A 72,089-nucleotide genomic window follows, 5' to 3' on the forward strand; every position below is an offset into this window, starting at 1 on the left:
TGTATTGACTGAGTTGCATTAACACTTGCAGGTTCTGACGGATCAATTTGACTTGCAACTGTTCTAATTAAAGACGAAGTTGTCAAGAGTCCCACCCTAAAACTCGCTCCAGTACTACAAATACACAAAGATCTTTCACAAAAAAAACACGGAGCCTGTGACGTTAGAGTTCAGCACAGGAAGCATGCGTAGGAGAAGAAACAGACGCACAAAAAATTTTTGTTTCATTTGGTAATTTTTGTCAACTTTCTAATGCAATACTAACTCTTTTGTTATAGAAAAAAGCATAGTATTATTAACGGTTAGAGGTACAGTTATAATCATGTGAAGAGAAGAAAAAAGGGGAAAATATCAAGACGTCAGAGAGTTCATATGCAACAGTCCCTTTAAGTGGCTTTCTTCCAATATTTCTACTAAAAAAATGCAAGAAATGTTTCTTGAGCAGTAAAGTAAATGTTTCTCTGTCTTGTACTTTTAACGTTTTTTCTGGAGTAAATTGTTACTGTGTCTGACTGTGGAACTTATTCCAGAGCAGTAAATCTTTGTTCACTGCGTCTTGTAACTACAAATTACTCGAGATTTAGTTCAGCTGATGAAAACCCGAGCTTCTTGCTTAAAGACCGCAAGGAAACCAAAGATGAAGTGACTGAACACGTCGGTTGAGGTGAGTGGACTGAAAAGTCGTTAAACACATCTGCTGGAATTTTTAGATAAGAAATGCCTTGCTTTTGATAAACATCGGAAAAATATGCCGTGCCAAAGACAAAGAGCACGAACAAGGGCTCAAGTAATAGAAAGAACTGTTGCTTCAAAAGCTTTATTAATATTTGGAGTACATTAATTTGGTCGTTTCGCAATAAAAATTGGGCACCAAAAACGGAAGGAATTGGTGTTGTTTGTTTGCATTTCTAAAATTTCTGTGCATTAGGAAATAATTCCAACAATATACTGGCACTTATCTGAACGCATTTATGCACAGCTCGAAGAGGCAAAACAATGAGAACAATCACTAACAATGGGACAAACTTCATTGATTCAGAAAGAGAGTTCAAAAATTATATCGCAACATGGAACAAGGAAATGATCGAAGAACACTCAGTTCAACAAGGCATCAAATGGAAGTGTAATCCACCTGCAATACATCACTTTGAAGGAAAGTGGAAGAAACAGGGAGGACGTTGCAAGAAAGCAATGCATGCAGTCTTGGGGAACCCCTTTATTACGGACCATGTTGTGTTGACCGCAATGTGTCTTGTTGAGCAAATATTGAAATCAAGACCATTGATACCAGTCATTTTTGACGTAAACGATTTGCAAGCTATCACCCCAAAACATAGTTTGCTTGGTAACAGAATTATACCTCTCTCTCTCTCTAATGTGTATATCATGCGGAGAGTAGTTTGTTGGTCATTGGATGCTCTTCCGATGATCACAAGCTTACTCGAATCTCATCTAGGAGATAATCAGAGAAGAAAATCTGTCAACTTTGAACAATTGACAAATAAGATTTTTTTTTGATTCAGACAAAAATCTTCACCAAGTTTAGTGGAAGGCAGTTTGGTGGAAAAAAACCAGCAAACAGGGATATAGATATATTGACCAAATGAAAAACCATCGCAGGTTCTGACAGATCAGTTCGACCAGAAACTGTCCTCGAGAAAGACGAAGTCTTCAGTAGGTCCATCGTAAAAATCGCTCCAGTAGTACAAATACACAAACATCTTTTGCAAAGGAAAACGGAGATGGTGGTGTTGGTGCTCAGCATGGGAAGAGTTGGGAGGAGGTGAAACAGGAGCAAAAAACATTGTTTCAGTTGTAATTTTTGTCAATTTTCTAATTCAACATCAACTCCTTTGTTATAGTAAAAGGCATAGTGTTATTAGCGGGTAAAGGTACAATTATAATCACGTGACGAGAAGAAAAAGGGGGAAAACATCAAGTGGTCTGAGAACTCATATGCAACAGTTCCTTTTAACGGCTTTCTTCCAACAACTCAGCTAAAAAATGCAAGAAAAGTTTCTTGGGCATTAAATTACTTTTTCCTGTGTCTTGTACTTTTAAATTTTTCGGGTGTAAATTGTTACTGTGTCTTGCTTTGAATTTTGTTCTTGAGCAGTAGTTTTGTATTCACCGTGTCTTGTATCTACGAATTAGTCGAGCTTTAATTCATCTGATTTAAAGCCTAGCTTCTGGTATTTCAACTCGTGGGTACAAATAGCTGAACGCAACTTGGTTTTCGGTCTAAAAATTTTTTGCAAAAACAGATCTCCTGCATATGTCTTTGTCTCCATTTTGTTTTTTCTATGGGATTGATATGGTATGCTTAGAAAAACCCGTTTTGTTTTTTGTGTCATTTGTACGAAACACAGTCCTGTCTGTTTTTAGTCTGTCGAATTATAATGCAACAGTAATAATATAGCGTATGTACAGTTTCAAATGCAAACAGTTTATAGAAAGAAATAATCTGGAGAGAGTTTAATCAGCCGAAACTGACGTGGCTGTAAAGCTTTCCTTGTTATAACACATTGGTAGAGCATTAGCTACACAACCACTGTGTTGAAAAACTCATTTTTCACTTCTTCTGCTTATCCCACACAACACTTCGCAATAACGTAGTGAACAACAAAAAACGTAACGAATGGAAGCAATCGGAAAAAATTAGAGTTTTGTATTAATTTTTTCTGAGGACAGTACCCTGTATAGTTTTCAATAAGAACATTTAGCGTCAATACTTAAAAACTGCTAACAAAGCGTACAACATGGAAATATGGGGAAATTGGATGGGAATTGAATAGAAAAATCTATTATTAGCATCAGTTGGAGAAAAAGACTCCAAACTCACTATTATTGTTTAGAAAAGTGACTTAAAAGACTTCAACTGAAACAATTGTCGCTTAAACTAAAAATGCTCTAAAAATGCCCCTCCTGATCATTGTATTTCTGGAGACTTCCTTTTCTCATACCTAATTTTCTTGCTTTCTCAAAGAATGCGAAATGACACAGAATGTCTTGTTCTCTGTTTCTCTCTCTCTCTCTCTCTCTCTCTCTCTCTCACACACACACACACTTTCTCTCGCTCTCTCTCTCTCTCTCTCTCTCTCTCTCTCTCTCTCTCTCTCTCTCTCTCTCTCTCTCTCTCTCTCTCTCTCTCTTCTCTGTGTTGACCTTAAGTTTTTGCTTCCTATTTTGAATTCACTCCAATAAAATTGCCAAGAAAATAAGATGTTCCACCAATACACCTCTTAGAGTTTCGAATTGTGAAAACATGCATCCGTATCCGTGCGTGAAAGTTATGCCCGTTTGCAGGATTACAATTTGCAAAAAACGTTGGCCTTTGGTTCATTTTGTTTGTTCAAACTTTTTTTTTGTTTGTTCAACTTCAAAAACACTTAGCATAGTATAGCAAGGGTAGTTATTGGAGTCACTGATAAAAACAGCATGATTGAGTAGAAGTGACGGCTAAAGGCAACAGGGTGGATTTGCGTTTCGATTTTACGACCCGAGCGTTTCAGATTTAGCGTTTCACAAAATTTGCAAGGAAAAGCGAGACAGTGGTTCTTCTTCTTAAGTAGAGCAAAAGAAATGATGTGAAAATTTCCACCAGATTTTAATATTGTTTTATTTCGCCTTTCCAAAACTGTTCATTTATTTTCACAAAAAATACTTTACATTTTTTACTCAATTTTCTGACTTTTTCGTTTTATTTTTTCGTCCTACGGGAGTTTACTCCATTACTCAGGGAGCTTCTACGATGCAACTAATTTTTTTTGATAAAACGTTTAGTTATTCAAAAACAATTTGTTTTGAAATTTATAAGAAAGTTAAATGAAGCAAAATTTATTTTTTTTGCCTATTCTCTTGTTTTAATGGATATCTGGCATATTTTTCGTGGTGTTCTACCTCAAATGAACTTGTAAAGAAACGTTATTTAAGTTTTTTGAATATGAGGAAACATGATATCTATACATTATTTTACGCAGAAGTGGACTAAGATACCGCTAAGTTGGCTGCACTTCCGCAGGCTGCACTTCCGCTAAGTTTCTCCCGTTTGTTATGCTCTTCTCACTGCAAACAAGTGTCATTATAGATGCTGTGATGTGTTGTGATTTCGCTCTGACAGCCACTGAGCACCGAATTTCTGAGTAATACTCGGAAAAACGTAATTCAAGGAGCATACAACTCATACACTTAAATGAAGAAATCTTTGGTGTGTTTTTCGGAGTTACTTCCGAAAAGTTATAGAGAGTTGCTCTAATCTCAGTAAACCGAAACTTCTAGCCAGCAGACGCATTTCGACCGCATTTAGCAGGTTGGCTCAAACTGTGTCCACATGGGTAAATGAGACAATGATAATAGGAAGAGATGCGTTGGTTTGATTGGCCAAAATTCAGTGTTTGTCACTTACTCATTCTTGTTCTTGCCTGTTGGAAAGGGAGAACAGAAAAACGATCACGAACAGAAATTGGGGGAATTTTTCAAAATATAGTACCAAATGAGCGAGGACAGTCAATCAAAAGCAATAGAATTTTTGGGGAGAGCGGGGAGAGCTCAAGAATTATGTCCGGTTCTGGGGATCCTTGATGTAAGTCACCAATAGGGATAAGTTGGGAGCGGTAACATGGGAAATGACTCATTACGACAAAGGCAGAACGAGAGAATGATTCAGTTGTGGGCTGCAATCCAAATTTATAACCATAACAATTGTCGGTTGAGAACCAAGATTTAATTTATTGCAATCGAATTTAAACATCATTGAAATATTTTTTTTTATTTGCAATAGTCCATTTGATTAGTTCATCCATATGTGTAAAATCTTTGTTCACAGCTGATCATTGTTGTTATTATCAGTTCAGTTTGAATAAGGAAATGTATCACCCTCGCAACTACCCATTTGATAAAACATAAGATTCTGCGCTCCCCTCTCATTGGGTGACACTTCAAAAACGGTACTGATTGTTCCCGCTCATTGGGTGATACTATTTTTACAGAAGACTCCACTTGTAACGTGAGAGATAAAAACACAAAGTTTTGCTCGCGTTTCATTTTTGCCTATTATCTAGAGTCTTCTGCAATCAGCATGATTGCGGACCTGTGACTAGTTATAACGGAGACTAATTGAGATAACCTGCTGAAATCTAAAGACAGCCTAACAGGCTACAAGCTTCTGTTTCCAGCAAGAAATGCAATTCGTTTAAGGGTCTTAAGAACTGTCACTGAAAATGCCCCAAACGAATCGTAGCTCAAAGGATTAAATTGAATTCCGACTTTGCTATTTTTCTGGGTGTGCTGTTCATACATTCTGTCTTCATGTCCTCAGGAGCTGAAAGAGCGAAAACACTCTTCTCAGCCGCATTTCTGATAAAGCTTGATTGCAATGATGAAGTGACGGTAACATCCAAAGCTGCTGGCTGACTCAAATTCCATAGAAGTAAAAATGTTGCGCGGTCTGGGGTTTACATATGCGCGGTCTGCGGTTTATTATAGATTGGGACAACGGGGCTCTAGAGCAAGCTGATTTGATTCTGTCTTGTATATGTTTGTGACGAGCAATCGAACTGACCTGACCATGGCATGACACAGCATGTACGCTCATTACATCTAGAGTCCAAGATGTATGTCAATGTATGCCCTATAGAAGTAATGTATGCGGTCTGAACTTGGTCAGCTAACCGTCTGATTCCAACACTAATTTTGTTAATTGGAAAGCATGCTTGGTCTCAAGAAGTATCTTGCAATAACACTCCAAAAATCTCAACAAAATTTGCGCACTGAGCTAATTCGAACGTTAGCAAGATCTTTTTTGATCCGTCAGAAGGAAAATTTTTTTGCAAATATTAGACCATTTCGGGGGAACCAAGGCAATAACGCTGGACACCAAAGGCGCGCTGCGAATCGTCCACATATGCTAAATTGTTTAGAAGTTTCGCTAAATTGCTAACTTGTTTCATTGAAAGATTAGTTTAAAAAATCTACATTAGATAATATCGATGAACAGATGCTTGGTATCATTTTTGTCTTTTCTTTACGTAGGACAATGAACAACCAAAACATGAAATGATGTGCATTTGTTGATAATGTTTATGTTATCAGGGAAAAATTCTGAAAATTTTTCGCAACGCTTAGTTTGATGACAGCCTTTTTCATATTAGTTTATTGAGTGGTGCAGTATATATAACAGAGTTCAACAACTTTTCTAAACATCTGAATTATACTTTCCAGGTGCGTTTGAAGCCAAATACGGTCTTAAAAACTAATTTTTACAAAATCAAATTAAATTACAGCTTGTATAAAATAAACAAGCAAACGTTTAATGAGTTTCTTTTGATCAAAAAAACTACACGTACAAACTATAATATTATTCAGCGGCTACTTGAAGACAACACTTTGCAAAGAGAATTAAATACCAAAGTTGATTTACTTTCTTAAATCGACAAAAAATAAGAGCACTTTAAAATTGCATGAATCAATTATTAGTTTCAGCCTTATTTTGGTATGTATACAATATTCACGCTCTTTCGCATGTGCGTAATGTATTTTATCAATAGCTTTCTCCCATTTTAAACCTTCACATAATATATTATGTATACGGTAAAAATGCATACAAAATGCAAAAAGCGAGCTTAGCAGTGCTCGAAGTCCGTGTATTTTTGTTTGTTTCATCTCATAGACAGTAAAAATTAAAATTCATGCCACTTTACGCGCGTTTGTGTTGTTTTTATTTTGGAACATACAAATTAAATTTCTGAAGAGGCGCGCTCCTATTGTGTGTGACTAAATAAATCAACGTCAAAGTCTATTTTACAAACACTGTGTTCCAGATTTCCTTCATAATGGATTGAACAATACATTGACACATCTTTGCAATGTTATCGCATAATTATTACTTATAACTTAACGCATTTGTAAAATAATTGTTGATTCTATATACGATTATCAATTTCTTTTTATCAATCAGAAAAAGCAGTTTAGAGTCAAAATGAGTGCTTTATCTTGCCATGTTTTATGTTATTGGTCTATCCTGTCAATTTGTGCCATCAAACTAATCTCAGGGTAAGCAAATTGCTAAACACTGAGCATTTTTTTATAATGATATGAAAATTATAGTAAAATTTTGAGAGAATTTTTTTTCTAATTCTCCATTGAATTTTCTGAAGGATAAGAATGTGATGGCAAACACTTTTGCTCTCAATTTTGGTCCATCGATAACCTTTGCAGGGAGAAAGAGAGAGAGAAAGAGAGAGAGAGAGAGAGAGAGAGAGAGAGAGAGACAGAGAGAGGGAGAGAGAGAGAGCGAGAGAGAGAGAGAAGAGAGAGAGAGAGAGAGAGAGAGAGAGAGAGAGAGAGAGATCTAGAGTTGATAAAATTGAAAAATGAGCGTTTTTGCAAGCTTAGGTCGCATTGTAATAAGTCGCATCTGAACTGAACAACCAACTCCCGACCAATTTTTACGGCAAATAACAGAATGTTATATTGAATTAGCCAATGAGAGTTGAGCTTGAAAGCAATGAACTTGCAAGAAACTTACAAGTTAGCCGTTTGACTTGCAAGTACTCAGAAGTTCTCCATCTTTTTGCAGGAAACTTGCAATTTTTTACAGGTTAACCAAATTTTGCAAGAAAGTTTTTGCATGTCAACCATTCGGTCTTGACCTGGAATGACTCTGACGCGCAGGAAAAAAAATATAAACTAATTGTTGTTTTTAGGAAATTTTGAATTCCATTTCCTCAAGCAATAATCGCCTGTTAACAAAGTTTGCGCCAACTTTTGCTTCAAGCTTTGACTAAAAAATATAATATGAAATACTGGAAAAAATTACTAAATTAAATCAAAGGTTCGGGAGTTCATCTCACCTAAGAGGCTCAAAGACCAATGAAAAAACACATGTTTAATGAAAGTTTCATATTTGTAAGAGATCTTTAAAACAATATGCAGTTATCATCTACTGCTCACCATTTTTTTCTGTTCGTTTAGTTTCTGGAATAATTTTCCAAAAGTCCTTTCACTAAGCTGTGCTAATGAATCCTATGAAATCTTATATTTGCATCTGCTGCACATAGTGACAACTTTGGCAACTATGTTTTGAAAATATGGAAGTTCATTTAATTTTTCTTGTAAATTTTCAAACAGAGATATATCTGTTCAGTTGTGATAATTTATTGCGTATTTTTTTATTATAAGGAGCGTGAACTTCTCTATCTGTACTTAGCTAGTGAAAGCAACTTTGAAGAGAAAAATAAACACAACATCGCTTGCTGATGGTTAATTTTTAAATTTTGGATTAATATTAAAAACATTATCAACTGCATCTTGCAAGAAGACTTCTGTCTGCAAGTTTTTCCAGACGACTGATTTGCATGATGCTGCAAAAAATCACTATATTGCAAATGTCCTACAAGTTTACTCATTTTGATTTCTGCTCGCACAGTTTCATATCATTGCTCATTTGCTAAAAATATACTTGTGAGTTTTAATTTTACCTTTTTGAGTTGAATTGTAGAAAAATTCATGGATATTTATCCAATTTTACTCTAAATTAACATATGCTCTACTAGTTAAACATATATTACATACTAACGCTTCAAGTTGACAATTAGGGGTGGACCATTAGGTACATTTCAGCTAACTTTTTTCTGAAAATTCATCCTAAACTTGTAAAATTGGCCTAATAAATGAAATATAGTCAAGAAAGAGTTTTTTGGAAAATGCTCCAATGTTTTGTCATCAAAGTCTAGAAAACTACCATTTGGCCAGTTCGCTGAAATTGACGGCAGCTTTTGTACTCAACCGCCATAATATAAAACTACGATAGTCCAGAGTTTGCGTTACTCAATTTTCACAAGCTAAGTCTCTTAGAATCCACAAATGAGCAATTCCTTTGCATTCGTTTAAGTAGCTACTAATTTGACTTCAAAATCACCTAAAAGACAAATAGTAAACCAACAGTGCAAGATTTTTCAAACTTTATAGTGCATTGGTATGCAAAGTGCTTTATGAAAGCAATCTTTTTGCATTACACATTTGATTATAACAAATATTTTTTGTTTTTGAAACCAACCTCAGCAAACAATTTGAACAGAAAATTTTTAAATTATAAGTTTTATTTTTGATTTTCAAAAAGAATTGCAAAAAGTTCATTTGTGTTGTTTAGCTAAAATTGCTATGACAAATTGAGTTTGTTTGTAGTTAGTTATTTGATAGTAATTTGTTATTAATATTATATTTCCACAATCTAGCTAATGAAACCATATAAGATCAATTGATGATTAGCAAGCAGGCATTAAACCTACACCGTACTTTCTACAGAACTTACGTTCTATCGAAATTCCGGTTTTCAAATTTGATATTCGTTCCGATCCACTTTAGTGGGGAAGGAACTCTTTACCCAAATTGGTTTCGTTGTTGAGTCAATTTTGGCCGATCGGCATTTTCATTGGAACAGGTTGCGAGTGATCTCATTAGTAATTTCGTCCAGTGCAGAATATGTGGATAAAAACTTTTTTTGCGTTTCGTTGGTGAATTTACGGGAGTAAAATATTTTGTGAACGTTTTAATTATTTCCGTTATATTTGTACCCATTTTCCGTTTTTAGGCAAATTTGTGTCAATGTTATTTTTAAAAAATGCTAAGGATCTTAACAATGGTTTTGTTGGTTTTACCGCAGAAGATAGAATTTTGTTGCTGAATTGTTTGATCCAAATTTTTGACTGAAAAGTTCTGGTAAATTTATCAAAATTCAGCCTTTTTCTCCATCAAAAAAGCATGAAACAAATGTATTTAGTCTACTCTGTTCGAATCTGTTGGATTAACCCACCTAGAACTGTTGACACAATTGCCATTATCTTTAAAGATGGCAAAATTTAATTGCGCTTTCTTTCAGAGTGCTCCTGAATTAAACTTGGGCCAGGTTTCTGCCAATTTGAATTGATACTTATCCAAATGCAGCGTTTTTTTCTGATATAATTACTTTTTGCTAAATTATTCATATTCAATGGTTTTCGAAATAATTAATTGTTCCTAATGGATGAAAAAGAAAAGCAAGGCTAGTTTCGGTCTGATCGTTGTTTCTTACAGTCCATAACATTTAGTTTTGTAATCAGTCGCTGCCTAATTTAAAAAGCTTTTCCAATGATTGAACAAAGGAACCTATTTGCTGATTTTATTCATTGTTAAAATTCTTCATGACAAAAGTTAAACGTTGTAAGAAAGATCATAGACGTACTCTTCTTTAATTTTGAATTTCGTTGTTCTTTTTTGTCAATTTACTGCTTAGTCTCGTTCATTGCAGGTTGCATGTCACATTTTTGGTGTCAACAAAAGACACAATTGAGCACATCTAATGTTTTTAACGTATTGTCTATTGTTTCCACTCCTTCGAACAAATTTTTTTGACAAAAATTACATTAATTTTGATATCTGTCGGTATTTGTTTTTCTTTTTTAGACGTTTCACATTTTCTGATTGAAGAAGAATCCCAATGTCTTTTTGTTGGAGAAATAAGTGAATGATTGAATGATCACAGTTAATAGCTAACCTTTTCATGACTTGGAAATTAATTGTTTTCGTGAAGTACAAATGTAACTAACTCTGCATTCTTGCTTTCTTTTTACTAATCGTGACCTAGTCTCAATATTCTAGGTCACATATCTCTTTATTGATGTTCGAAGAAGGCGAAATTGTTTTTATCTTATTTTACGCAGTTGATTACCATTTTAGCGACTTCCATACAGATTTCAGGGAAATTTTAATTGAGTCATTGTATTTCGTCTCTTGTTTGTTTTTGTAGACTTACCACATATTCTGGACGATGACAGGTCTCAATGTTTTTATATGGAGGTTCAAATGAAAATAACTTAAATAACTTTTTAAGGCATTCAATTGATTTGTAATGGTTTTTTTATTTGAACTTTTTATTTGTTTTTTTTTTAAATTTATAAACGTATTCTGTAACTGTGCTATTTTGCTTTATTTCGCATTTTGTTCCTAGTCTCATTAAAGACTCGTCCTTTTTTCTGATGAAGTACAATTTCATTGGATTAGCTTAGGTTTTAATTGCCATTCGTGGTTTTGTCTCGTGGTCTCGTGGTCTTAATCATGACAGGCCTTATTGGCCTTTTAAACTGGTGTTATTTACTTTTAAAGTGGTGTTATTTTTTATCGAAATTTGAATAATTGTAAGTGTTCAATGTCTTCTTCATTTGTTAGGCTACTAAACCCAAAAATGTGGATGAGAGGGCTCTGATCATTATGTGCAAACTCACATTGTCGAGTCTCCTTGTCTGATTACACATAAAAAGTTTGATTTTCTAATTATCAAATTTAATTTCCTGATCAGAATTAATTTTTTTGAATTTATTTTGATTATTTTAACGTACAGCCACCCCCCCCCCCATGAACATATCCCCTCCCATAAACTTACCATAATTGGTTAAGTGGGGTGATAAAACGGGAAGACCCGATTTTTCGGATTAAAATACTGAATTTGAATTCGTTGTTTTAGTGTGACCGTGTACAGCGAAAGGAAAATAGTGGCAACAGAGTTTGAGAAGTTTGACTGGGCAGTGACAGCAGTAACAGTGATGGAAAGAGTCACCTCAATCGCCCTGTTTAAAAAAGATCCAAGCCAACCAGGGGGGCAGATGAAGATAATGAGCTATTCTTTAGAACAACAAACTGAGCGGGAGTACTATAACGGATATTCTGCACGAAATGTTGTCATTCAAGTTAGTTTTCAAACAGGACAAATTGAAAGACAAGTGGAACTCTTCTTTTGTGATGTCTAACCCGCATATGGTTTGCATGTTTTGGGCTATGCAAACCATTGCTAGTTCAAAAATATTCAGAAATTTCAATCTTTTCAATTCCTCAGTCAGACGACTCTTCAAATAGTATCGGAAAGTTCTCATCAGATCAAATCATGAAGAAATCATATCGGTACTTTCTGCACATTTTGAACTCCAAAAACGCAAAATATCAATCAGTGCAACAACACGCACTGAATGAGAAAAATACGCACTCCTTGTCGTAGAAGAAATTTGAGACTAATTAATTATTTCCGTAACACTCAAATAAAATGTTCTCTGGAAAGAAAAATCAAAAGTTTTGGCTGATTTTCTTTGCGTCAAATGATGATGAGGTTGATTGTGCTCGTTGATTTGGTCTGGAACCCGAATTAACCTCAGCCAGACAATACCAGCTAGAGAAGATAGCATAAAATTTTCAGTGGGAATCTTGACGTTAAGGCAATTAAGGGTACTTCAGCGCCCATGTATTAATATATAACGCTGATTGAACTAAAATTGAACAAATTTGCTCCATGTGGACAAACTTTTAGGGTATGTTCTCGCTGGTACTGGAGAACGAAATGAAGACAAGTTCGAAAAATTCTCCTTGAAATAACTAGATTTCATAAGAGAAAAACAAATGGAAAATAAGAGGAGCACGGCCATTGTATGCTATCATGATATAATACGCTTCGCTGTGCGTACTACAGCTACAATGCCACAAATGATTCTCATAGTGATTACGCAACTTAATCACTAATCAATCCTAAGATAGAATGTGCAAACCAGGCTCAGCTCCTTCTAACTTGCTTATGATAGAGCCAGTCAATAATCAATTATGATGAAGAAAGGGTCATTGGATTGGAGTAGGGTCATCGGCCATGAAATACGATTGTATTTTACTAGAAAGTTTGACTTGATCTTCTCTTTTCTTAAATATTATAGAAATGTTACAATATTTTCATGATGATGTTCAAACAAATTGATTCAATAAAAAAGTAGTGTAAAAAACTTTCAGCGAAGCATCGTACTCATCAATGAGAAAAATACAGAAAAAGGTAACATTTTGAAAATTTGGGCCCAAAATCTGGTTGGTTTTGCTTCCTAAATGTGCACAAAACCAAATATGAAACTTTGAAACTTCAATGTTTGTAATGCGTCTATCCAAACGCCAAGATAACAAAGATTTTAGTTGAACTAGTGTCTAGCTGAAAAAATGGCCGGTGATTGGTTTGTTGCTGAAATTCTTAGATCACCTACTTGCTCGCTATGTGTATTCCATGTCAACACCACTTTAGTGAGAATATAATTTGGGATCTTTGCGGGTTACGGCCAAACCATCTCTTAATTGAGTGCAATATGCTCTCCACTGAGCCAACTGGTCCACACTGCGGCAGTGGTACTAAATTCTCTTCTATTGAGCTATCATTTCAAGCTCCATCTGTTGATCACAGCTTACTTACTAGAGTGTATACTCTAACAAAAAAATCTTTTTAAAAACACACTCTCTTTGAGCAAAAACTTTTTGAGTCGACCGCATGGGTGTATGATATTCAAAACTGAAACAAGATCTTACTGAAACAATTTATTTCAAACAAACTGGTGGTATTGATAATCAACCAAGCTTTCGCGCTTTTTTGTTTTTCCCCAGCCTATTATTTACTAGCAAGTTTTTTAAAAGATCTGAACAAACATCAGCAACAATGGGTCTTTTAAAATTATATTTCAATTTGCCAGACATATCATGAGCAAAAAAGTGATTAAAAAATTTGTCATGGGCGATAACTGGAAATTATATCTTTACAAAATTTGATAAAAAAAATATTTTCCTCTGGGATTTTTGCCGTTTTTTTTTGAAAAAAAAGTTATCACTACTTGTGACAAGATACAATCCTCTTTTGGCATAGTGATATTTTTTATCAAAAAATTCAATCGAAAGAGCCAACACCAGAGGTCCAAAAATTCTTATAAAATTATTTCCCAGTGATATAAACCTTGAATGAAAAATGGGATCACGTTTTGATGTAAACTATATACAAAACTAAAACTGGTTCGACGTTGCAATTTTATTTTAAAACATTTCGATTATTTTCTTGACTCTATTTGATACTTGCTGTAGTTAGTCTACAGAAATATAAATAAACTTGTAGTACTGAAAGTTCTCCAATTTTTCCGCTTTTTCCCATGTTGCGTCAAATCGTTCTCAAATAAATTTTCATTTTTAGATATAAAAAAGGTGAAATTATAGCCTGCCAAAGCAATTTTATCACAAAACACTTTTCAGCGATTTTTTCTGCTTTTCCCATTTTTTATATAATGTGTGTTTATTCGGTTGGACTGCAACTATTTTTGCAAATAACTAAAAGAGTGGTCATTATTTTTGTTTGCATATCTATTGAATCTACTCTGAGAACTATTGAAAACTATCATCAACTCTTATGTTGTAAACATGGAGAAAAATAAACCTTTGAAACGTTCGCAAACGATTTTCAAATTTTTGGCTTGTGTTTTCTCAAAGTGAACGATCATTTATTTGTAATTGGATCTCATCGTGGATAACTCTGAAACTGACCGCGCCCACAAGTTTAGAATAATTCAAGGTTTAAGCACACACCTTGTTCTGGATCATTCCTGCTGTTTTTATTGGCTTCAGTTTTAGTCAATTATTATACATTTCTTATTATAATAGGTCAATGATAAACAACTGGAAAAATACAGTGACCCTAACTTGGCGAGGAACGCAATCACAGTCTCCGTCATTTTCCACTTCGTCAATCCGAAATTGTCTGACTCAGGTATTTATTCATGCAAAGTGACGGTGAACAGAATTGACTCCTTACTCGAGACATCAAACCACGCGGATGTCAATGTCACCATAAAACGTTAGTACAACTATTTTGCATAAAGATTGACTTAAAGATAGTTGTGAAATTTTACAACTGTTCCCAGCCTCCCGTGACTTTTTTGATTTTGGATGAGCTGGTGTGAAGAAATGTATACACTTTTATATATTAATAGCGGTCTATATGTAGCGGTGAAGAGGTGGGAGTCGCCATTACCAGGTAGATATAACATTATGAAGTTTTAAAAATTATCACACATAAATGGCCATATTATACTCAGGGGGAAAGCAAACAGTTCGATTTTTTTCAAAATTGTATCCAAACTAAAACAATGTTTTTTTTTCATCATCCTCTAAAATTTGCCCATATTATTGATACTTAGATACTTATATAATGATATATATAAATTGTTACTATGATCATTCCACCTCTTACGCTGTAAAAACCATTTGTACTTCAACAAAACTGGCTATTTTGTCCACAATCACTAATGAAATAGAAAAAGAATTTCCGTGCAAGGGGTAGAAAGGCAGTTCTAGAATATGATTTTTTTTTACCAAAAGAATTCTATTCCTGCAAAATAGAGATTTGTTTCTTTGCTTTCATGGATCGCGTAGATGATAGTTTCATCTTCGATTACTATGAGCAGCTTTTTTGAACAGGTCACCTGGCAGGTAGAGGATATAATGGAAAAAATTCCGCCCTATGATTCACCTTGAATACGTTCAATGAAGAAACGGAATTGTGAATTGATAATCTCGTCTCATGTCTAATAGCGTCTCATCTCCAGTTATATATCTATGTTGAGGCAATATTTGATTGAGGCTCGGCCATTTTTTCATGAGGCAATCGATATATTCAAAACGGCGATACCGAATCTTTCTTATGTTAAATACCGAACAAAAACGATGATGCCGAATAAAGAATCGTAGGAACTTTTATCGGTTTTGCGTCGAAAAAAAAACGATACCAACGATTTCCTATGTTTAAGAACCAATTTTTTTCTTGACTATGGTAGAAATTCAGAAAGTTTGACAGAACGCAAGTTTCACAAGGTCTAGGAGTACGGATGCGGTGCAGTCAAATAAAACAAAAAAGGACAAATTAAAATTCAGACCTGCCTCAAGAGCTGATTTGTTTTGAACAGAGCCACAGAGTTCCAACATGGTGAAGTTAGCATTGCCTGGGCGCATTGGCTTCCCATTGGAGTTACCATGCAGCCTCATGGCGGAACAGGAGAGACAAGACTCGTTCACAGCTGTCTTCTGGAGGAAGGGACCATTCCTATCATCCTCAAAACTCATCACAAGGTATCTTAATCACAGTTCACTTCGAGTCCATAAAGGAAATTGCGAATATTGAATCCAAGTTACATAGCTGTAGAACATGTAAACTTAATTTAGAACCCTTGAGTTTAATTTTACCATATATATTTAACCAGATATTATTTACAGATAATATTTGTTCTGATCCCACTTTAGTGGGAGGGAGGAACTATATACTCAAATGAGTTTTTTGTGCAGTCAATTAAAAAGCCTATCCAGTGTAAAATATATAGTTAAAAAAGTTTTTTAATTTCGTTTTTTTTTTTAGGATTTATCGAGGTTTAAAGTTAAGTGGATAGTAGACCAATTTTCGTTGTTTTTCTTCATATTTTTTGTAATTTTAGCCCAAACCCTCGTTAGTTTTGCTTAAAAAAAATGACAATAACGGTGTTAAAAGTTTTATCGTTACAGATAAATGAGAGGAGAAGTTGCTGCATAATTTAAACAATTTTTTTTTGGAAATTTTAAAAATTTTTTTGAATTTCTGAGTTTCTCATCAAACGTGGTGCCCGAAATGCTTCTTTTAGCCTACTTTGTTTAAATTTGCGATAAGTTGAGACCTGAGAACTGCTAGCATATTTTTTTAAATTTTTGAAAGAAGACTTATTTTGTTTTCGCTCAATATAAGGGTCTTCTTGAATTAAAAAATGCCCCTTTTTGGCTAAATTAAATCGATATTTATTCTGAGTGCATCAATTTGTTTCGACAAATTGAATTAATTCATTTGCCTATTTTCTATTTCGCAAATATGTGGAAGAATTAGGTGATTTACATTTACGTGCAGCTACGTCAGGGCTGGTTTTGTTCTCTTCGAAGACTCTTAAAATAAGAAGTCGTTCGCATTGTATTAGGATGCGCTCTTTTTCTCAAAATTTTTCTGCAATTTTTAAATTTCAATGTTAGTTACTGACGGAATTAACTTCAAATCCTGGTTAATTTAACGCAAATCCCATTTAAATGAAATGATCTCCAATGAACGTAACATAATTTTTTTTGAGTACGTGCCCATGGTTTTTAAGGCTTTTAAGAAGTGTTTTAAAAACTGAAATCTTAAGCCTTACCTGCTTATTAATCCCTTTTGCATTCTCTTTCTCTTGACTTAGTCAAAAAAATCTGAAAATGGTTACGTTGTTGTTTATTCGTAAATGACCTTTTCCGACGATCATTGTTTTGATTGACAAATTAGCACATTAATCACAGCTCCAATTGACGACCAGAACATACGAAATCGAACATATTTAATGTTCTTTGTGAATGTTTTATAGTTTTGGTGGCTGCGACAGAGTTCGTTTGCAATTTTCATTGGAATTTTTTTTACCAGATTCTAAAAGACCTCAGTTGCTTTTAAGATGTATAAACGATGCATCTCATATTTTGCTTATTATATTATTATATTTTATGTTTTTAATGACTTTCATATGAAATACGTTTCAAAGAATAAAATTAGTTTTGAATCTGTCCCTCTTTTTGTTGATGATTTTAAAATCATTTTTTCAGTCATATTATTGATAGATGACATCAAATTTTATTCATCAACCGAACATTAATTATTCTGTTTTTTATATATATTGACTGATCTCTATAGGGCTTTGAATTTTAAAAAGAATTTTTGTGAGTAATTTTTACTTATCAATATCTTACGTCGTTTTGTCTTTTTCAAATTGAACCTTTCCAGAGAAGAGTCACTGATAATCAATTGAGAGTTATAAAAAAAACGTAAAGTACCTTCAACTTACAATGATTTTTGAAACCTCGTACATTAGTGGTTTTAATAGTGTGATAAAAATAACTGCCAAATTGTGAATGCTGTCAGTGCTTATTGTTTTTTGGAACCTTTTGACCTAACATCACTAATAACAAGCTTAATTGGATTCATAGAGAGTTGCAACTTAATTTGTTTTTGTTTTCACCAGAAAAAAATTTTTCCATGACATTTTTGATTGTTGTCCCCTTGCATCCGTTTTTTCTCAATGGGTTGCTCAATATCTGTAAATACAGGTTTTATCTTCATTCTAGCATGCCAAAATACAGTCTTTCTACCTGTTTAGCTTTCAACAAAGGTTTTTTTGCTTTGATACTTCCCATTTTCTTTTTTAAAAATTGCAATTTTGGATATCCATGAGTATTTGAATTTGTTCTCCGTCTTCCTTGCTACAACTTTACACTAACGGGGTAGGTGACGCCAGCGCTAAAGGATTGCGTAATTGTATCAAATCGAGTTTCTCATTGAGTAGAATATTGTTTAAAAGGCTAAGACAGACAATTGTTTTCACGCTCAATTATTTGATTTACTTTTAAAATTTTTACAGTCCTTGTCTTTCTTTTTGTAATAGAATGACGTAATCTGGAAAATAATGGGCTTGAAGTGCTTCTTAAGGGGTAAAAAAAACAACAGGTGTCAATTGCTGCAACAAGAATGCGTCAAGAGATTTAAATGAATCTTTATAATGATTTTAGTTGATACCTAAGTGTTTTAATAACTTAGAAGCTAAATATTTTCAAAAAAGGAGATTTTTTTTTGAACCTTGACCCTTCTATTATCATTTTCTAAATTGTTATGGAGTCTAATTAAGGAAAGATGTTTCGTATCTGTTTTATATAATGTGCTGTTTATTTTGTTTAAGTGTAGGTCTTATTTTATTTCATTTGATTTTGTTTTTGTGTTTTCTTTTAAATAAAGAAATGTAGTTATTGTTTGTTTTATTTCTAATTTTTGTTATTTTTTTCTTGTATTCTCATTAAGGGCAGCTTTCCTTAGGGGTTCTCCACTGCGGCCTTATTTTTGTGGTTTGCTGAAGAATTTGTGAGTTTTGGGTTATTTTCTACCTCTTTCTCATTTGGATGACCTTCAAGTCAAAATGCGGATAAGCGAAGTCTGAACATTATTTGCAAACATAAAATACCAAACTTTCTTGTTAAAATTCAAAATTATAGACTCAGTAATTTCTCAAGTGTAAAAAAACATTTAAATCTCCCAATATCTCTTCTAAGTGGTTTTAATTTAAATTGTTGTAATAGATGCTCTTTCAACGTTTAAATCCGGTTTGAACGTTAACAAAGTGATTTTGTTTTAATAGCAAGGTTTTTTCATTTTTTGTATTTTCTCATTGATGAATTTTTTCTTCCCAGTACAATTAATAATTTGGTTCAACAGTTATTTTGAGATATCAAAAAAAAATCTGTTCACGACAACTTTATCCTCACATGATGTCACCTGAAAAAAACTTGTTTCTAAGCTGTAAGCACTTAGAGGCTTGGCAAGTGGTGTATCTGTTTTTATTGGAACATGTCATTACTTGCCATTTTGTTCGCTTTATTCCTCAGTTCATTTATCACTTGAACCGTAAAATTGCACTCTAACTAAGACTCTGGGAAAAAATGCTCTGAAAGTTACATGAGGTAAACATAGCCACCTAAAAAGCATCAAAATTGCTTTCAAGTGTACCTGATGTTGTAGTAGATAAATTTTTCTCGTTGCTACATCCATTTTAGCAAGAACTTTACTCAGCTGAGCATTGAATTTCAAAATGGAATCAAAGATTATTCCTCAGTATCTGCAAAAGTATTCTTTGTATTTAGTTCCCCGCCGTTGCGTTCATTTGCCAACATCAGTTCCCGATCCTTTTACAAGAAAAGTAGATATTTTTCTACCTTCTTTGTCAATCTTTTGTTGTTTTAAATAAATCACCGTTGTGTATAAGACTCTCATTACTGTTCTTTTTTCAGCTTTAATATGTTTCCATTGGTACAACGAAGACTTGTATCATTTGCAAGCTAAGCCAGAGTTAGATTAACATTGGCTTGTACATTTCCTTTAAAGTTATTACAAGAGTGAAAAATAATTTATTATTGTTCATAATCTTACGGGAGGGAAAGGAGGAGGGGTAGAATTTTCGGTCTGATCGATAGTAAGAAGTTTGCCCGATCGGACGTCAGCTTCTAATTGCTCAAATTAGAATAGAGGCATCTATGTACCAGAAAATTCATTTGAGAACTGCTGATAAGAGCTGGAAAACAAGCATTTCATTAATGGGTTTTTTTATATTCAACTAATCAAGTTTTACTTACCTGTGCGTTTTTTCATTAACAACTGACCGATATTAAATTTTCTGCAGGGGCAAATTTCGTTTGAACCAAGTCTTAATTAAATTTTTTTTGGAAACATTGCATTAAATGGCTGATAAGATGCGTTGATAACAAGTGCATAAGTTGCGCAAGGGCGCTTTTCTGATATTTCTTTTTTTTATAGCAGCAGTTGCAAAACGAATTTCACGAAAAAAAAGTGCTGTAATCCCAAAATAGAGTTTCGCCACTGTTGTAGATTTTTGGTTAATGCTAATTCGGTGCTTATGCTCACAAATTGTTCCATCGTTTAGTAACGCAACTGTAATCCGAACGAGAGTTGATTTAACTCGGTTTCGGATAGGAGTTGGATAGCTTCTCGATGGCGCAAAAACTCTGGAAATATTCATTGTTTACGATATTCTGCAGTGTTATCACTCAAATCTTACGAAATGCCTAGAATTGTAGCAGCAAAAATAATAATTTCAGCTATTAAATTATCAACATCGACCATACTTGTTACAGGTGGGTGAAATACAGAGTATCGGCTGACTTCGGCGAATCCCACAAAGACGAGTCCAGTTTCTTTAGCAGACTCAGTTTCCGATCTGGATCCTCCCAGGCCATCTTCGAGACCACCTACGATGCCACTCTGGCGCTCTCTGCAGTTGTGAAGGAAGACTTTGACAACTGGTGGTGTGAGGTGGAGTTCAATCAAGACGATGCTGTTGTTGTTTACAAAATATCTGTGGTTCCCGACACTGCGCCAACGAAGAACAGTAAATAATAAACTTGCTCTCTGAACCATAAATCTTATCGTTAAAATTTTTAAGCTAGGGAAACAGTCGGGAAACAGCTTTTTTATCATCCTTAACCCAAAAAAATGAGCCCTTTGAACAAATAATCCTAAAATGTTTTTAATCGGGAGACTACCCAGGTTGAGGTGCCATCCTGAAGTGATCTCTGATCAGACAAAGTCCAACGCACACGGTGTGTTCCCAGACCAAAATTACAGGGTCTGGAATTTGGTTCCAGCGCACAATAGTATGATCAGAGGTCACTTCGGTCTGGGGATGGTGTGATCAGAGGTCACTTCGGTCTGGGGATGGTATGATCAGAGGTCACTTTGGTCTGGGGATGGTATGATCAGAAGTCACTTCAGGATGGGAATAATCTGATCAGTGGCGGATTCAAGCGCACATTAGTCTGATCAGAGACCATTTCGAGCGGAATTTTTTTTTGATTTTTTGTTTTTTTTACAGAGAGATGTCGGCTCTGTCAAGAGGCAACAAAAGGCAGCATTCTGCTCACAGACAGATCTAGAGTCTGATGTCTTTGATCAGAACCAAAGGGGTCCAACTGATTGAACATGTCAGTCCCCTGACAAGGAAATTTTGTTTAACTGTAGAATACGATGTTTTTTATGGAAAGCTGTCTAAATTTATCCATTGAGTTGGAAATATGCACTAATATATACTAAATAGTTTTTTACTCAGCAGTTGGGTTATCTTTTGTTGAGCAATAATACTTTTAGAATAGTCTTTTCTTTAGATGAATATAATAATGCATACATAATTTTGATTGAAATGAATATATTATAACAAAATTCGTGCGGTGAGGTGATTTCGAGCGCACAATAGTCTGATCAGGAGTATTTTTGAGCGCACAATAGTCTGATCAGAAGTGATTTTGAGCGCACAATCGTCTGGACAAGGGTCTGGGTTTGGACTGGGACATGGTCGCACAATCGTCTGGACAATGGTCTGCTTATGGTCTGATCAGAGGTCTTTTCCGTCTGGGAAGGTCTGATCAGAGACAGTTTTGAGCGCACGTAGAGTGCACACGGTGTTTCGAGCGCACTTTAGTCTGATCAGAGGATACTTTGGTATGGGAGGGCTTGATCAGAGGTAACTTTCGGCTGGCACGGTCTGATCAGGGGTCACTTCCGGATGGCACCTCAACTGGGGTAAGACAATGGTACGAGTGAAATCTGGAATTTTTCTTTTTCTTCGCCCAAGACACACCAGAACTCACTTCACTAAAACTTTAATGCGGGGCAGATCAAAACAAACGTAAATCAGAGCTTACAGTTATCTAGGAACAAAATAAATGCAGAAAAATAAGAATTTCTTTAGAAACATTAACTTGCCTCCTTTTCAATTCCGTAATTCTAAATTTTCTCGGAATCCGGCCAGATTTTCAGCAAGCCAAACTAGTAAATCACTTCCTTATAAAACAAAACATAAATTTCACAATTTATTAATTGATTTCCAACGTTTTGTCGTCTTCAGTTTTATTTAAAATGAGAGCATCAAAGAGGTTTCAATCAAATCGAAGGTTAAGTTTTTTCAGTTAATTACCAATTTTTCGTTTCGAACTTGTAGATTATGAGTTTAAATTCATAACTCACCAGGAACATTGACAGGAATATTACCTTAACTTGAATTGGGCAAACTCAGCTTAATATAATTTTTTTCTTAACCTCCTGTATCTAGGGTAAAAATTGACTGTATTTCTGTTGAGGTGCAACCATTTGATGTTTGTGCAACGGTTTTATGTCAAATGTCTGGCTCGTTTTTTTTCGTACTACTTTTTGCATACTGAGCTCAGATTACTCAAAACCTACCAAATATGAAAAAAAATGTCTCGAGTCAGTTGATATTTTGACTGGTGAAAAATTTTTGGACAGCTGATCATTCGCTTATCTGCATTTTGTTTTATGGCGAGAACCCATTACGTCGCCAAACGTACATTTTTAGAAAATTTCATCCTAAGCGGACATGTGTGACATTCTTTTGGCACAATTATCTACATTTTGTCTAAAACTTGAATTGTGGATAATTGTGACGGCAAGACGCGGACTTGAGTTACAAAATTCTGAAGTAGTTATCGTAGATAATGTTCATGAACAGTTACCGAGGGACTTCTATCCAAAAAATTATTATTATTATTATCATTATTATTATTATTATTATTATTATTATTATTATTATTATTATTATTATTATTATTATTATCATTATTATTATTTTATCAATTTGTCCCCTACGTGTTCATCAGTAACCTGTAGTACACAAAACAACTAATTAAGCGAATTAAGATAAACAATTTGCAAACGCAGAATTAGGTTCCGTTCGAAAAAACTAACGTATGAATAAAGGTGACAGCAATACGTGTCTTATAGCAACACAAATCCGTCACAATTATCCACGATTGCCAAAATTTAAGCATTGTAGATAATTGTGACGGATATATACACTTTTGAGCGACTTTGATCTAGTTTCTCATACTGTCAGTGTTTTCCACAGACTCTTATAAGTCTATTCTTAAAACATGGGCGCGGATAATGCTTACAAATTTGCATATATTTACTCGACCAAATTGTACGTTTGACGACGTAATGCTCCTAGGAAAGCATTACGTTTTGTTTTGCATCTTGTCAGAGCTCTCCAGCAAATTTACTGTTTTCATTATTTTCAGTGTTCCAATGAGCAATTTCTACATTATCTTGAACGAGTATTGCAATGATATTAATCTGTTTTCCCAACATGACCTGTTGAAATTAAGCCAAAATTGTCTAAACTAGGTGCACGGCTCAACTTCAAATTTTGACGCGTTTTAAGATAACTCATTTCCTGAGCGTTCAGTTAAAGAGTTGTGGATACTGTAACCTGTGGACTATTTTGGAGCCTTGATTTGCAATTTCTATCCCCTTTCAATCGGGTCATATTACTCTAGTGCTTCCCCATCTTATAAATCACTTTATACGTACTTTATAAATCTGTACCCTTTATTCATATGTTGTTTCTAAACCCGATTTTAGATTCCTCGTTCAGTGGAAATAACAATAAAGCCAGTCTTTTCGATGATCTGGGAGTGATTTTTGACCCACCATACCTCTACTACACACTTGGCACTCTAGGTGCTCTAGTATTGGTCATTATCATCACTTGCGCCTTCATCTACTGTGTGTTGGTACCTGTTCATAACAGAAAGCGGAAGGTTAGTCCACCCAATTAGGTTCACCCCCGATTATTTAAAACCGTTTAATTGGCCCTATTGTAATTCATCGTATAATGAGAACAAAATGACAATGAAAATTAGGGATCAATAGAGTTTGGGGCAAAGATTTAGCATGAAAAGTCTGCCTAGTATAACATAGGGTGAGCCACGTATACTGCTTCTGATCATCATCGAATTCTTGATAGATCGGAACGTGCGGCAGATTGAAACCATTGATATCTAGTGTCAATAAGCTGTGGTCCAATCAAAATTAAGAGTACTTGACTTAAGAGAATCATCCACCAATTAGAAATGAAGAGACCCCATCGGTTGATTTTCGGTATTTGGTGTCGGAAGAACAACTATACTTTAGATAGAGCCATCGTCTAAATAACTATCCTTTTGAATTTTTCAAAATATTCTCTTCAAATCTGTAGGCAATTTTGATTGATCTTCCGGATATTTTTATGGCTGCTAACGATCTGTTCGAGGCCAGACAAATTTACAGTTATTGTCAACAACCTCAATTATAATTCTTCAGTGTAATTGCTTTGAATTTGTTTCATCCGTCAAAGAGATCGGGTGCGACCACAAATTAGACAAGGGTCCTATATAAAAACTAGCTGATCAGCCCGTGGAGCTCATCCCGTGGGCTTATGTATTTTTCATAAAATTGGGGCTTCGACCAGCGGTACGCTCTCAATTTTTCTCTAAAATCTCATTTGATCCGAGTCTGACAAACCTTAAAAATTACATGATTCAGTGTGTTATTCAGCTAATTGGGAAAGACTGTATTTCTACTTTTCCAGTACTGATTTATACGTGGAGTTCTGAACTGGTTTGTTCGATGTTGTCGTTTCAGAGGCGGAGGAGAGGATCATCCAAAAGAGACACTCAAATGTATCCTGTAGCTCACAGAATGTCACACATATCAATTGTGGTAAGGGAGTAAACCTTATTCAAGGAGATCAGGGGAAAATGAATAATGAGCTTGTTTCTGGCAGATTAGAGGAGCGGGTGTTAGAATGGCTGCAGCTGCAGCTCAAATTATAGTTATTTGATTTTGTCAATAATGGTGCCGAAGTTTTCATGATATCAATTACTGTCTGAAGTCGACATTTTATGCAAGATTATGCATTCCCGTACCGTCTATTGCTAGATAACACTCTCTTGAGATCAATTATTTTTTAAGAAAACATTTCTTTGAATTTTTTTAATAAAATTTATCAGAACAAGCTTCTGTTTTTATCCAAAATCAGATATTATCGTACAATTTTTTTTCTCATTGCTTCGCACGCGAAGTTATTTTGCAAACAATTTGTGTTATCTAATAGTTTTCTGCGCTTCAAATTGATACCAGATGTCAGTTAGTAACATTGGAGCAAACCAGGGTTTGAAAAATATTACCTTTCAGGATCATTCAACAATCTTGCGAAGCGATGTTATTTCTTACAAAACTTTTGCAAGAAAGTGGTTGCGTTTTTGTTCGAAGGAGTTCATCAAATACTGTTTCCAAATTCTTTAAGAGATGAATGATTGATCAATTCTGACGGCTTTACGTCTGAGAAAAAGTCATCTTGAATTTTTTTTTCATTCCCATTAAAAATTTGGTGTGACTCGAATAGCAGCGAATATTTGAGCATATTGATTTTAAAAAGTACACCAATACAACTCCAATTAATTCAAATTTAGTATTTTGCGCTCTAAAATAACAAGCATGTTTGTTTTCGGTGCTTGGCTTTCAACCCCTTTGTTAACTTCGTCAGACACTATTTTGTTTTCTTGCGACAACTCTTATCTCTAAACCAGACTTTGCTTCCTCTTCCCATTCCATTTTTTCTGTTTCCACATGCCTATAGAGAAACGTCTACAAGAGTCACTGAAAAAAAACTCGAGGACAAATTTTAAAAATATAGATCATGGTTTGAAAAACATACGCTGATATTTGCAGCTCTAAGTAACTCAAGGACGTTTAAATTTTTATGAAGGAATTGCATATAGCGAGAATTTTAATTGTAAGAAATCATTTATTTACCTGATTGGCAAAAAAAGAAGGCACTAAATTTGCTTATTCCAATGGCATTCCTCAATATGGTTGCCAAAAGATAATTTTTGAAACTGTGACACACGCTGGCTATCCTAGAAATAAGTACAGTTTTTACACCTTTTAGGAAGCTTGTCATCCAAGAAGTTGCATTTTTTCCTGCTTTCTCGATTTATATACTGTTTTCATTGAAGTCAGAAAAATTAGCGGTGACAAAAACGCAAATGTGCAGTTGCTAGCTTCAACTATATAATATTAACCCAACTCCATACCGAAAAAAAAAATAAAATTCTGGCCAATTCGTCTGCTTCTGGTACACTGGTCTCGTGCAGTGTTTAATTGCTCTCAAACGAGGTTTGTAGCAAATAAATTACTCCTGCTCGTCTTTTCTATGCCGTCTGTCAAACTACCAAATTTTCGTTTGATCGTTTTCTCATCTGACCATTTCATTTTTGTCTTCAAAAACTGGCTAAACAGGTAGCATCCGGTGATAATTATACTTTCACCCGTAACCCATTACGCCAGGCCCAACACGCGCTCATCATCCGCTCCCTATTTCCCGCATGTTCACCTCAAACCTCACGCAATTAAGCATAAGCTAAATTCCGTCAGCCGCACGTAGATACTGACGAAGCGAACCAATCGCCAGCAGTCTGAGATGATCTCGCAAGGCGTTAGGCGGTTATGAATTGTGTTGTTCTAAAGTTTGAACTCTGACGAAAACACATGTTTGCATAGTTTTAAAAATATGTTTATATTCTCTTTTGCTTGGTAGTTTCTTTTTTAAACCTTTCCCTTTAGTGCAATTTCAAAAAAATGAAATAACTTGATGTTTTCGAATGCAAAAATTGAAATTTTTGATATTTTTCTCCGTTTTCAACGAGTTCAATTCTGCCCTCTTTGATTAAGTTGACGCTATCCAGATAGTTAACATGGATTGATATTATGCTAACTTCCGAAGTGTTTAGTTTGGGGTTTTAGAATCTGGCAATCTATTCTTTTTGTTCGAAAGGAAATTTTATTTGTCGATGTTGGGAACAAAACTTTTGGTGGTCTAAAAGTTGTTGGAAATTTGAACCTCATTTTTCGATTAAAAAACAATAATCCCCGGTCGAGAAATTTTCCGAAACTTATGTAAGAAATGCGCTGAAATGTGCTTATTTTTCAAAATTTTCAGTGCAAAAATTTTACATAATAATGGGCTGAAATGAGCTAAAATGCGCTGAAATTTTGTCAGAATTGCGATGAAAATTCAACGCAATTCTTACAAAGTTTCAGCGCAATTCAGCTCATTTCAACGCATTATTAAGTAAAGTTTTTGCGCTGATTTTTTTGAAAAACAAGCGCATTTCAGCGCATTTCTTACAAAGCTCCAGCGCATTTCAGCAAATTTCAGCGCATTACTGTGTAAGATTTTTGCGCTGAAATATCAGCGCATTTTTTAAGAATTTCAAGCACAATTCACCAAATTTTAGCGAATTAATCTGCAAGTCATTTGCATAATAATCGCTCAAATTTTTGAAACTCAGCGCATTTCTTACAAAGTTCCAGCGCATTTCAGCATATTTCAGCACAGACTTATTCAAGGTTTTTGCACTGATGTTTTTGAAAATTTTGCAAGCTTTTCGATTGAAATGCTGGGGAAAGGGGGCCAACGCTACCAACGGAGAAAGGGTGCAGATTTTTGAAGCAGTAAACTTGTCTTAGCTTTTGCCTGAGTCTTCTTAGCTTCTTTGCAGACTAGAGCCGGTGCATTACTGTGCTCCATAAAGAGCGCACGTGACCTAGCCACCCACGAAAACAGCAAAGACTCTAAATAGCTAAGACTAATACGCGAAGGGGTCATGAACAAGAGCGGGGGTTATCGCTCTGCGCAAAGGGGTCACAAACAAGGGCGGGGGGTTATCGCGCTGAAGAAAGAAACAGACAAATATATAAAAGAATGTCTAAATGCACAAGAAAACGGGGAGAGAGAGGAGTTGGGGTTAGAGCACTGAAGACAGAATTAAAGCTTTTGCATGAGCCTTTTTGACCTCTTTAACGACTACAGACGATGTATTACTGTGCTCCAGAAGAGGAGCACCCTGACATAGCCGCCTAAGAAGACAAGGACCCTAGGATTATAGCGCGAAGGGGTCACAAACAATGGCGGGGGGTTATCGCGCTGTAGAAAGAAACAGACAAACATATACATAAACATCTAATGCACAAAAAGGGGGCATTGAGAGGGGTGGGTGTTCAAGCGAAACAAAGCGAGCGAGCGCAAAGCGACCAAAACAGAAAGGACCGACCGTGAAAGCGATCGATCGAAAAACGAACGAGCGCAAAGCGAGCGAAACAGAAAGGAACGAGCGTGAAAGCGAGCTATCGAAAAACCAAGGAGCTCAAAACGACCCAGCCAAAAACGAGTAACCGCGAAAGCGACCGAACAAAAAACGAACAAACGCAAAGCGAGCGAAAGAAAGGAACGAGCGTGAAAGCGAGCGAAGGCAAAACAAGCGAGCGAAACAGAAACGAACGAGGGTGAAAGCGCGCGAGCGAAAGACGACTTTGCCCAGAGGGCAATCCTAGAAAGAAAATGCCTTGCCATAAAGCAAGAGAAAAAATAAAGGAGCAAATGCCCAGAACGCTACAAAAGAAAAAGAACGGGACAAAAAATCAACCCAACAATTGAGTGGAAGCCAGGCAAAGCAAACAAAAAAAAGCAGACGAAGCAAACGAAAAAAATACGTTTGTACAACCTAGAGGCAAACCTAGAGATCGAGCGACTTTGAGGCAACCCTGGAAACCAAATCAAAATTTTCAAAAAAAGAAAGAAAAACTTCGAGAGCAGAAAGAGAAGAACGAAATTTAGAAAACCATTTTTTGTTCAAGCGCTATGTAGAGAATTTTCGCGCTCTAAATTTGACAACGTATTAAGTACTTTTTCGTACACCAGCTAGGTCAGAAATTCTTTCCCGTTCAAACTCTAATTGGACGGTGACACTTCTCCCTTGGGCCTCATTTTATTTGAATAAGTCCCTGACTAGGTTGAAAAGCTATTTATGTTGAAACAGTATGTAGAGACTTTTCGAGCTCGAAATTTGACAACGTATTAAATTCTTTTTTCGCAAAACAGCTAGTTCAACAATTCTTTCCCCTTTAGACTGTATTCGGCTGGTAATCACTCCGTAGTTGTTGAACATCCAAAACTTCTATTGCGAAGGGTTTAAAAATCCCACTTCGCCCTAAAGGCCAGGGTGTTTTGTGTGTTTCGATAAAAAAAGAACTCAAACAACAATTTCATGATTTCGCAAAAAAAATTGTTGAATTCTCAAAAACAAAGTATTACATCAGCTTCATGGACCCAAAAAAAGCCTAAATAACACAATTTGCAAGTAATAATACCCCAAATTAGAAGAATAACAACACCAAAACTATAAAACATTTTGAAAATTTTAAATTTTTTTGATTTTTCTTAAACTTACCGACCGAAAGCCTTCTGAGAAAGCCGACTTCAGTAAATAATTCAACACAGGAAACAAAAAAACTCTTATTCAATAAAATGCAACTATGCTCGTCTAAATTGGCGCAGTAGTTTGGGAGAAATCATTATAAACGTGAGGTGTGCCTCGCCTTTTCTGCTAATAAGATATAAGTTTCAAACAAACTTCAACTATGCGACACAAACCTTCCCCTTGGACATGCTTTAAGACGTTTAATGAGTGCATTTGTTATTTTTTCGACGCTAAAGACCTCTTCCACGAAGTAGAAACAATTTCCCACTTTGCCGCACAGGACAGGTTGTTTTGTGTTTTTTGACCAAAAAAGAACTCAAACAAAAATTTCATGATTTCACAAAAATAGAAAAAACTATGAATTGGAAAAATTAGGGATTCCAAAAAGCTCATGGACACATACAAATCCCAGGTAACACAATTTGCAAGTGAAAATACCACAAAAAACTGCATCAATACTAATAAAACATTTTGAAACATTTTTAAAATTTTGTTTTTAACTTTAAGCCTAATAACCTTCTGAGAAACTTGATATCAGTAACAAAGTAAAAACTGTAGACAATAAAAACTCCTGTTCAACAAAAGTTGACTCTGTACGTCTGAATTGAAACACTGGGTCAGGAGAAATCATTATAAACCTGAGATGTGCCCCGATTCTTCTGCTAATAAGATATTATTTTCACACAAATTTCAACAATGCGACATAAACCTGCCCCTCGGACACAATTCAGGACGCAAAATCAGCGAATTTTTCACTTTTTGGACGCTGAAGACCTCTTCTGCGTAGTAGGAATAATTTCCCTATTCGCTGCAAAGGCGAGATTGTTTTGTTTGTTTTGACAAAAAAAAGAAACTCAAAAAAGAATTTCAAGATTTCACAAAAAATGAAAAAACAATGGATTCAAAAAATTAAGGATTCCAAACTTTTCACGCACCCAAACTAAGCCCAAAAAACCCAACTTAATAGCAACTATATCACAAATTAAAGGAAACCTGCATCAATACTAAAAAAACATATTTTGAAAGATTTTCCTAAAAATTATTTTAAACTCACCGCTTAATAGCACTGCGAGTAGTGGTGTTTCTATCCTCAAAAAGCGAAATGGGACAAATTTATTGGCCAATTTCTCCAAAGCGATTGAACCAAATTTAACTCCCTAACAAAATTTTGTAGCACTTCTTGAGATACGCATCATGTTGAAAAAAGAGCCCAATCGGTGCATTCTATAAGGAGTTATAGCAAAAAAAGATACCGTATCAAATGACCATAGAGGAGAGATAACGGTCATGTTCAGCTCAAATTCAGCATCTGAACTTTATATAGCTGCCTATAAATATATGGGGAGACTCTCCACAACGCAACGAATCTAACGAACCTATATATGTACAGTTGATCTGGTTTTTTGGGGTATCGAATTTTGGGTGACCCCAAAATTTAGTACCCTAAAATTTGATCCCTAAAACATTAAATTGTTACAATTTTGACAAAGAATAAAATTTTTACCATCCCGGTTAAATAGGCCAACTACTAGAAACACCAAAAACAGTTCAGTGGAAACAAAATGCGACTAATCCCGTGCAAATTGGTCCAGTTCTGACCAATACCCACAATTTGATCTGATCAATTGCCAGGCCAATGATCTGGCCGTGGCTCTGATTCGTTGGGTCAATTGTCTGACCAATTGCCTGGCAAATGGTTTGGCTTAGAGTCTGCTCAGTCTGGCCAATGGTCTTGACAGCTGTCTGGTCTAGAGTCTGCTTGATTTTGCCTACGTTCTGAACAAAGTCTGATCAGTCTCACCAATAGTCTATACAACGGTCTACCTGATGGTACGGCCGGCGGCTTGGCTTAGTGTCTGTTTCGTATGGCCAACGTTCTAGACAAATTATGTTTACTATGACCAATGGTGGCAAATGTCTCCTTGGTCTGGCCAAGGGCAGCCAAACTCTGTTCGGTCTGGCCAATAACTAACTGTGGGTATAGTGGAGCCGCCTGTTCCAAACCCAACTCTTTCAAGACAATACTCGCTATGGTTTGCTGATTCCATTCTTTAAACAAATCCTAGAACTTGGTGTAAAATATCAATATCATAGATTTAGTACCAGTTTTTTTTCGATAAAAGCACATTTTTTTAGACTTTTGGCAACAACTGTAGCATAATTGACGGATTTAAAAACTCTCTAACTAATTCTAGGATATGCAACTAATAGAATATTTCAGAACCCAGAAAACACAAGTAATACACAAAAAACACAATACTAAGAAAACACAATAAGTTTTACTGTTAGAGAGTTTTCTCAGGAATTGAACGAGATAACAGCAAGCACGTTTGAAAAACGAGCTGGAGTCTGATCATGGCTGAGTTTTGTCTGACTGGGTCTGATCATGGCTGATTATAGTCAGGATGGGTCTGATCACTAACGCGCTACTCAATCTGAAAACAATGTCTCAAAAGTTCTAAATTTTTATACGGATGCACCGAATTAGCGCCAAAACTTGGTAAAAAATTCGTTAAAATTTTGTTGTTCGTACGTTTTCTCAAAAGTGCTGAACTTTTTCTACGGAGTTGTTGAAATTGCGATGAACATTTTTGAGAAATGCGCTGAAACTTTATTGTTTTTACGTTTTCTCAAAAGTGGTGAACTTTTTCCACGGATGTGCTGAATTTGAGCTGAAACATTGTATGAAATACGCTGAAATTTCATTGTTTTTACGTTTTATCAAAAGTGCTCAAATTTTTCTACGGATGTGCTGAGTTTGTACTGAAAGTTTGTAAGAAATGCGTTGTAAATTTATTGTTTTTACGTTTTCTCAAAAGCGTTGAATTTTTTCTACGGATGTGCTGAATTTGCGCTGAAACTTTGTAAGAAATGCGCTGCAAAAGAGCGCTGAAATTTTTGCTAGAGTGATACTCAAAATGCGCTGAGTTTATGTAAGAAGTGCGCTTAATATGCGCTTCAATTTGGAATTTTCAGCGCCTTTTCAAAGTTTCAGGGCTTTTCAGCGCATTCAGCGCTTTTCTTACATAATTTCAGCGCATACAGCTCTCTTCTTACAGAAAAATGCTCTGAAACAGCGCTGGCACCTCAATTCGGGTTATAAATTTACATGAATAACCGATTAATACAAAAAAGTATGATGCCTTTCCCATGTCGATGTGGCCAGACCGAAATGAGCTCTGATCAGACCATCTTCGAGCGCACACATGTTCTCGGTGCGCTCGAGTTACATGGTCTGGAGAAGGCTTCGAGAGCACTTTTCTCTGGGAGGGGTCTGGAACTTGCCTGATCAGAGGTCACTTTGGTCTGGGGTGGTCTGATCAGAGGTCACTTTTGTCTGGGACGGTCTGATCAGAGGCAGTTTCAAGCGCACACTAGTCTGATCAGAGGCCGATTCGAGCGCACACTAGTCTGACCAGAGGCCAAGTCCAGCAAATCTTTTTCACGTTTTTTTTTTGTTTTTTTACTGACACTTGTTGTCTCTTGTAAGAGTCAACAATATAGCAGCATTCTGAGCAAAACTCCATCTGAAAATCTGTTGGGTTTGATCAGAACCAAGGAGTCCAGCTGATAGCAACTGCCGGTCCCCTCAAAAAAGGTATGGTGGAATCAAATTAGATCAAGACGCTTTTATGCAAAGCTATCTAAGTTCATTTATTCAGTTAAAAAGATAAATTAATGGCACACTCAAAATTTTTTTGGGCACATTTTCTGGTTTTATTTTCATTAGCAATACTTTTAGAATTGGCATTTTATTAGTTGAATATAAGATTGATAACATTGTTTTTTATGAAATGAATATATTATAGTGATGTTGAGAGATTTGTTCATGTCTGAAATCATTCTCTGATCAGACAATTTTGAACGCACTTTAGTCTAAACAGAGGCAACTTCGAGCGCATTTTCGTCTGATCAGAGGTGATTTCGAGCGCGCTTTAGTCTGATCATAGGCAATTTCGAGCGCACATCAGTCTGATCAGAAGCTATTTCGAGCGCACTTCAGTCTGATCAGAGGCGGATTCGAGCGCACACTAGTCTGATCAGGGTACGACTTTCGAACGCACAATAGTCTGATCAGAGGACGTTTTCGAGCGCACTTTGGGCGCACACGGAGCTTCGAGCGCACGATAGTCTAATCAGAGGACACTTCAGTCTGGGTCGGTCTGATCAGAGGTCGCTTTTGGCTGGGACGGTCTGATCAGAAGCCATTTTGGTCTGGACCTCAACCTGGGTTGTGCTGGATCAATAAATTCGGGACGCGTCATAGCCCTCCTTACACGGCTGTTCAAATGAATATCTATAAGTGCGGATAACTGCCAATAACTGTGAATATAGTGAGGATAGTAAAAATAAGGAATCCACTTTTTTCAGCCGTGTGAAATTTGCCAAGAGAACGCTATCGACTGTTTCGCTATGCCTTGTGGCCATACATACTGTGACGAGTGCCTGGACAGACTAATCGGCAGTACGACCATCTGCTTCTTCTGCAAGAGACCAATACACAAGAAACAGAAGCTCTACAATAAGATACAAGAGAATGAATATCTTTGAGTGCACACGGAAGAATGTCTTGCTTGGCCGAAAAATAATCATACTCTGTGATGGAACAATTATCTCGTTATATAATCAAAGTTACAAGATTACCAGATCTTTTAAAAACAACCCCCCAAACGGCCCCAACAACCCCCCCCCCTCCCTTAAACTCATGATGCACTATAATGCTTTGCTCTGGTGCTGATTTTAAAACGAAAAATTAAAATTGGCCATTGTCAACAAAGTTGTTTTAAACAGGGCCGTTGACTGACGGGGCCGTTGTTTAAGTGAATGGAGGGAGGGGATGTAATTTGAAAAGGTCGACCTTATGATCTTGTTCACTTATTCAGTCCAATCTACTGAATAAAATCTGTGCGCTTATCGTAACCTCAAAAGCCAGTCTATTTTAATTAATTTTAAATCTACTATTCTAATAAATTCACTCTGTTTATCTATGTTGACACTATGTTAATTATCGCCCATATTCGTCGTAAATTCTTTTGTAAATACAGTAGTTACTGCATTATCTTTTCAGCAATTTAAAACTTTTTTTGGTTCACTATTTCAAAAAATGCGAGTTTAGTTTTCTGACGGTGAAAAGTTGCGTTTCTGTTTATGGAAGGTTACAAGAAAAAACTGTTTAGCAGCATCATTGCAGCATAATCTATCTACATCAAAACGCAGCAATGATGTTCTTGAGTTTTTGGTTTTTCACCGTCGAAGTTCGGGGTACCGTTCGTATTATTGGCCAGGGTTCGGCTTTTTTGCTGATCCAGAATTTTTCTGCCCATTTCTGAGAATCCATCGCTGACATTGTCCCCCATTTTGGCAGATGTCTCGAGGTACTCGAATCCATTGTGTTCGGCTAATTGCTGTGCCTCGGCTGAGGTCACCTCTCTCATTGACTCCAGGTCGGATTTGTTGCCAATGAGCAGAACTGGGATGTCTCTTCTGGCCATTCCCTTGACGTCATTTATCCAATAGGGAACGTTCGAAAAACTCTTTCTGCACCTGCAATGAGCAATTTCAGTGAATTCAAAATTGGTACGCTATACCAATTGGGTCAAAATATTTCCATTGTTAACAGTGGTATGTATATACACGGTATGTAAAAGTTCCATTTGTACGTGGATTTCATTGCGTAGGAAAATTGCAGGGTCCATAAATGGCATGTCCAAAGCAATTCTGATTGGATGATTTTGATGAAGTCCCGTTGCGATAACAACTGTTGGATAACTTTTCAGTGAAACATGTTGCTAACGCCTATTGAATACCAGGAAAATCTCAAGCAATGGTCTTTAATTTTTCTGCGATTTGACTGCTAGTTAACTATTCAGGCTGATTTGATCTTATTTCAAATGGCAGCGCATTGAAAACGTTACATGGGATTTTTGGCAACTTCTCGTTTGCTAAAGACAACTGTCAGCTGTGATTTTTATTAGCGATAACCGCTGTCTGGAGATTACATTGAGTTTTAGAAACCATTCTGAGAACAATCATCGTTATTTCAAACTCATTCGTTTGATTACTTTTTAAATTCTTTCATATCGAGTTGACATATGCAGCTCAGGCAACTTGAGAGAGTATGTTAGTGTTAATTCAGGTGGTTTAGGGAAAAAAACACTGATTCCCAGGAAACAAATATCGACTGCAGATTTTGAAAGCACAGCCTGAGCAAAAAAACGCGTATAAGATGATAGAAATTAAACATCGGCCCACGCAATTTTCGTTTTTAAGGAGTTCACAAATATTTTCATGAGAAATTACAGTTGATTCTTTTTAATCTGGGCTAATCAAACATAAGAAACAATTTTGTCATTTATCCTAAATTCAGTTTGAAACTTAGGGTTTGAAACAAATTTCAGACATATATCTTTACCTTCGATTTGTTTCTGTGTCATATTGGACTGGCATAATTGAAGATATCTCTGTTTGTGTGATCTGTAGCTATTTGCGTCTAACTTTAATATCTACATTTAAATATTTAAAAAAGTTATGTTTGTTTTCGGCTCTCGAAATTGCTTATAAAGTTCTCGCATAGCTCGAGATTAACGCTTTACGCTGATGAATTATTCGAATTTCAAAAATCTACAAAAAGTGGAACATATTCCGATTGAAAAAAAACTGGTAAATCAGATAAAGCTGATTAATATTTCAGCTTTGAATTACAATTTAGAAAAAAAGACACCAACACACTGACGGAAAGAAGGTAACTGTCAGTATTGTCACGTGTATTTTCTTACTCCTGTAAAAGCTGATCAGTGTTGATTATAGGAAGTTTTTGGCTGTAATTGAAAAGAAGTGATTTGGTTGTTCAAGATGGCTTGCCAGTCAACTTCAAATGGCTATTGCTAGATTTTGCTAGATTGTGCTGTATTGCTAAATTTTGCATTGAAAGAAAGTCATTTTTTTATAAATAGGACAAGATCATGCATTAAAGTCACTCAATTTTCAGATTTCTGCTTTCCACCATGTAAACATATACTTTGTCTAGTCGAAATTTACAAAAATCGGCATTTTTCAATAATGCTACTCTCTTCAAGAAGTGCAAAAACATTAATTCTTTTCCGGAGTGCAATAACATTTTTATGAGGCATTTGATATGAGACATATGAGTTGACTCGTTCTATTCTTGGCAACTCAAAATTTAGAAAAAAATTTATCAGGAAGGTGAAAATCAATTTCAGCCGTGTATGAGTCCAAAGATTTACTGATGTTTTTTTCAAAAAATTACGATAGAATAGATTTGATTGCTGCCATTCACTAACGCCACAGACAACAGCTTCTCTATTTTTCCTCGTTGAAACATAATTACTGAGCCACCAAACATATATCTAACGAAAACTGAAGCAGAATGACTCAAATGTCATTAAAAAATTATTGTATGTGTCTTCGGAAAAACTAGGACTGCAGAGCTCATCACAATGCAAAGGGTATTTAGTAAAAGGTTCGTCTTCAATAATCTTTTTTTTACGAATTTTTCATCCGAAAAGCACCTCCCCTCCGCAATTTACGTCTTATACCCACATTATGAGGCGAATGCAAAGTAAGCCGATAGGCAAGCAAGCCGACAGAAAATCAAGCCGAAAGTTATGTAATAGTTATGTAATCTATCAGAAATAATACATTGTCAGCCGTTACAATCGATACTGCGCGTAGTATTATAGTGCATAATGTATTCCAATGCACCAAAGAAACAAAAATGCGTCAATTTTTAGACATCTAGTGGTTACGGGCCTCAGCAGACTGCTGTCCATGGCCATACCTCTCATCCGCTGTGTGATGTAATCCGGAAATAGCGGGCCGGTTATCGCGGCGAAGCCGTGACGCATGCGAAGCGCGCCCACCGACCCGCCAGGGGCAACTTAAAATACGGGTATCCGAAAATTTTTCGGCTTACTTGACCTCATTTTCAAAATTCGGCTTGCTTGCCTATCGGCTTGCTTGACCACCACCAAATTAAGAATTAGTTTTTAAAATAAATTTAAGGCATATGTCTTTTTCTTCGATGTATTTCCTTATCATATTGGACTGGCATACTTAAAGTGATCTCTCTGTGTGTGTGATCTGTAGCAAACCCCGTCTAATTTAACGAATAAATTTGGATAGAAATTTGTTACCTCAGTTTTGTCCCACAAAGTTGCTTGTAAATTTCTTGCATAGAACTCGATTAACATTTTAAGACGAGGAAGTTATTCCAATATCAGAAATCCACAAAAAAGGATCTGTTCAGATTGAACAAAAGTTTATAATTGAGATAAGGCTGTTTAACAATTCAATTTTGGAGTACGCTTTTTTTAAAAAAAAAATGGACGCAAACACATTGACGGCAAGAAGAGAGCTATTAGTATTTTTCCGTGTAATTAGTTTGTTCCTCCTGTAAGAGTTGATCAGTGTTGATTTTGGGAAATTAAAAGCTATAATTTTATATAGTCTATGTTGTTGTTTGTATTGGCTCTCCAGTCAACTTCAAATGGCTATCTTGCTTGATTTGTCATTTAAAAGCCATCAGATTTTTTCTAAATATATATATATATATATATATATATATATATATATATATATATACAATTTTACATGTTATATGTGTTTTATATATTATATATAGCTATTGAAAAGTGACACTAACGTGAGGTCGAACACGACAGCCACCCCGTGAGCCCCCCTGTAGTAACTGCTGGTGATGCTTCTGAACCTAGATTGACCTGCAGTGTCCCAAATCTGCATCACAACCTGAAGTGTATCCTAGCCCGATGAATACTGAGAAAAACTGAAACTGAGAACATTTTGAAAGGAGACCACTTTTATTCTGGCGCGCTTTTCTCGACAGTTTTGTTTTCTGAATTGTGACCAGAAAGAGCAGCTGAAGAAGAAGTCTAACAGATATACTGTGGCGTATGTTATGAATTCGAGGATAAATTAAAATAGCGCTCTCGAAGTTACACAAAAACTCGGCTTCGCCAAAAAATTTTCCCGAATTGATAAGAATCTTTCAAATTTCTCTGGGTAATTGCTGCTCTTAATGAAAATGGACAACTCATTGTTTCTAGATGAAGTTTCATGTATCGTTATTATTATCAAAGAAGTACCGAATTTTTTCTCTGTACGGAGTTGTTTTTGCCGCGACTGCTCTTCAGCGTTTTTGTAAATTACAACATTTTACTTAACATTTTCAACAAATTACAGTCTAATAGCAGAATTGAGTTTAGAGTTTTCAGCAGGAGGGAAACTAATTTTATTTTTTCCATAAATGGACACAAAATCAAACACATAATTAAACCTGGGCCTGTAGACTTGTTTTGTGGTCAGACTACTGCTGAAAGAATGCAATGGCTATTTAGATAGTGCGGTGGATCGGTCTATATCATAATTATTAGCATATGCAGCCGCTAATCAATTTTTACATCAGAACAAAATTAATCTAAGTTTTATTCAAAACACAATCGATTGAATTTTTTTCGATTTTTTGGAGTATTTACATAATGTCAGTCACAATTGAAGCTGATATAAAAAGCAAAGACCCACATTGAAGCACCGCCCAGGATGAAGTCCGCGACCCAAGACAAGTATTGGCCAGACCGACTTGGGTCGCGGACATGGGGGTCCGGTGCGACCGTCCACAATGGTCTGGTCGCGCCTTCCGTCTGGCCAATGGCAATTTTAGTCTGTTCGGTCTGGCGAATACCCATATTTCGGTCTGTTCGGTCTGGCCAATACCCATATTTCGGTCTGGCCAATGCCCAAATTTCGGCCTGTTCGGTCTGGCCAATACCCAAATTTCGGTCTGTTCGGTCTGGCCAATACCCATATTTCTGTCTGTTCGGTCTGGCCAATACCCATATTTCGGTCTGTTCGGTGTGGCCAAGACCAATAACTTGGTCTGTTCGGTCTGGCCAATACCCATATATCGGTATGTTCGGTTTGGCCAATACCCATATTTCGGTCTGGCCAATGCCCAAATTTCGGCCTGTTCGGTCTGGCCAATACCCAAATTTCGGTCTGTTCGGTCTGGCCAATACCCATATTTCGGTCTGTTCGGTCTGGACAATACCCATATTTCTGTCTGTTCGGTCTGGCCAATAACCATTTTTCGGTCTGTTCGGTCTGGCCAAGACCAATATCTCGGTCTGTTCGGTCTGGCCAATACCTATATATCGGTATGTTCGGTCTGGCCAAAACACATATTTCGGTCTGTTCGGTCTGGCCAATACTCATATTTCTGTCTGTTCGGTCTGGCCAATACCCATATTTCGGTCTGTTCGGTCAGGCCAATACCATTTTTCTGTCTGTTTGGTCAGGCCAGTACCCATATTTTGGTCTGCCCAAGTCCAAAATCGAACATTTAACTAAACAAAAAGTATGTCATATAATTACAAGAATGACAAGCCTGAATGTTAACTAGTAGACAGACAAATTCATATTTTAAACAAGAAATTGGCTCATCTGACAGAATTCTGTTCGATGCATTAGAACGGTTCTTCGTAAATTTTTCCAATCCTTAGCGTTTTAATTTTTCTTCATGACCAATAGGTAATGTTTGTTTCAGTTGAAATAGATCCAGCAAATCCTTAGCGTTTTAATTTTTCTTCATGACCACTAGGTAATGTTTGTTTCAGTTGAACTGGATCCAACAAAACAGCATAAAAACGTTTCTACTGCTTTTATTTTAGGCATTTAATAGATTTTAATTACTTGGTGGTTATCTTGGGAACTACTATCACGTTAATGTTTTATCAAAAACGAAATTTTGATCAAACTTCTGTCTTTATCTCTAAGAGTTATTTTTTGAGAGAAAATAGTTTTCATTTCCTTATTGTTCCGGCCCATATTATTGGGGGAGGAAGTATATACTCAAAAGGGTTATTTTGTGTCAGTCAAATTTGACCCATCGATATATTCACATTAGAGGGCTGTAGGTGGTATGATTAGAACTGCTCTCATGCGATGAATATAAAAAATGAAAACTTTGCACAATTGATTGATATGTTTTCGATTTTTGAAGCCACAATAGAAGATGATATAAAAAACAAAGACCCACATTGAAGGATCAACGGTCTAAAAACGGACTCAATCAGAAGTTGAAGAGTAAGAGGGGTTCTCTGCTCAATCAGTATAATAACCTAGTTTCTTTCAATAAAAAAACCAAGCCCAAGTCCAAAATCAAACATTTAACTAAAGAAAAAGTATGTCATATAATTACACGAATGGCAAGCCCGAATTTTAATTAGTAGAACGACAAATTCATATATGAAATAAGAAATTGGCTCATCTGACAGAATCTTGTTCGAAGCATTAGAACGGTTCTTCGTAAATTTTTCCAATCCTTAGCGTTTAAATTTTTCTTCATGAACAATAGGTAATGTTTGTTTCAGTTGAAATAGATCCAGCAAATCCTTAGCGTTTTAATTTTTCTTCATGACCACTAGGTAATGTTTGTTTCAGTTGAAATGGATCCAACAAAACAGCATAAAAACGTTTCTACTGCTTTTATTTTAGGCATTTAATAGATTTTAATTACTTGGTGGTTATCTTGGAAACCACTATCACGTTAATGTTTCATCAAAAACAAAATTTTGATCAAATTTCTGTCTCTATCTCTAAAAGTTGTTTATTGAGAGAAAATAGTTTTCATTTCCCTATTGTTCCGGCCGGCCCACATTATTGGGGGAGGAAATATATACTCAAAAGGGTTATTTTGTGTCAGTCATTTTTGATTCCTCGATATATTCAACGTAGAGGTTTGTAGGTGGTATGATTAGAACTGCTCTCCAGCGAAGAATGTTTAAAAAACTTTTTTGACACTCGTTTTTTTCCACTGAATAATCGAGCTCTACAGCTTTGTGAATATTGGACTGATTTTCGTTGTTTTCGATTACGTTCTGCGTCTTTTTACGCAATTTTTTACCAATTTAGATTTAAAGCAAGCTAAAATTTGTTAACGATAGTGTTGTTGGTTTACCTCTAAAGATAGAATACTGTTGTTTATCTGTCTGATCCAGTTATTTGGTTAAAATTTTTGCTAATTTTCAATAATCATGAATTTTTCATTAAAAATTGCAAAAGACCAGCAACTTCAGTTCACCTTAAACAATTTTGCCGGATTAACACACCTAATTACTGCTGACACGTTTCTCAATTAACACAACCGCTTCATTTGAGAGTGTTCATGCATTAAAGTTTTGCCAGTTTTTTGCTAATTTAAATCAATAATTACCCACAATCCATCGTTTATTTTTGATTTAATTACAATTTTTGTCATACGATCCATTTTCTTTGCATTCAGAACAATTACATTTTTCCAGTAGACGAACAGAAATAGCAAGGCAGGTTTTGGTCTAACCGCTGTTTTTACAGTGCAAAACTAGTTCGGATTGTGATAAGTTGCTATCATGTTTGCGTTTTTAAATGTTATTAACAAAACACGAATATTCAAACCAACGTCTGCTAATATCAAGTTTAAAGCGATTCGTAAAAAGTTCCAAGGAAACGGGATCTAATTTCATTAGTCAAAATTTTGGGGTCGTTTTGACATATATAAAACTTTGTTTTCGCTTTTTCCTCTTCTTTTTAGTCTAATAGTAGCTGTCTTACCAATGTATTAAAATTAAATTCTATTGTGGTTTTACGTTTTAAGAAATAGCTTTTTGGCTAGATAATACGAATTTTCGATTTTTGAACATTTAACCATTTTCTGGGTTCTTTCATTTATTTTGTCACATTATTGAGAAATCAGATGTCCCATTTTTGGCGTTCAAAAAGGGAAAACTTGAAACATATTAAGTTTTTAGTGAAAAGATTATGGTTTTAACAGCTTTAACAATATCTTCTAGCAGTTTGAAGGGATATTATTTCTATTCAATTGTCGTTTTTTGTAGTTATATAAAAATTTTTGATAATTGAAAGTCGTAACGGTTTCTTTTGGATGAACAAAGGGACCTAATTACTTACTTCAGTTGCTAGCTAAAATTTTGAGTGACTCTGAAAACAAATGTTTTTGAAATACAAATATACAATTTTTTTTAACTTTTTGCATTTTACTTTCCTTTTTGTTTATTTACTACCCAGTTTCACTAGTTAGAGGTCCCTTATCAAATTGTCGGTGATGATGAAAGACACAATTGAGCATAAACACACACACACACACACACATATATATATATATATATATATATATATATATATATATGTATATATATATATATATATATATATGTGTGTGTGTGTGTATGCATATATATTGTTTTTAGTGCATTAGTTATTGTTTAAGGGTTTTTCGACATGTGTTTTTTTTTGCAAAAAGTTAGCTTACGTTATTCGTGTTCATTGATTGCGCAGCAAAATTGACTACATACTACATCTTTTTTTCAGAGTAGATTAAAGTTTTAACGTACTCGATACCATTTTCTTGCTAAACTAATTAACTTTTTGCTTTCCGTCTCTGTTTTTTATTACTTTTGTAGACGCACGATTTTTTCTGGACAATGACCAGTCAAAGTGTCTTCATATGTATGTGTCAATTTGCATAAATTTATTTAAAGATTACAATTGAGTTTTCATTACCCCAAATTATTATAAACGTAGTTTTTAAATTCACCCTTTTTGTCTCTTTTGTCTGCTTTAATCTCATTTGGGACTGTTCCCTTGCTTTTTCCATTGAAGTACAAATTTATTTGATTATTTTAGGCTTCATTTGACGCCCTTTCGGGGTCAGAACACTGTGCGAACGCACAGAACAAATTTTATATATATATATATATATATATATATATATATATATATATATATATATATACATATACATATAACTATGGTGAAAACTTCAGTACTCAGTGACAACTATTTTATTAAACTTTGAATATACAAATGTTTGGCAAAGTCTTAATCAAGCTATAATTGTAGAATTACATGATAGTGTCTCTTTGAGTGCGACACATTCAATTTGCATCAAAAACAATCCAAGACTTTTTTGGTGTAGACAGAGACGAGGAAATTTTGGAACAATTTTTTAATACTCGTTGAGTTTTCTAGGTGGAAAAAGTCAATCAGAATGTCCAAAAACTTTGCCAAATACTACAGAAGCTGTCAGCATCCTTTTATATTCATATAAATAAATATGATTGAATTACAAATGTCTACGGTCAAAATTTTCTCGAAATTATTTTAAAGTCTTTGAACCTCTTTTATACTTGCAATAATTCTAGAATTGACAAAAAAATGTTTTGAAAAGAAAACTCTCCAGCAGCTACATCATTGAGAGAGCTTTCACCGTAAATCTTCTATCTCTGTGAAAGCGACATCTGTCTGGGTTAAGGAAACAAATTTAATTGCTCCTCAGTTTTACTCCTAAACTTCAACGTGGAGTCAAGCGAGGCCGATTTAATGTTGATAAAAGTAATCCAATGACAAGTTAAGGTTGCAAAGGTCTGTATCTTGGGTTTGCTGGAGAGCGGCCACCAAAAAATACAACAGGATTGCTTCTGGATGTCAACAATTTTAGAGTTTGTCTATTTTTTTCACCTAGTATAGGAGACTTTCACTTCAAACTACCCGAGGTGCGTTCCAACTCACTGCTCGTTTACATTTTTTATCTGTTGTCCTCAAAATAGCTCAATATGTCCAGCCTAATTATAAACTAATTAAATCCAAATAACTAATCCAAATAAATAACTAATAATCCAAACTAATAATCCAAATGACGGAAGCTGTCAAGTTGAACAGTTATCATCAAATTATCTGAGGGCGTCTCTTCTTCTGTCAAAAAATCAGAAAGTAGCAAAAAATCTTGAAACTTGCAACCAATTCAAACATATTACTACAAAAAGTGTTTTGCTTATTGGTTTAACTGGCTTATTTGCATAACCAATTTCTTAAGTTGGTATAAATTACTTACAGGCATCGTGCGTTCATTATTTAGCGAAGCAACGACAAAATGGTGGCAACCCGGTTTAGTAAATACTTCTAGCTTCAAACTTCATTAACGTTATTTTTTGTTCAGTCCTGCTTTGACAATAATCACAGGGTATTCCAAATTTGAGCCGAATGCAATTCTCCCATTGGCTACATAATAATCATCGCGTTTACGTATGTCCAATTGTGCCTCAATTTAACATAAACAGTGCCTCTTTTTGGTGAATCCGTGCAAAAGAGCAAGAAGAAGAAATACATATATACACCAGTATCAAAACTCAAAAAAATAGTTTCTGAAAACTCAAACTTGGAAAGTCATTTAAAAATCAGTTAAAACACAAAGCCAGCTGAAATAAAAGTTTGCGTCAAAGGAAAGTGGATGATATATGCAATTAAAGAGACTGAATTACAACTAGATAAAATTAAGAATGAGTAAGCCTAAATAGGTTTCGGAAAACTAAGAACTTAAAAAATTCACTGATTTTTTAAAGAAAAAAATCAAGTGTTTGCAAAGTGATAAGAGACTAGTTGTTTCTTGAAATCATTTGCTGTTTTCACTCATGCCTTTTGAATTAACCAATTGGCCCTTTGTTTAATGGCACTAAGCCAAAATAGTACAAAGAGAATAAGAAATGTAGGTAGAAATCGAGAATTCAAAAATTGTTTTAAGAAAATTGATGTGAGCCATAAAACAGTGGTCTTTCCTTTTAACACATAATCATTGGGCCTCATCTGAACGGAAATAGGATCTCTCTTTATCGGACTATGAGAAACTGACTTTTCTGCAAATGGCAAAAAAAAGCTTGGGACGTTTTTTTTAAATGCATTGCCCCTGTACTATCCAAATTCTTTTTAATTTTAAAAGTCCATGACAAGACGAAATCAAATCATTTAAACAAAAAAACAGTTGAGCACATATTCCACCTCATTTAGATGGGACTAATTCCAACCCACAGAACAATAAATTTTGGTAAACGTCACTCTCAGAATGAGCACAATTGATTCTCAGGAATTATAGTGAGATAGGAATGATCCCAGGCCGAGCTGTCCAGACGGACTAGACATCTGATGAGACCATCTTCGAGTCTACACCTGCACATGATGCGCTTGAATTAGATGGTCTGGCAAAATTGTCGAACGCAATTTATTCTGGGCAATGGTCTGGAACCTGTCTGATCAAAGGAGATTCGAGCTCACATCTGATCAGAAAAGGTTTCGAGTTCAATTGGGTCTGATCATAAACCATTTCGAGCGCATTTTTTGCAAAGAGATATAAAGAGATTTGTTATTGTTTAAAATCATTCTCTGATCAGACTATTTTGGGTGCACTATTTTGAGTGGATTCGAGCGCACATTAGTCTGATCAGGAGTTACTTCTGAGCGTAGAATAATCTAATCAAAGTAAGTATTAGAGTGTACTTCGAGCACAGACGGAGTTCCGAACGCATGATGTTCTGATCAGAGGTCTTTTCGGTCTGAGTCGGTCTGATCAGAGGTCACTTTTGTCTATGACTGTCTGATCAGAGACGATTTTGGTCTAGAACTCAACTTGGGATGCTTTTCTAAGTTCCCAACGTAGTAGCAACAAACAAAAAAAAGTTATTAGTTTTTTTTTCAAGTAATCATACCACTGAAATAAATTGGAATCATTATAACGCTAACCTTAGTGCCTTCAAAGTTTTCATGTTTTGTGAGAAAGTCAACCCCAATAGTCGTGACGAAATCCAGTCTGAATTCGTCTTTCGAGTATCGCAGCACGAGAGATGACTTTCCCACCATTGAGTCACCCACCAATAACACTTTGAACACATAGTCGTATCCGGGTGAGCCGCCTGGCATATTTCAAAACAGAGTGTTAGAATAAATCTATTTTAACATACAATCATTAATTGTTTTTTTTACTTGTTTTTTATTGCAAATAAACGAACCACTCGTTTCAAAAAATGGACGCAGCTGTGTTCCGATTAATTAAGCTGCGATTAAATACTTTTTCCGTGATTTTTTTTTCAACAGAGTAAGATATAACTGTTCCAAATTTTGGTTCTGAAAATAAGTATCCAACAAAAACTTGAGATCAATTATTCAATCCAAAAGAATCAATTTTCAGACAATAATATATTCGAAGGGACAATGCATAATGCAACAATATTTCATAGCATGCAGCTTCAAATTGAGAAGTGGGTTACAAAATTGATTTGATGGCTAGTATGAAAGTATACGTAATGTTGGTTTATTTGCTTTTTGGCTACAAATTTGAATGCTATAATCGATTTTAGTTGACATTAATTGAACTAAGTGGTGTTTCCTGTGATGTTCTCTAAACACAATCATGATGTTTATTTGCATGCTTCGTAATAGAACTATAATAGTCCGCTTGGATATAACTCGATGCTAATAACGTTTGCAATAGTTGTTTCACAACTGAATTTTTTAAGGTCGTTTTAGGAAAGAAAAATGACTTAGAGATGTTAAAGAGGCGGGATGTCTTTAAAATTTAATGAATTTGACAAAGAAAACGACATTTTGTTAACGAAATTAACAGTTAATAGCGAGATCGGATCAGATATACCACATCTGGCCGGATATACCAAACTATTTAAAAGAAAATTTCCAGCGGTAGATTTTTGCGCGTTTGTAGACTTCCAATAATCAGAAATCAGATCGACCTATCGCGCTAAGTAACCGGGAAATAATCTGAAAACAGAAAAATTTGGACAATAGATCGAAAATTATTCTCTATTATTATTGGCTGAAATTAACAGTTAATAGCGAGATCGGATCAGATATACCACATCTGGCCGGTGGTGGTAAAAAAAACCGATAGGCAAGCGTGTCGAAATTTTTGAAATCTGGAAAAGATGTCAAGTTAGCCTAAATGTTTGGGGTAGTGGTATTAGATTTGTCCGTGGAGGGCTTGTGGGCGCGCTTCGCTGCGATGACTGGCCCACAATTTGCGTATGACATCCCATAGTGGATGAGAGGTATGGCTGGCCATCGAGAACCGTCAGCTACAACCTCATTTCTTTGGAGCAATGGAACACATTGTAAAGTGCAAACGCTACACGCTGTCTTGGTTGTAACGGTTATCAATGTAATATCTCTGAAACACTACATAACTAATAATAAAAATTGGCCTGTTTTACGTAAACAATCATCTGTCAATGGTCTGATTTGCGTCTGGTCAGAGGTCACTTCCGGATGGGAATGGTATGATCAGAGACAGTTTTGAGCGCACACTTAGCGCACACGGTGTTTTGAGCGCACATTAGTCTGATCAGAGGTTACTTTGGTCTGGGATGGTCTGATCAGAGGTTACTTTCGTCTGGCACGGTCTGATCAGAGTTCACTTCCGGATGGCACTGACTCAACCTGGGACATCGGCTTACTTTTAATTCGGCTTATTTTACATTAAGCCATCTGGTCATGCCTGGCTAATCATTTCTATGCCTTAGAGGCGCGCTAAATTTGATCTGAATCTATCCCAACCGAACAAAATATTGCGACCGAACATGTTATGCGCTGTATTATAAGTGAGCCCGTAAATTTTATCGACCAATAGACAAATTGAAAATTTTCATTTTCGATCTCTTATCAATCGTATCTTGGATTTCGATCTGTTGTTCTTTTCTTTTGATTCATTGTCCCAGCACTATTCCGCTAAGCATATAAATGATAAACGATTAAACAATTAAACTTCATGAAAGCTTCTGATTTTGCCAGTTTTTAATATGAAACATTTTTACTATTGATAACTGAGAACTTCCCGATATACTAAAACGCCTTAAAACGAAAAATAAGAGAAGTCACTATGAGAGCTTAACGAATTTTTTGTTTTTTTTCTTTTTGGCAGAAGAGGAGCGAGAAAAAACCTTAAATTCTCGAGCAAATTAACTAATAATGTAACTTTCATTACTACAAGCTTGTTTTTCCGACATTAAAGCGGAAAGTTGTTAAATCACGATTTCAAAAAATTAATGAAGAAACTGATATAGATGCGTTGAATTTGTATTTGGTGGGCCAAAATATTCCAAACCGTGCCGAATAACCAGAGTGATCAAAAACACTATTGTTTAACACAAATCTCATTAAATCATCGATTTTCTAACAGAGTTTCATAGGGCCAAGAAAAAAATCAGTAGGTACCAAGGTAACTTAAAACCAATCATTGAAAAACAAACATCTGTTTGATATCTACCGCTCTCACCGATTTTCAGCTGCAAATATTAGGTCAGCAATCACAGTTACCTCGCTTAAGATCAAATTAAAAGCAGGTTTATTTGTTTAAAATTGTTTCACTCTTTTTGAAATTCAAAACGGGCGAAACAGTACAATTAGTGGTCCACTGTCCCACGGTAATCCTAAAAATGCTACATTTTGTGTATATTTCCAATGGTAGTGTGTCAGTTTTTTTAGTACTATGACCCACTACCTCAAAACCAAGCCTCGCAATCTCCCTCCTAATTCGCCGAGTTGAAGGTTCTGTCCATCGATTGATTCAAGGACAAAAGAGTTAAAACTAAAAAACTTTGCACAAGGCAAATAGTCCGGGTTCATAAGATAGCTATCCAGAAAACTAAAGAACACTGTGCGAGAAATCAACCCGTCTGAGTTCTCCAATAAAGAAAGAAACTATCATTCTAAGCACAAAATGCAAACATAGTATAGAATTTCTCATATTTTTAAAGATCAAGAAATTTTACTTATCAAGATCAAAGTTGTTGCCCAAAATTCTGACTTTATTGGTCCAAAACACTAGTGCCATTTAAAACAAAAAAACTCTCACAAAAGTTTGGCGATGAGAACAATTCCAAACAAACATAGTCTTCATAAAGATTTGCATTGGAGCGATAAATATTTTCTCAAATATTGTTAAAAAATCATAAAAAATTGATTCTGCTATTAGTGAAAAGATCCTAATTGCTTAGGGACTTCTATAGTGCGATGCAAGCAACTCTGACTTAGAAAAACGATTGAATAGAACTTAAGCATTTAGGGACGCATTCAGATGTAAAACAGATCTTATACAAAAAAGTTTCAAGTTTCGGTATTTTTTCATTGGCTTGTTTTCCTGAAGAGCCTGTTGAAAACTCATTTTTTTTCGGTCCGTTTTATTTACGACAAGGAAAGACGGAGGCAAATTTGTATTAATTTGTATTGTTTTTTGCATCCGGTGGCCAACCCAATTTAGAAGTATAACTAATGTATGGGGAAACCTTTGTTGAAGATTCTATCAACATTTATCTGGCAAAAGCGAATATTCTGATAAGTCAGAAGCAAGGGTTATGATAAAGTTTTTTATAGTTCTTTTCCAAAGTAGCCTTAATAGCAGTACAAAATTTGTTTTGTTTTTTATCCATTCTATTGTTCAATAAATAATTTCGATGCCACTCTGTAACGGCTGCTCTCCTATCAAAGTCAAGGAAAACTTTACACCGCCCAGTTCGTTTCAGCGGTTTCAAATCTGTCCGGATATTGTGTTTTTGCAGTTAACTTTTGTGAACTGTATTGTCCGCTATACTGTAGATTGCCGTTGCATTACTTGTTGCTCAATTAACCTCAATAACTAACTGCTCAGCTTTGATGTACAAGAAACGTGATTCTCCCAAAGTAACAAAATAGTTCAAATTGAAACAATCATTTTTTTGTTAAAAACTCAACTTATAAATCGAAACTGCAAATTCTGCTCCTAAAAAATTGTTCAAGATGACTTCAAATAACTGTCAACCAATTTTCAAGTTTGTAGCGATCCTCCTTTTTAAGGGGGGGGGGGCGCTTTTAGAACAACTCAGATATACTAAATCTGATTCAATTTAATAAACAACTTTCTCTTTCTCAAGTCGCTTGAAAAACCACCATTATCAAAACTATGCTAGGCTTCGTTAAAGGCAGTTAAAGAATTGACTATGTGCTTTGCGCAGAGCTTTTTTTACTTAGGAACTTTGTTCCTCAGAAAGAAAGTTTTGAGAATATCAAAGTTAATTCTCTTTTCACAAGTCTAAGTTAAGTTAAAACTGTACAATCACTAATATGATCTAAAGAAACAAGACACGATAACATATAGTTTACCGCTCAAGAAAGTGTGCTTAAATACGCACTGTATGTCAGTTTAATATAACAACAATAACGAGTTTCAACTGATTTTCGGTAGTTTTTCAAGCTCTATTTATACTGCCGTACATGACAAAATTGCATCTGTGATTGGTTGTAGATTACTATGTTGTAAGATTGTCTCAATACATTGAGTTTGGGGTTCGGGATACCGTATACGGTGCCCCGCACTTTCTGAATTGATAGAAAAATTGTGAAATGCATCGAATCTGGCTTACCAAATTGGGTATCTCTTGCTCCGTTTGAGCTAAATTTGTGCGATTGTGAACACTTGAATACATGGCAAAAATAGCGTAGTTCGATTCGAGTTTCAGTTTATCTTCAGGTATGACTATTGTGTACTAATAATGGTTGCTAAATATAAATGTTGAACAAAGTGAACAAATCTTTATGGCTTCGATAGAATGTAGCATTAAATTTCGCTTGTCATGCTATTCTAGCTTTAAGGCTTGAAAAGGCCTTGAAGCGCTAATTTGATAATTGAGTTAGTAAGCTCAGCCGCCACATCGCTGGCCCTGTTTTCCATCGCGAAAACGTCTTTCCCAGATAGTACTGGGGCGAGCTTCAATACTGGTCTCTTGTACACTCCGTCGTTCGTTCGAACTATCGCTGATCGAATCACACCGTCAGACACATCGATGGTCTCCGTAACTCGATCTAGATTTTAATATCCACGTTTATCGCTGTCTTAGATCAACCAAAGGAGATCGCCTTCTTTCAGGGTATCGTTCGCCGCAGATCTCCAATTTCGCCGATTGTTAAGAGTTGGCAGATATTCTTTAAGAAATATGTCCCATATGAGATTTGCATAGGCTTGAGTTTGTCGAAAGAGTTTTTGATGATCAACAAATTCTTCTGTGCATGGTAGGTAAGGTAGGCAAACGTTCCTGTTGCCAAGCAAGAAGTGATTGGGGGTCAATGCTTCTAGGTCATTAACATCTGAACTGACTGGAGTCAAAGGTCTTGCGTTCAATGTCTGCTCAACAAAACACATCGTTGTTGAAAGAACTTACTCGGTGACTGATCTGTTTCCCAAAACTGCATACATTGCTTTCTTGCAACTTCTCACCAACCGTTCCCATACCCCTCCAAAGTGGGGTGCTGCGGGTGGGTTGAAATTCCATCTTATTCCTCGTTGAATTAGATGTTCGTCGATCCATTCTTTGTTCCATGCCGCAACGTACTCTGCAAACTCCATTTCAGCTCCAACGAAGTTTGTCCCGTTGTCACTGATTATTATACTTGGTTTGCCTCTTCGAGCAATAAATCTCATTATTGCAGTGAGACGACTATCGGTGTCCAACTTGGGTACCACTTCTATATGCACTGCTCTCATTATTGGACATGTGGAAAGACAACACCATCGCTCTTCGTTCCTTCGCCCAATCTTCACAATGAAAAGACCAAATTAGTGAACTCGAACATTTGTAAATGCTGTTGAAGCATCTAACCGCCCTTTGGGTAGATCTGCCATTACTGGTGCTATCGTCTGTGCTCTGCCTTTTCAGCAGGTAACACACTTGTTCTTGATTGATCTTAAGGCGTTCCGTATACCTAGGATCCACATCTTCTGCTGAAAGATGTTTCTTACATGCTAAGTGATGATTCGTGTTGATTGTCCTTGTGCTCATTTCGCAAGAAAAATTCAATCGCACGATGTTTCCAATGTAGCAAAAGTGGAAGCTTTGCATTGAAGTCCAATTGACTTTTGCCTATTCTGCCTTTGGCTCAAATAAGTTCTTCTTCATCTATGAAGGGTGAAAACTCTAGGATTTTGCTGCCTTTGGGAATTTCCTTTCCAGCTTCCAGAGATTTCATCTCTTCACCAAACAGTTCTCGCTGTAGTAAATTGAACATGATTGACTTTGCTTTTTCTCTTTCTTCAATGATGACTAAAAGTGTTGCTGGTTTGAGTTTGCTCAATGTTCGCTGTGCGTATGCAACTGTATTTTCTAGTCTGTTGAAGTTACTGAATTGTTCCCACTGAATAACAGCTTTCTTCTCTTCAGCCTGTATCAAGAAGACTAATGAGGGTATATTCTCTTCATCTGATACAATGATTAGGTTCAATTGCTCTGGACACTCGCTTTCTGGTCGTTTCAACCAGGCCGGCACATTGAGCCACTCACTTTTTTTAAGTTCTTCAAGATTGATTGCTCTGGTGCCATTGTCCGCTGAGTTGTTGATACCGCTCACATGTTTCCACTGCGAAACATCTGTTGTATCTAGTATCTCAGCCACCCGATTGGCCACAAACACTTGTTGTTTACGATGGGAACTGTGTATCCACTGCAATACCGTAGTTGAGTCTGACCAAAAACTGTAACTATTTATCTTCATTTCATGTTCCTTGACTATCTGTTCTTTCAACCTCACTGCCACGACTGCCGCTTGCAATTCCAATCGCGGTTTTGAAAGATGCCTCATCGGTGCCACTCTTCATTTTCCAATGACAAATGCTAAGTCAGCTGAGTGTTCTTTTGGTTGTGAACGTAGATAGGCCACTGGACACATCGTGTCTTCAGATGCGTCAGCAAACATATGAAGTTCGGTTTTATACCTCTCTCCGTTGAAGTAGCTTCTATCGATTCTTGTTTCAGCCACTATTGGAAGTTGTTCTTTCCATCTCAGGAATTCTGCTTCGTCACCAGGCTCTACTTCGTTGTCCCAATGTTGTCCATTCTTAGTCTAGATGCCTTTCAGAAGTCGTCTCACGTGAACACTGAAGGGAGCAACCAATCCCATCGAGTCGAATACTGAAGATAACAATACAAAATCTTCCTCTGAGTAATAGGTGCCTCAACTTCCTTGTTTGTACCTCTGCATACTTGAAGACTGTCATCAATAACGGTCCATTGTAGTCCTAGCACTGAGGATCCCTCTGTATTGGGTTCCACTTCTACTTGCTTCGTATTGCTGATTGACTTCAAGCCTTCTAGGATTGCTTCGGTAAATGCATCGTTATTTCTTATTCACTTCTTCAGTTCAAATCCATGTTGTGAGAGAAGAGGTTGCAGTTGACTGAAGACTTCAATTGCTTCTTCCGGGGTTTCTACTGATTTGATGAAATCGTTCATGTAGAAGTTGTTTTGTATTGCCTTTGTTGCAATTGGATACATTTCTCCGTTGTCCAGTCCCACTCTCTTGAGAGCATACTTTGCACAAGTTGGAGAACTTTTAGCTCCAAATACATAGCTGATATTCTTATATCTGAACAGATTCATTTGTTTTTGGACGCCATAAGAACCTCAAGCAACTTCTATCCTGTTTGGTACCTTGGACTTGAAGAAACATCGATTCGACGTGAGATGCTAGGGCTACTGGTCCTTCGCGGAATCTGAATATTGTTCCAATCAACCCATTTAGCAGATCAGATCCTGCTTGTAGCTTATCATTTAGGCATACTTCTTTGTAATTTGAGGCAGCGTTGCAAACACGTCTTACATTGCCAGGCTTGTTCGGGTTTAGCACTGGATGGTGTGGCAAATACCATTTTTTCCCGGAGGTGCCTTTCACTTCAGACTCGTTCAATATCTTTACGAATCCTTTTTCTACATCTGTATCTATTGATTTTTGATACAAACTCTTCAGGTTTGGGTCCCTTTTGAATCTTCGCTCCAGTGAGTTTATCTGACCCAAGGCTGAGCTGTAGTTGCTGGGTAGGTTTGGCTCTGGTTCACTCCACACCATTCCCACTTCGTACCGCTCGCCTGTGAACTTCGTCGTACTCTCGAGCATCTTCTTTGCCTGCAGTTCCTTCTTTGACTGACTGACGGCATTGATTTTGGAAGCTTAGGTTTCTATGTCCCACCAGGTTTCGATATTCTCAGCCACTTTCACATCTTCAGTGAAGGCGAAACGACAAACATTTTGTCTTCTTGCCCGTCATGGGTCCACTGACTACCCATCCTAGCTCTGTTAGAGCGGAGAAAGGTTCACTTTGTGTCCCTGTCTTGTAGTCCGATGGGCGTTGTAGGTCATAAGCATCTTGACCAAGGATCATGCCAACTTCCATCAAATTGAAGCTTTTGTAGGGCAGAACACTCAAATGATTGAGGCTTTGCTTCAGCTTGTTGTAGTTGTAGTTTGTGTTCCCCAAGGAGATTGACTGTTCGATTGAATGCACCTTTGAATGTAGTCCCTTTATTTTGAGAGGAAACTTTTCTGTCTTCAGATCCTTCGTTCCGTGTATGCCAGCTATGTTGAGCGTCACATCGGTTCCCTGGGCTTGCAACTTCTTTTGCACACTTTGATCGATGAATGAAACCGTTGATCCACTATCGAGAGAAGCATATGTGTTCAGCCTGTTGCCACCGCTCTGTATTGAGACAGGAACTATCTGAAGAAAGCTAGTAAATTAATTACTCTGGTTAATTGTTCCTGCGCTTACGTTGACTTCGTGATTGCCCTCGTCCAATTGGTTTTCTGAGTGTTGCAATCGGTTGTGCTTCTTGATGCATCCATTGATGCCCCACGCATTGACTTTACAATCTTTGATTGCATGTCCTTTGCCTAGATATCCGTAACATAAGCGTTGCTTCCTCTCTGCTGAGTAACGATCATTGTTACGCTGTAAATGGACGAATTTTAGCCAATAAGAATGGAGTATTTAAATACGAAATTAAATGCGTATAAAACGTTCTAACATACGTAGAAAGTTCCGAAAAAGTTCATTTAATCTAATTATAAGTAAATATAACCACTATATGTATCGATTAAGCTGGTTTTCGGCCTAATATTTTTAGGTTTTCTAGAAAATTGCCGATTGAACACGAACTGATTTGACGTCAATGACATCAGACAAAAAACCAGTAAAAGAGCATCGAAAAAACTTTGCCGTCTAAATTTTCACTTGTTGCTTTGGACATTACTAATGCTTGTACGTTGCTTGCTGAATAACACGTTGCTTAATACGTTGCTGACAGTTGAATATAAATAGTTTTCGATTGAATAAATTGAAGCTTTAGGAAGAGAGTTTTCACCTTCAACATTGGTTCTGCGACTTACCGAGCCACCTTTGATTTAACAAAAAAATGCTAATTCGACAGATATTGGTTTTAGCCTACTTGTTGTGATAGACTTATTAAGTCTATTGACAATGCAAATCCGAGTGATATTAAGTAGAATAAATACTGTTACATTGATCCAATTAGTGTTCCTCCGTCAGTGCAAATTGTTCTTGCAAATAGTGATAATTAACCCATTGCTGGCGGGGGTCAAATGTCCCAATGTCCGAAACAGCAGGTGGATCTATCTCTTCATCAGAATGCGAGGAAGTGATGGAATGACAATCAACACGAATTACAAGAGGGATTGGTTGTGGTCCAAAACTGTCAGGGTGTCGGACTCCATTCTGCCTCTTCTGTCCAGGCCACTCGCCCACAAGAAGGCTTGAGCCTGCTGTGTATGTTTTCTTGGAGTGACACAGCACAAAAGAACACAGGACGTGCTACCTCTGGACAATTTGCACGGACTGCAAGGCCATTTGCGTAGTGAAAAAACTGTAAGACTGATCTGGTTTAAAACCCTTTTATAACCGTTATTTTCTCTTTCTTGCAGTAAAATTTAAAAGTTGTTGTGAAATAAATACTCTTAGTCGGCAAGAAACCCACCCCAGAACTATTTTTTGGATGTCGCATGGGGTAGTAAAATTTAACTACTCTTTGTAGAAAAAATAGGTTTGGGGCCCCCGCAAGTCTAACTTTTGAGACAAAGAACATCGATTTTGAAAATTTTTAGTAGATTTACCAGAAATTCGAAAAAAATTGATCAAGTCGGTTCGTACATCAAAAAATTACCTCTGATATAGAGAAAATTGAGAAAACATTATGCTAAATTGTTCAATATTGAAAATTTTTGGTCAATTTTGATGATATTCTAAAAAATTTTAGAAAATCAATAACGAACATTGATAAAAACGTATTTTCGAGCATAAAATTCTCCATTTAGTGTATTACCGTTCCGTATTCAAAAAAATTGCAAAAAATTGACCAAAAATACAGAAAAATTGGACAAAAGCAGAAAAATTTGACAAATTTGCCATAAATCATTTTCTCAACAAGAAGGTTCGCGAACTGAGTGAAACTCAATAAACACAAAAAGTTGTGAAAGTTTTCACAACCTCCGGCCTACAGAAAAAATTAATCGAATTCCTATAATTTTTTTTCTTCGCTGGTTTATGTGCTGTTTCGTCCGCGTTCTTTTCGTCCTTGAACTTTCAGTCCTACGTGTTCCGTTTTTCAATAACGTCGCTCTCCCAAAATTTCGCGTTTCATTTTTTTTTGCTTTTTTTCCGGTTCTTGATGTAGTATGTTGTCATAGGCAATGAAGTATGTTATTGTTTTTCTTGTAGTATGTTGAATATGCTAGTATGCTGGTTTGTTGTTTAGGTCTTACAGCTTTCTAGGATGTGACTCGAGTTACGGCTGGATTGTTCTTTGACTTTTCAACTTTACTAATTTACTAGCCCTCCTGTTGTAGTATATTGATTTCGCTGCTGTATGTTTTTGTGTACCTGAATGATTTCTAGCTGGTTTGGTCTTGTTGCCTTCTAGGGTGTGACTTAAGTTTATTCTCGAGTTACGGCTGGGTTGTTTCATGACTTTTCGAACTATCTTAGTCAAACAATACACAATTGGAGTTTATTCAATTTTGCTGTAGTTTGTTTAATACCGTTAGTATGCTGTTTGTTTGTTTTGGTTTGGGTTTTGCTAGGATGTGACTTAAGTTTATTCTGGAGTTACAGCTAGTAAATTACTCGACCTTTTCATCCTCCTGGAGTACTACTGCATTGCTTAGTTTGTCATTAAATTTGTTGTTATAGAACCATTATTAACTATGTTAGATTGTCCTGTAGTAGCTCCTCTCCTTCTTCCTAGGGTGTGACTTAAGTTTGTTCTGGAGTTACGGCTAGGTTGTTTGCTTGAGTTTTTGCTGTGGTCTGCTAACATAGTTCTTTCTGACCTCATTTCCCGCCCGTTCTTTCCCACCGTCCCGTTTCGTTGCGTTGCGCGTTTTTCGCTCGCTTTCCCGCATGTCCCGCTTCCGTTCCGTCGCGCACTGCTCGCTCGACTTCTCGTCTGTCCCGTTTCCGTCGCGTCGCGCGTTGCTCGCTCGACTTCCCGTCCGTAACGTCTCCGTTTCGCCGCGCGTTGCTCTCTCGACTTCCCGTGTGTCTTTTTCCTCCCTCCGCGTTGAGCGCATAGCGTTCAGCGCTCCAGTTCTGTTTTTGTCGGGCACTGTGTGCTCGACGACCTTTTCTACTCTTTGGGCGGTTTGCTTTACAGACTGTCTACAGTGTGCTGTGTTTGGTGTCTTTTGCGTTGGGTTTGTTTTGCGTGGGTTTCATTTGTTTGGAGTGTGCATATAATAGATAACCGTGTGCAGTGGTAGTTTTGCTGATATTTGGAAATAATAACATCGTGTTATCTAATAGCCTTGATAAAAAAGTCAAAAAGTTGTACGCTGCCAGGTCAAAGCGTGAGGCTGAATTGCATGCAATACATGAAGATATTCTTCATTGTATAAATAGTCAAATTAGGCGAGTGCAAGTTGAACGCCTAGTAACAAAGTGCAACGAAGAATTTATGACTGTTGTAGACAAAAATGAGGACCTGATTGCATTTGCTGGAAAAACGGAGGATCCAAGTGCACTTGTTCCTTCATTAGAGTCTTACTTAGAGGCAATGACAACTAAGAACGACAAGATACTCACTTCAGCACGAAACTACATCAACTCTGCATATGATAAAGCGAGCGAGCTCCAGGATTCAAGGGCTTCCATTCGTTCTAGACTTCCCTCACTAATGGCCTCGTCAAAAACATCTAGTCAACGTAAACATGATTACGTAATTGCTAAAATGAAGCGCGAAGAAATTGCAAAACTAAATGAGGCAGCCATTAGCCTTGCTAAACAGAAAAAGCAAATAGAATTAGATTAACTGGAGGAAAAAAAACAGGAAACGGTGGGCAGAGGCAACTCTGCAAGAATTTGAATTGCTGGACGCCGTTTCTAAAGGTAGCCAATCTGAAACATTTGCAAGTGCTAGGAGCTCAATGAGAAGTGAAAAGGCTGTCCAGGATTGGATCAACACCTCACTTGCTTTAAGTTTTAACAACGAGAAAACTGGTGAACCAGAGGTCACAAAAGACCCTCCAGAATGGCCTAGACACAACAACGGGGAAACAGTGGAAGATCACAACACTGACATTTCAAGGCATTCCTTTCCAAAAAATTGTCGAGGCAACTACTTTTTAAGCATTGAGACCTTGCAGCAACTCGACCCCTATTGAACTCCATCTGAAAAATTTTTGGCTGCTGCTAACACACAGGCGTTGTACCAGGCGCACCTAAGGGCGCAAATGGATCAAACAAAGGAGCCGAGGATAGTCACCCGCCTTCTGTGCACGCCCCAGGGGCTTCTTCACCGCCCATTCAACAGCCCATTCCACCACAGCCGTTCGCACTGCAAGTAAATCAAAAAAATATATCCGAGTTATTTCCCAACGCACAACTTCAAATTTCAGAATCCTGGGGTCCTGAAACATCAAGTCTGCCCAAGAATAATTTGGTCCAGCGTATATGCTCCCGACAACAAATTAAATTTGTTCCCCGAACACCAAACGCCGCTCTTCCTCTTTCTCCGACAGCAAAACATCCAGCCCCCGCAAAAAACGTTCCGTTGCACCCAAGCGCCCCACCAAATCCAATTACTCAACAGCACAACTCCGATGCCGCTCATCTTAATAACCTTCCCATTCCGAACCCAATCTTCGCACCTAACATCACGGCTCCCATCCCACACGCCCCTTTGATCAATCAACCTCCCGTCCACAACACTTTTCAAAATAATACGAACCATGTACACAAAATCGTACGTTCCATTGCTCCTGCAAATATGCCTCATATCCCTCTTGGCCAAAAGTTTTTCCCAAATATGAGTCATTGGCGGTTTCCACAGCACAGACCATCAATAGCCAACCAAGACATTAATACCGTAAATAATGTTGCTCCAAATGTACAGGCACACATCGCACCATCAGTTACAATTTTTCCACAACAAATATATTCAAATTCGCCCCTTTTGATTGATATGCAATCACCTTCCAGCACACAACAGGAAAACCCGATCGCAACTACAGTAACATTGTACCTGGTCTAGCCACTCCGGTTTTTTAGCCAAAAAATCTTTATGTTGGGCCCACACCGTTGAGTTGCAGTGGTCCACAGGTGTCTGCGCCCACCGCTTCAATAGCAGACAATGCGTCATTGATTAGGGAGTTGGCTGATGCAATAACCAGCAAGAAAAATGACCCCTTGCCAGAATGGAAAATTGCTCAGTATAATGGCGATCCATTACAATGGCACGAGTGGTATGGTCAATTCAAAAGCGCGATTGATTCGCAATCGCTAAATGATGACGTTAAAATGACATACCTCAAAATACTCGTCACCGGTAAAGCAAAGATTGCAATCGCCGAGTTTGCTTACTGTGGTTTAATGTATAAGGATGCACTAAGGACTTTGGAACGTAAATTTGGCCAGCCACAGGCAGTCGTAAGTGCACACTTGGATAAACTAAGCAACTTTCCGCCTCTTAAAATGCACAATAGTGATAACATCATTAACTATTCTGCAGCCATATCCAGCCTCGTTGGGGTCTTCAAGTCACTGTCATATGATGCTGACTTGAAGAGCGCATCCCTACTTAACCAAGCAGTACAGAAGTTACCACCAAACATGAAAGAGTCATGGTCGCTCTTTACGGTTAAGAAGCACTGGGTTAAGCCTACCCTCCTTTACTTTAACGATTGGCTTAAAGAAAAAGCTGAGGCCCATGACCTTATGAAACAAAGTGCAACCAAGGCTAAACCTGAAGAGAACAGCACTTCAGTGGCCAAGACCAAAACCGCCTCAAAAGTGTTTGCATCAAATTCAAAACAAAGGGAAACAAAGAAGCAAATGCCACCTTCTTCCACAAGCACTTACTCTGGCTGTATTGTATGCAAAGGTAACCACCGGCTATGGGAGTTTCGAGTTTTCAAGGAAAAGACTCCAACCCAGAGAGCTAATTTGGTGGCGGATAACACACTTTGCTTTTCGTGCTTAAGGGACAAGCACACGTTCCGCCAGTGCCCTCATCCAAGAAAGTGCCGAGCAGAGGGGTGTAATAGTTCGCATAACACACTATTGCGTGGAGCAGATAGGGTTTTCCCAACAAAACAATCAACAAATTCCAATATCATTCAGCCTTCTGGCAACACAGGTCAAAGTAAAGCAACAGCTGTCTAATAAGACCACAACAATGTCTTCTGTCACCGACGTTAAAGGGCTCCTTCAGGTAACGGAATTGCAGTTGGTCAATTTGTCCGGTTTAGATACCAAGGCTTTAGTTTCGTGTGATACCGCCTGCAGTAACTCTTGGGTGGCCGGCAGTCTCGCAGATAGACTCGGTTTGCACGGTAAAGCACTAAAGCTAACTGTTAAGGGTATTAATACCGAAGAAGTAGTTGAAACTAGGATTGTTGAAGTTACAGTGAAACCAAGAGAATATCAAGATTTCGAACAATTTACCATCAACCCTTTCGTTTAGGAGAGTCTGAACGTCGGCACTGATATAATTAATGTACAGGCCCTGCAAGAGACTTACCCACACTTAGCAGTTCTTGATCCCGTGACATATTCTTATAAAGACATTGAGATGATACTCGGACAAGATGTCTATCATGCCATCCGCCCGTTAGAATACTTCTCTGCCGATGAGAAGCGTTCACCCGTTGCCGTACGCTTACGCATAGGTTGGGTCTTAAGCAGTCCGTTACCATCAAGTTCTTGTATAACCTCAACGTGCTTTAAAGTGAATATTGAACATGACAATGGGTTACCAAGTCAAGTAAAGTCGTGGTACGACATTGAATCTTTTGGGGCAAGCAAGCAGGTCGACCCGCGATCAGCAGCAGACGCAAGGGCTCACGAAATCATTGAGAATACCACCGAACACAATGGCCTGAGAAACGATGTCGGAATGCTGTGGGCAGCAGACAAAGCAGACAACACCAAGCTCCCAAATAATTAATTCTCCTCCCTTGTGCAACTAAAATCTCTCGAAAAACGATTGGCCAAGGATGAACGCCTTAGAGAGAAGTGTACTAGTACCATCAGGGAAGACCTAAATGAAGGGTAAGTAATCGAGGTTCCGTACGCTCACAAGGTTGAGAATCGGTCCGACAAAGAGTGGTACCTACCTCACCATCTGGTTTTAAACCCGAACAAACTGGGCAAGGTGCGTAGTGTGCTCAATGGGGCAGCAAAATTTCATGGTGCCTCACTGACTAAATCTTTGCTCACTGGCCCCGATCTGCTCCAAAACCTTATTTACGTACTTCTTCGCTTCCGACAACATCCATATGCCGTCTCTGCCGACATCGAGGGAATGTTTCTACAGATTGGTGTATTACCATCAGATCAAACATCACTTCGCTTTTTAAGGCGGGAGGACCCCCAACTAACGTTGTATTGTATCAATATACGCGCCATATATTCGGGGCTAAAGACTCGCCCACCTGCGCCAATTATGCATTACAACTTACTGCGAGAGACAATGCCAAGTTTTACCCTGAAGCTGCAAAAGCCGTCATTGAAAACTTTTACATGGACGATTACCATGACTCATTGGAGTCTCCTGAGAAAGCCATCAATAGATCGAAGGAATTGGTACATCTTCTCCATCTCGGTAGGTTCAAGCTTACAAAGCTCGTAAGCAATGTGCTAAATCTAGCTGACCGAATTGATGGTTCTCCTCAATCTTTTGAGCCCAAGGTTATTGTTTCCTGTCTGTAGGATTCATCGCATGTGCTAGGGTTAAAGTGGGATCACACTAATGAAACTTTAGTAGTGAGTAGGGGTACAAGCTGCGCTGTCACCAAGTCCCTCACGCAACGCTTGGTCTTAAGTCTTGTCTCGAAAATCTTTGACCCCATTGGTCTTGTCGCACCTTTTACCGTTGGTGCGCGACTGCTCTTAAAAGACATCTGGCGTGTCACAGGACATAATGGGATGACGAGCTCCCACAGGACATGGTTCAAAGACTTTGTTTTGGAGAGCGGACTTACCAAAGCTTGAAAACATCAAAATTCCCGAAGTTACTTCAGTTGACCCTTTGATAATATAGAGTTGCATATGTTCGGTGACAGTTCCCAGGATGTTTTCTGTGCGGTCGCATTTTTGCGAGCCCTAGTAAAAACTCCCACGGGCGAAGAAAAAACAGAGCTTGCGTTTGTTTTGGGGAAAGCGCGCGTGGCGCCAATGAAAGTGATGACTGTCCCAAAACTCGAATTACAAGCAGCTCTACTTGCCGCTCGACTGCAGAGGGAAATTACACAAGCACTTACTGTTACTGTTAACCAAGTATTCATGTGGACAGACAGCAAGACCATTCTCCAATGGAATAACTCTAATGGAAAGCAATCAATCTTTGTTGCAAACCGTGTTTGCGCAATTTTGGAGTATACCAGCGTTGACCAATGGAACCACGTCGCAACTAAGGATAATCCAGCTGACTCTGGTGCGCGTGGAATGTCCGCTGAGGTTTTGCAACTAAGCAATTGGGTCAAAGGTCCACATTTCTTAACTAATTCACGTTTCCCGTTCGTAACGAACAAAGACGTCATTAACAACATCAAGCTTGGCGTCAACCAAGCACTCACTATAGAAAACACTGTATCTTTGACTGCAGCTGTCACAAAAAAGATAACTCCCGTTCCTTCAATATTTCTGTTTAATAAGTTTAGTTCCAAATTGGCTAATCCATTCCTCGGGCCGCATCAAGCGGTTAATGGAAGTTGGGTTTAACGTAAAGTACCCAATCATCTTAGACGCACGTCATCCGTTTGTAAAACTGTTTCTTGAACACACGCACGTAAAGCATTGTCATCAAGGCGTTGAATACCTAAGATCAATTGTGCAGGAAAACTATACAGTACTGAAACTAAGATCATCCTTGCGTTCCATCAAGGCACACTGCCTGAGATGCCGAGAATTCCAACCTGTAGCTATGCAACCAATCATGTCTGACTTACCTAGGGAGAGACTTGCTTGCCAGTCTTCTCCCTTCACGAACACTGGCGTTGACTACTTCGGGCCATTCTATGTTACTGTCCGCCGTACTACTGAGAAAGGGTGGGGCTTCCTCTTCACCTGTCTCACTACTCGCTCTGTCCATGTCGAGATGGTTACATCCATTGACACCAGTTCTTGTGTTACGGGATTTGAGCGGTTTGTGTCATGTAGGGGTACAAATGCCATGATTTGTCGGACAATGGCACTAACTTTATTGGAGCGGAGAAAGAACTCCGAGAAAGTATTGAAAAGTGGAACGTTGTCAATATAGCAGCCGAGCTTGCTCACAAAGGTATTAAGTGGAGGTTCAATCCAACCAGCCCACCACATCAAGGTGGTATCTGGGAGAGGTTGGTACGCAGCTTCAAACGCGTGGTGTATACTATTCTTGGCACGTGTCGCCTCACGGATTAGGTACTGCATACTACCTTTTGTCTCGTGGAGAATGCTCTCAATTCGCGTCCTTTAACACCCGTAAGAGCTGATCCGTGCAATTTGAACGCTTTAACGCCCAACCACTTTCTTCTAGGAGAATACTCTACCGGTATTCCGTCTGTTGTCGGCAATAATGAGCTTGACCATCGTAAACGTTACGCCCGTGCGCAGTCGTACGCTAATTCGATCTGGTCCCGTTGGATTAGAGAGTACGTACCGAAGCTGAACCGACGCTCTAAGTGGCAGACGCCTGCCGAGCAACACCTTAAGACCGGTGACTTGGTTTGGATAGCTGAGGAAACCAACCCTATGGGTTACTACCCTACCGCTCGGATTGTGGAACTCCGTTACGGCTCCGATGGCGTCGCGCGCTCCGCCATTTTACGTACGTCGACCGGTTCACTCGTCCGTCCGCTTGTAAAACTTGTACCAGTTTTCCAACATCTTCTTCCGGGCCGGAGGATGATACGCAGTAAATGGACGAATTTTAGCCAATAAGAATCGAGTATTTTAATACGAAATTAAATGCGTATAAAACGTTCTAACATACGTAGAAAGTTCCGAAAAATTTCATTTAACCTAATTGCAAGTAAATATAACCACTATATGTATCGATTAAGCTGGTTTTCGGCCTAATATTTTTTAGGTTTTCTAGACAATTGCCCATTGAATACGAACTGATTTGACGTCAATAACATCAGACAAAAAACCAGTAAAATAGCATCGATAAAACCTTGCCGTCTAAGTTTTCACTTGTTGCTTTGGACCTTACTAATGCTTGTACGTTGATTGCTGAATAACACGTTGCTTAATACGTTGCTTACAGTTGAATATAAATACTTTTCTATTGAATAAATTGAAGCTTTCGGAAGAGTGTTTTTCACTTTCAATAGGTTCAATATGTTGGGCCCACTCCGTTGAGTTGGAGTGGTCCGCAGGTGTCTGCACCTGCCCCCCCCCCCCCGATACCAGACAATGCGTCATTGATTAGGGAATTAGCTGATGCAATAACAAGTAAGAAAACGACCCTTTGCCCGAGTGGAAACTTGCAGAGTTTAAGGGTGACCCATTAAAGTGGCATGAGTGGTATGGTCAATTCAAAAGCGCGATCGACTCGCAGTCGCTCACTGATAACGTTAAATTGACGTACCTTAAAACACTTGTCACCGGTAAAGCAAAGATTGCAATCGCCGAGTTTGCTTACTGTGGTTTAATGTACAAGGATGCACTAAGGACTTTGGAACGTAAATTTGGCCAGCCACAGGCAGTCGTAAGTGCACACCTGGATAAACTAAGCAACTTTCGGCCTCTTAAAATGCACATTAGTGATAACATCATTAACTATTCTGCAGCCATATCCAGCCTCGTTGGGGTTTTGAAGTCACTATCATATGATGCTGACTTGAAGAGCGTGTCCCTACTTAACGAAGCGGCACAGAAGTTACCACCAAACATGAAAGAGTCATGGTCGCTCTTTACGGTTAAGAAGCACTGGGTTAAGCCTACCCTCCTTTACTTTAACGATTGGCTTAAAGAAAAAGCTGAGGCCCATGACCTTATGAAACAAAGTGCAACCAAGGCTAAACCTGAAGAGAACAGCACTTCAGTGGCCAAGACCAAAACCGCCTCAAAAGTGTTTGCATCAATTTCAAAACAAAGGGAAACAAAGAAGCAAATGCCACCTTCTTCCACAAGCACTTACTCTGGCTGTATTGTATGCAAAGGTAACCACCGGCTATGGGAGTTTCGAGTTTTCAAGGAAAAGACTCCAACCCAGAGAGCTAATTTGGTGGCGGATAACACACTTTGCTTTTCGTGCTTAAGGGACAAGCACACGTTCCGCCAGTGCCCTCATCCAAGAAAGTGCCGAGCAGAGGGGTGTAATAGTTCGCATAACACACTATTGCGTGGAGCAGATAGGGTTTTCCCAACAAAACAATCAACAAATTCCAATATCATTCAGCCTTCTGGCAACACAGGTCAAAGTAAAGCAACCACTAGTCAACAGCCGTCTAATAAGACCACAACAATGTCTTCTGTTACCGATGTTAAAGGGCTGCTTCAGGTAATGGAATTGCAGCTGGTCAATTCGTCCGGTTTAGATACCAAGGCTCTAGTTTTATGTGATACCGCCTGCAGTAACTCTTGGGTGGCCCGTAGTCTCGCAGATAGACTGGGTTTGCACGGTAAAGCAATAAAGCTAACTGTTAAGGGTATTAATACCGAAGAAGTAGTTGACACTAGGATTGTTGAAGTTACTGTGAAACCAAGAGAATATCAAGATTTCGAACAATTTACCATCAACCCTTTCGTTAAGGAGAGTCTGAACGTCGGCTCTGATGTAATTAATGTATAGGCCCTGCAAGAGACTTACCCCCACTTAGCAGTTCTTGATCCCGTGACATATTCTTATAAAGACATTGAGATGATACTCGGACAAGATGTCTATCGAGCCATCCGCCCGTTAGAATACTTCTCTGCCGATGAGAAGCGTTCACCCGTTGCCGCACGCTTACGCATAGGTTGGGTCTTAAGCTGTCCGTTACCATCAAGTTCTTGTATAACCTCAACGTGCTTTAGAGTGAATATCGAACATGACAATGGGTTAGCAAGTCAAGTAAAGTCGTGGTACGACATTGAATATTTCGGGGCAAACAAGCAGGTCGACTCAAGATCTGCAGCAGGCGCAAGGGCTCAAGAAATCCTTGAGAATACAACCGTACACAATGGCCTGAGATACGATGTCGGAATGCTGTAGGCAGCAGATAACACCCAGCTCCAAATATTTACTTTTCCTCCCATGGGCAACTATAGTCTCTCGAAAAACGATTGGCCAAGGATGAAGACCTTAGGGAGAAGTATACTAGTACCATCTAAATAAGGGTTAAGTAATTGAGGTTCCGTACGCTCACAAGGTTGAGAATCGGTCCGACAAAGAGTGGTACCTACCTCACCATCTGGTTTTAAACCCGAACAAACTGGGTAAGGTGCGTAGTGTGCTCAATGGAGCAGCAAAATTTCATGTTGCCCCACTGAGTAAATCTTTGTTGACTGGCCCTGATCTGCTCCAACACCTAATTTACGTACTTCTCCGCTTCCGACAACATCCATATGCCGTCTCCGCCAACATCGAGGGAATGTTTCTACAGGTTGGCGTATTACCATCAGATCAACCATCACTTCGCTTTCTAAGGCGGGAGGACCCCACAACTAACGTTGTAGTGTATCAATAAACGCGACATATATTCGGGGCTAAAGACTCGCCCACCTGCGCCAATTATGCATTACAACGTACTGCGAGAGACAATGCCAAGTTTTACCCCGAAGCTTCAAAAGCTGTCCCTGATAAATTCTACATGGACGATTACCTTGACTCAACGGAGTCTCCTGAGAAAGCCACCAAAAGATCAAAGGAATTAGTACATCTTCTCCATCTGGGTGGGTACAGGCTTACAAAGTTCGTAAGCAATGTACCAAATCTGGCTGACCAAATTAATGGCTCCCCTCAATCTACCGAGCCCAAGTTTGTTGTTTCATTTCAGGAGGATTCATCGCATGTGCTAGGGTTAAAATGGGATCACACTAATGACACTTTAGTTGTGAGTAGGGGTACAAGCTGCGCTGTCACCAAGTCCCTCACGCAACGCTTGGTCTTAAGTCTTGTCTCGAAAATCTTTGACCCCATTGGTCTTGTCGCACCGTTTACCGTCGGCGCACGACTGCTCTTAAAAGACATCTGGCGTGTCACAGGACAACAATGGGATGGAGAGCTCCCACAGGACATGGATCAAAGATTTTTGGTTTGGAGTGCGGACTTACCGAAGCTTGAAAACATCAAAATTCCTCGAAGTTACTCTAGTGGAACCTTTGATAAAATAGAGTTGTATATGTTCGGTGACAGTTCCCAGGATATTTTCAGTGCGGTCGCATTTCTGCGAGCGCGAGTAAAAACTCCTACGGGCAAAGAAAAACAGAGCTTGCGTTTGTTTTGGGGAAAGCGCGCGTGGCGCCAATGAAATCAATGACTGTACCAAAACTCGAGTTACAAGCAGCTCTACTTGCCGCTCGACTGAAAAGGGAAATTACACAAGCACTTACTGTAACTGCTAACCAATTATTCAAGTGGACAGACAGCACGACCGTTCTCCAATGGATTAAATCTAATCAAAAGCAACCAATCTTTGTTGCAAACCGTGTTTACGAAATTTTGGAGTTTACCAGCGTTGACCAATGGAACCACGTCGCAACTAAGGATAATCCAGCTGACGCTGGGACACGTGGAATGTCCGCTGAGATTTTGCAACTAAGCAGTTGGGTCAAAGGTCCACATTTCCTAACTAATTCACGTTTCTCGTTTGTACCGAACAAAGACGTCATTAAAAACATCAAACTTGGCGTCAACCAAGCAGTCATTACAGAAGACACTGTTTCTCTCGCTATATCTGTTAAAAAACAGAAAACTCCCCTCCTTCAATATTTCCATTTGATAAGTTTAGTTCTTATCAGAAGTACTTGCGCATTGCCGCATACGTTCTCCGGCTTTTGCCGAAACATTCCGGTTACCGTAACCCCGATGGTAGCATTACTGACCCTACTGAGCTTGACGAAGCCGAGCGTCAGCTACTGTACTTGGTGCAAGGATAGTCTTTTGAAGCCGAAAAAAAAGATCTTCTTGACAATAAATTCGTTAAACGGAGTAGCCGAATTGCTCCACATTCACCGTTTATTAGTCCAAATTGGCTAATCCATTCCTCGGGCCGCATCAAGCGGTTAATGGAAGTTGGGTTTAACGTAAAGTACCCAATCATCTTAGACGCACGTCATCCGTTTGTAAAACTGTTTCTTGAACACACGCACGTAAAGCATTGTCATCAAGGCGTTGAATACCTAAGATCAATTGTGCAGGAAAACTATACAGTACTGAAACTAAGATCATCCTTGCGTTCCATCAAGGCACACTGCCTGAGATGCCGAGAATTCCAACCTGTAGCTATGCAACCAATCATGTCTGACTTACCTAGGGAGAGACTTGCTTACCAGTCTTCTCCCTTCACGAACACTGGCGTTGACTACTTCGGGCCATTCTATGTTACTGTCCGCCGTACTACTGAGAAAGGGTGGGGCTTCCTCTTCACCTGTCTCACTACTCGCTCTGTCCATGTCGAGATGGTTACATCCATTGACACCAGTTCTTGTGTTACGGGATTTGAGCGGTTTGTGTCACGTAGGGGTACAATTGCCATGATTTGTCGGACAATGGCACTAACTTTATTGGAGCGGAGAAAGAACTCCGAGAAAGTATTGAAAAGTGGAACGTTGTCAATATAGCAGCTGAGCTTGCTCACAAAGGTATTAAGTGGAGGTTCAATCCAACCAGCCCACCACATCAAGGTGGTATCTGGGAGAGGTTGGTACGCAGCTTCAAACGCGTGTTGTATACTATTCTTGGCACGTGTCGCCTCACGGATTAGGTACTGCATACTACCTTTTGTCTCGTGGAGAATGCTCTCAATTCGCGTCCTTTAACACCCGTAAGAGCTGATCCGTGCAATTTGAACGCTTTAACGCCCAACCACTTTCTTCTAGGAGAATACTCTACCGGTATTCCGTCTGTTGTCGGCAATAATGAGCTTGACCATCGTAAACGTTACGCCCGTGCGCAGTCGTACGCTAATTCGATCTGGTCCCGTTGGATTAGAGAGTACGTACCGAAGCTGAACCGACGCTCTAAGTGGCAGACGCCTGCCGAGCAACACCTTAAGACCGGTGACTTGGTTTGGATAGCTGAGGAAACCAACCCTATGGGTTACTACCCTACCGCTCGGATTGTGGAACTCCGTTACGGCTCCGGTGGCGTCGCGCGCTCCGCCATTTTACGTACGTCGAGCGGTTCACTCGTCCGTCCGCTTGTAAAACTTGTACCAGTTTTCCAACATCTTCTTCCGGGCCGGAGGATGATACGCAGTAAATGGACGAATTTTAGCCAATAAGAATCGAGTATTTAAATACGAAATTAAATGCGTATAAAACGTTCTAACATACGTAGAAAGTTCCGAAAAATTTCATTTAACCTAATTGCAAGTAAATATAACCACTATATGTATCGATTAAGCTGGTTTTCGGCCTAATATTTTTAGGTTTTCTAGACAATTGCCGATTGAATACGAACTGATTTGACATCAATAACATCAGACAAAAAACCATTAAAAGAGCATCACAAAATCTTGCCGTCTAAGTTCCACCTGTTGCTATGATCATCGTTAATGCTTGTACCTTTTACAGCTATTACGTTACTTGATGCTTACACGTTGTTGCTATAATAAAGGAGCTTACGTGAATCAATTCAAAATATCGGACTACAGTTTTTTACTGAGTTTATTTTGCCCCACGCATTGACTTTACAATCTTTGATTGCATGTCCTTTGCCTAGATATCCGTAACATAAGCGTTGCTTCCTCACTGCTTAGTAACGATCATTCACACTCATATTCTTAAGCAGTGGACAGTTCCATATTTTTTTGAGTGCCATCAGCTATTGGACAGTGATCACTTTCCATTTGCTTCTTTTCCTTCACGTTCGAACTTGCACTGAAGTTCGATGTTTTCGAGAACCGTTTGTCTCTGTTTGTGCTTCTTTGGCTTTCTTCTCTTCGCTCTCCTTGAAAGCTGAAAACCCTTCTTGCACGAACGCAATCCTATATAGTCATTTTCCGAACAAATTTAGATCAGGCCAGTCTTCATCTTTATCATCAATATAGAACCACCACTTATCTTTGAGAACTTGGGGTATTTTTTCTACTGCCATATACAGTGTCGAGCTTGATTGCAGATCACCAATCTGCTTGTACTCTTTGAGCACATTCACAAAGTTCGAAACAATAACTGAAAAACTGATCAGACCTGTTGAGTTGTGAGATTTCACCTGACTTGCTTTGCGAAGACTCTCCAGCTGTGCATCAATGATCACATGAGGTCTTCCAAATTTCCTCTCCAGAATGCTCCATGCAGCACCATAGAACTGTCCAGAATAGCCCAAAGATTGCTGACCTTGCCTTGCCTGTCAGTAGAGTCTTCAGATGGTATTCGTCGTTGATCCACTGTAGCAAAGAACATACTAGACCACTCCGGCCATTCGATAGGGTTTTCGTCAAAGCTGAACAACTTCAGGTTTGGTAGGTTACTGCTACCTGCATATCCACTGTTGCACCGTAGTAGACCAGCTCTGGGGGAAACGTCCCGGTCTTCAACACTTGAAGATTGGTCTCGTGAACTGCGATATCGTGAGAAGTGTTTAGGCCTGTTCACTTCAGGGGTTACTTCGAAGCAAGCTGTTGATCGTTCTGGTGTTAGAAGGTCGTCGATCCTGCTGGCCCAGTCTGAGAAATGTTTCTTCTTCGGGGTCCAGTTGAAGGGTGATTTGTCTCGAGCCCCAGTTGATTTGGAACGAGCATCGTCGTTCTCTAAGGCTGTTCTCTTCACGTTGCGCCCTAGCTCACGTTTTTCCTCCAGCAGTTGATGCTTGGTTTCTAGTTCCCTCATTTACATTTCCAGCCCTGGCTTCCCCGGCACGAACCGCGCTTGTTCAATTGCATCTTGGTTTTGAACTCGATATCGAACTTCTTCATCTTTTCTTCTCGCCTTCGCTTTGCTGAAGATGTTTCCGAAACATTTTCCGTATCTTGTCCGCTTTCTAATGCTCCATTTTGCACTGTTTGAGCTGTCGGTCACTTCTTGGGTTGCGTGACTTTGCACTCCATTCATTGCTGGTTGCGTGACTTCGCTTATATATGCAAGCCAATGATAGTCCAAACTTGTATTGCACTTTCTTGCTTCTTTCAGATGTTTTTCAACAAAATTAGCTTGATACGGCACAAGCTTGTTTCGACGCTGGAGTTGCTTGGGTATTTTTTCTTCTAAAAGATGAACAGTCTGTTGC

At 37.8% G+C, this 72,089-nt stretch overlaps 2 protein-coding genes across 2 annotated transcripts; one reads left to right on the forward strand and one right to left on the reverse strand.

The window, feature by feature from the left end:
* Window positions 1-6,609: 6,609 nt before the first annotated feature.
* On the forward strand, window positions 6,610-34,244 carry LOC142340949 (uncharacterized). The gene is made up of 8 exons (XM_075391732.1): window positions 6,610-7,050; window positions 11,498-11,720; window positions 14,470-14,662; window positions 15,771-15,933; window positions 20,536-20,789; window positions 23,834-24,012; window positions 24,875-24,952; window positions 33,925-34,244. Exons 1-8 carry the CDS (start codon window positions 6,977-6,979, stop codon window positions 34,102-34,104), a joined length of 1,344 nt encoding a protein of 447 aa, XP_075247847.1. The 5' UTR covers window positions 6,610-6,976; the 3' UTR covers window positions 34,105-34,244.
* A 106-nt stretch (window positions 34,245-34,350) lies between these two features.
* LOC142340950 (uncharacterized) lies at window positions 34,351-46,688 on the reverse strand. The gene is made up of 3 exons (XM_075391733.1): window positions 46,156-46,688; window positions 38,216-38,319; window positions 34,351-35,097 (listed from the first exon to the last, which is right to left on the reverse strand). The coding sequence occupies exons 1-3, from the start codon at window positions 46,330-46,332 to the stop codon at window positions 34,755-34,757; spliced, it is 624 nt and encodes a 207-aa protein (XP_075247848.1). The 5' UTR covers window positions 46,333-46,688; the 3' UTR covers window positions 34,351-34,754.
* Between the last annotated feature and the right edge of the window lie 25,401 nt (window positions 46,689-72,089).

Source organism: Convolutriloba macropyga, chromosome 6 (assembly GCF_964194025.1).
Source record: "Convolutriloba macropyga chromosome 6, txConMacr16.3, whole genome shotgun sequence".
NCBI lineage: Eukaryota > Metazoa > Xenacoelomorpha > Acoela > Convolutidae > Convolutriloba > Convolutriloba macropyga.

Excerpts from the sequence above, each read along its gene's own strand:
- LOC142340949 (XM_075391732.1), top strand. The coding sequence starts at position 6,977 with ATGAGTGCTTTATCTTGCCATGTTTTATGTTATTGGTCTATCCTGTCA. Across the intron at positions 7,051-11,497 it reads GCCATCAAACTAATCTCAGG|TGTGACCGTGTACAGCGAAA; the intron begins GTAAGCAAATTG and ends TCGTTGTTTTAG. Across the intron at positions 20,790-23,833 it reads CACTGCGCCAACGAAGAACA|ATTCCTCGTTCAGTGGAAAT; the intron begins GTAAATAATAAA and ends ACCCGATTTTAG.
- LOC142340950 (XM_075391733.1), bottom strand. The coding sequence starts at position 46,332 with ATGCCAGGCGGCTCACCCGGATACGACTATGTGTTCAAAGTGTTATTG. Across the intron at positions 38,320-46,155 it reads AAAACTTTGAAGGCACTAAG|GTTGTGATGCAGATTTGGGA; the intron begins GTTAGCGTTATA and ends GATACACTTCAG. Across the intron at positions 35,098-38,215 it reads GCTGTCGTGTTCGACCTCAC|GTGCAGAAAGAGTTTTTCGA; the intron begins GTTAGTGTCACT and ends TGCTCATTGCAG.